Source organism: Oncorhynchus nerka, linkage group LG24 (genome assembly GCF_034236695.1).
Source record: "Oncorhynchus nerka isolate Pitt River linkage group LG24, Oner_Uvic_2.0, whole genome shotgun sequence".
In the NCBI taxonomy this organism is placed as follows: Eukaryota; Metazoa; Chordata; class Actinopteri; order Salmoniformes; family Salmonidae; genus Oncorhynchus; species Oncorhynchus nerka.
Window position 1 is genome coordinate 4405945 of NC_088419.1, and position 72089 is coordinate 4478033.

The 72089-nt window shown below is 43.5% G+C and overlaps 1 protein-coding gene across 1 annotated transcript; it reads left to right on the top strand.

Annotated features, from left to right (window-relative positions):
- Positions 1-937: 937 nt before the first annotated feature.
- On the top strand, positions 938-25189 carry tdh (L-threonine dehydrogenase). The gene is made up of 9 exons (XM_029688599.2): positions 938-1113; positions 7121-7316; positions 8025-8067; positions 8383-8453; positions 19200-19349; positions 19469-19641; positions 19850-19940; positions 22262-22531; positions 23523-25189. Exons 2-9 carry the CDS (start codon positions 7133-7135, stop codon positions 23660-23662), a joined length of 1122 nt encoding a protein of 373 aa, XP_029544459.1. The 5' UTR covers positions 938-1113; positions 7121-7132; the 3' UTR covers positions 23663-25189.
- Positions 25190-72089: the final 46900 nt, after the last annotated feature.

Here is a 72089-nt window from a genome sequence, read left to right on the forward strand (position 1 = left end):
TGTGGTGATTGTGAGGGCCTGCTGTGTTGTGTGGTGATTGTGAGGCTCTATACAAATTCAACAGTCACAAGATGGGATTTCAAAATAGGCCTTGTGGCGACGTCAAGGGAACTGTAGCCTGCTGTTTAGATGGGTTAAATGGAAACTGAAATCTGGATACTGACTGTAGGTCTATAACTTCTGCAGAATTAAGCGTTTCTTGCAGTAAAATGATACTCCAAATGTAGGCTAAATTTGGACCTGGGAACAGGAGCAGAGAAATATGCTGAATTTATTTCTGCATCGTGAGAGAACGCAGTCAGTTAGATACAATCTGTAGAGGTGCTGTCTTCATCATAAAAGCAGATAGTACTTAAAATATATATATATATATATAATCTTTCCCGTTAGTTTTTTTTCTCCCGTAATTGTATTTTCCTCCCCTCAACGTATTTGCACCGCGAAAGATGACCGAGAACTTTACCGGATGTCAACTATATTTAAGCATTTATTCTATCGATCTATTACATTATTCTGCTGAGCAAGGGTTGATTTAGTCTTCTAGGGCAAAAATATAATAACAAAAGATAAGCTGTATGTATCTAATTATAGACAAGTTTACTAACAAAAAGCCTTACAAAATGACGGAAATTATCAGCAGAAACTAAATCAGGCAACAACAAAAAAATCCTGCACCCCCTGTCAGAAAATCGTTCTGCCGTATTTGACTGTAGCCTATAGTGCATTTTCTATATTTACGGGTTAGGTTTGAGTGGGGCCTCAGATTTTCACATATAGTCGTTGAGTTGGTGTGTAGGCTCAGTCAATATCCTGACAGACACTCCACTCATTGACGTCATGTGGGTGTGGACTCGGCGCGGCAGTGGGACCGCACCTCCGAGGCTCCGCCAATCCGAGGGGAAACCGGCTTCTCTTGAACCCAGATGGCTTCTGCTGATATATAACGCCTGGTGCTGAGACATAATTTATGAAAACTTACGAGCGTCGTATAGCTTGTCTAGCTGACAGCGAATAGGACGGACCAGCCAAACTTGGGGAGAAGCATACCTAACCAAGGCGCAAAGAAACAAGGAACACTCTTCGAATTTCATAAAGATCCAGACTATTTATTTGGTGAGTAATTATTCATTTTAACGTATTAAGTTAAAGCAGATATGTTGTGTAAACTGAATTGGGGTTTTATTCAAATTTCTTGAAGCAAAATGGACAATTATATGGGACAACATTGAGTTTTTTTTATGCTGGCGCAAATTAGAACTTTTATTTTAATGACGTAATATAAATAACTATATTATAGAGACTGTCGCTTATCGTTAATATTTCTCGAAATCAGCACTCTAGTAGAATTAAAACAACTCGATCGATTCAACTGTTGGCACATCTAACCTTGGATAAAAAAAAAAAAGTATCCTAAGCAAAATAAGACGATCTAGAGAAGAAGATATAACACTAATGCTTGAAATTAAAACCTGCCAATGTGGTTTATAGCATTTCCGTTACGTGGCCGATACCCGGCCTTTGTTCGGTGTAGGCTTTTCCAATCAGTCCCAGGACACCGTTCATATAAACCAGTGTGAGGAGTTGGACCAAAGCCCGGTAGATGGCGATATTGAGCAGTTTCATCTTACCTTCCAAAGGGAATGTATGCAGCCTGCTATACATTTATTCCCCGTGGACCAATTCCTTACATAAAACATTATCCATTCAACTGCAAAGGCATCAATTTCCTCAACTCGATTTAATGGCGAGAAGGCGGGAAAAATAATTGATTGGCTGAAAGTGACATGCAACAACCGGGACTAGCATTACCTACTCTAGCATTACCTACTCTAGCATTACCTACTCTAGCATTACCTGCTCTAGCATTACCTAATCTAGCATTACCTACTCTAGCATTACCTAATCTAGCATTACCTGCTCTAGCATTACCTGCTCTAGCATTACCTACTACAGCATTACCTGCTCTCGCATTACCTGCTCTAGCATTACCTACTCTAGCATTACCTACTCTGGCATTACCTACTCTAGCATTACCTGCTCTAGCATTACCTGCTCTAGCATTACCTGCTCTAGCATTACCTACTCTAGCATTACCTATTCTGGCATTACCTACTCTAGCATGACATACTCTGGCATTACCTACTCTAGCATTGCCTACTCTGGCATTACCTACTCTAGCATTACCTACTCTAGCATTACCTACTCTAGCATTACCTACTCTGGCATTACCTACTCTGGCATTACCTACTCTAGCATTACCTACTCTAGCATTACCTACTCTGGCATTACCTACTCTAGCATTACCTACTCTAGCATTGCCTACTCTAGCATTGCCTACTCTGGCATTGCCTACTCTGGCATTACCTACTCTGGCATTACCTACTCTAGCATTACCTACTCTAGCATTACCTACTCTAATATTACCTACTCTAGCATTACCTACTCTAGCATTACCTACTCTAGCATTACCTGCTCTAGCATTACCTACTCTAGCATTACCTACTCTAACATTACCTACTCTAGCATTACCTACTCTAGCATTATCTACTCTAGCATGACCTGCTCTAGCATTACCTACTCTAGCATTACCTACTCTGGCATTACCTACTCTAGCATGGTGGTGGTAAATGGTGTTTCGTGAACAAAGTGCACATTTTCCCCTCAACGACCTCGTACATTTACATTACATTTAAGTCATTTAGCAGACGCTCTTATCCAGAGCGACTTACAAATTGGTGCTTTCACCTTATGACATCCAGTGGAACAGCCACTCGTACTCCTGCACATCGACTCAGTACTGGTACCCAGTGTCTATAGCCAAGTTATCGTTACTCATTGTGTATTTATTAATACTGGTACCCAGTGTCTATAGCCAAGTTATCGTTACTCATTGTGTATTTATTATTACTGGTACCCAGTGTCTATAGCCAAGTTATCGTTACTCATTGTGTATTTATTATTACGTGTTATTCCTTTTCTATTATTTCTCTATTTTCTTTCTCTCTGCGTTGTTGGGAAGGGCCCGTAAAATAAGCATTTCACTGTTAGTCTACACCTGTTGTTTACGAAGCATGTGACAAATAAACATTTATTTGAAACTCACGATCTATGGAAACGTAACGGCACTCAGGGCCGGGTGCAACCTTGGTTAAGTAAGAGACAGAAATTAAACACATCCTTCTGTGTTCTAGAAGCTATAGTCTACTTCATAGTGATTCTGAACAACAACAAAAACATTGGCTGAGCCTTAGCCTATAGGTATGCTGTGTTTAAATACAGTTGAAGTCGGAATTGTATATACACCTTAGCCAAATACATTGAAACTCAGTTTTTCACAATTCCTGACATTTAATCCTCGTACAAATTCCCTGTCTTAGATCAGTTAGAATCACCACTTTATTTTAAGAATGTGAAATGTCAGAATAATAGTAGAGAGAATGAATTATTTCAGCTTTTATTTCTTTCATCACCTTCCCAGTGGGTCAGAAGTTTACATACACTCAATGAGTATTTGGTAGCATTGCCTTTAAATTGTTTAACTTGGGTCAAATGTTTCGGGTAGCCTTTCACAAGATACCCACAATAAGTTGGATGAATTTTGGCCTATTCCCCCTGACAGAGCTGGTGTAGCTGAGTCAGGTTTGTAGGCCTCTCCCCTCTTTTTCAGTTCTGCCCACACATTTTCTATAGGATTGAGATCAGGGCTTTGTGATGGCCACTCCAATACCTTGACTTTATCATCCTTAAGCCAGTTTGCCACAACTTTGGAAGTATGCTTGGGGTCATTATCCATTTGGAAGACCCATTTGCGACCAAGCTTTTACTTACTGACTGATGTCTTGAGATGTTGCTTCAGTATATCCAAATAATTTTCCCCCCTCATGATGCCATCTATTTTGTGAAGTGCACCAGTCCCTCCTGCAGCAAAGCACCCCCACAACATGATGCTGCCACCCCCGTGCTTCACGCTTGGGATGGTGTTCTTTGGCTTGCAAGCCTCCCCCTTTTTCCTCCAAACATAACGATTGTCATTATGGCCAAACAGTTCTATTTTTGTTTCATCAGACCAGAGGACATTTCTCCAAAAGCTATGATCTTTGTCCCCATGTGCATTTTGCAAGCCATAGTCTGGCTTTTTTATGAGGGTTTTGGAGCAGTGGCTTCTTCCTTGCTGAGTGGCCTTTCAGGTTATGTAGGACTCGGTTTACTGTGGATATAGATACTTTTGTACCTGTTTCCTCCAGCATCTTCACAAGGTCCTTTGCTGTTGTTCTGGGATTGATTTGCACTTTTCGCACCAAAGTACCTTCATTTCTAGGAGACAGAACGGTGGTGTTTATACTTGCGTGCTAGTCTTTGTCCAGATGAATATGGTACCTTCAGGCGTTTGGAAATTGCTCCCAAGGATGAACCAGACTTGTGGAGGTCTACAATGTTTTCTGAGGTCTTGGCTGATTTCCTTTGATTTTCCCATGATGTCACGCAAAGAGGCACTGAGTTTGAAGGTAGGCCTTGAAATACATCCACAGGTACACCTCCAATTGACTCAAATTATGTCAATTAGCCTATAAGTAGCCATGACATCATTTTCTGGAATTTTCCAAGCTGTTTGAAGGCACAGTCAACTTAGTGTTTGTAAACTTCTGACCTACTGGAATTATGATACAGTGAATTTTAAGGGAAATAATCTGTTTGTAAACAATTGTTGGAAAAAGTACTTGTGTCAAGCACAAAGTAGATGTCCTAACCGACTTGCCAAAACTAGATTGTGGAGTGGTTGAAAAACAAGTTTTAATGACTCCAACCTAAGTGTATGTAAACTTTCGACTTTAACTAAAGCCTTAGGCTATAGGAATGCTGCATTTACATAGCCAGTTCTTGGCTCAACGTGTTCTCAGGGCATTTCGTATTATTCTGTACGTGTATGGTAGGCTTTGTATTAATTAGTGAATGTCTGTCATCCTTTCCGTATGATTTGTACAGTATGTTTACAAATTTTCTAAATGTCCAAATGGTACGAATTGCAAAACCTATAATATGTTATGAAATCCAATTTGTTCTGGCTACTGTTTGATGACTTAAGCTAACGTTAGCTAGCATTAGGGGTTAATGTTAGGGTTTAGGTTAGGGGAAGCCAACATGGTAAGTAGTTCTGGATAAGAGCGTCTGCTAAATGACTTAAATGTAAATGTAAATGTAGTTAAATATCTAAAATGCTGAAATTGTCCGTGATGAGATTTGAACACACAACCTTTTGGGTTGCTAGAGGTTCTCATTGTGTCAATGTGCTAGGCTTGGCTCAACAGATGGATATGCATGAGGGCGCTAATTTAACCTTGAAAGAGGAATTCATTCAGTGAGTAAAATGAGTATCAAGGACAATTTATTATGTTGCACTTGCAACTGTGGGGTCATAGCTGCACCATATTTGCACCTTGAGTGGTTTTGCACGCCTGCTACTATTATTTGCCCTTATGATTGTAGGCATGTGAAAACACTGAACCTGGAAAAAAGATATCGAATGGTCAGTGAACATCACCATTTGAGGCATGTAATTAACTAAATGTATTTAAATTCAGGCTGCAATATGTTATCGGTGTATCAATACACCCAGACACTACAAAGATACAGGCATCTTTCCTAACTCAGTAGCCGGAGATGAAGGACACCACTCAGGGATTTCCCCATGTTGCCAATGGTGACTAAAAAACAGTTAGAGTTTAATGATTCTATTTCTATTGTTTTATTACCATTTTCATTGTATTATTTCACTAATCCTGCATGTCACTGTACCCTGTAATCTCACCTGCAACCCTGTACATGTGACTATTAAACGATCTGACGCTGATAGGAGAAAACTGAGGACGGATCAACAATATTGTAGTTACAGTACTCTAATTGACAAAGTGAAAAGAATGAGGCCTGTACAGAAAATGCATCTCATTTGCAAAAAAATATGGCGAGGCAATTAACTTTTTGTCCTGAATACAAAGTGTTATGTTTGGGTCAAATCCAATAAAGCACATTACTGAGTAGCACTCTCCGTATATTCAAGCACAGTTGTGGCTGCATCATGTTATGGGTATGCTTGTAATTCTTAAGGACTGGGGAGTTTTTCAGGACAAAAAAAGAAACAGAAACATGCAAAATCCTAGAGGAAAACCTGGTTCAGTCTGCTTTCCACCAGACACTGAATGAATTCACCTTTCAGCAGGACAATAAGTTAACCCCCTAAGGTCGATGTCCGCACCCACGCGGAAATCTAAATTATTTATTTTTTTAAATCCTCAGCAAAATCCGTCAGTTTAATTAAAGATATCTGTTTTTTTTTGCATTGGATGCGTCTCAATCCACCGTATCCGCCTATGTTACACTTCTGCATCTGCTGTGACAGAGCTAGAGCAGTGTTGGTCAGACCTTGAGACATCTGGGGTGAAAGGTCACAGAGCTAGAGCAGTGTTGGTCAGACCATGAGACATCTGGGGTGAAAGGTCACAGAGCTAGAGCAGTGTTGGTCAGACCTTGAGACACTCCGAAAATTTGCCTTCTCACAAAATCGTCTGTAGCGTTCGAACGGTTTGGCCTACAGGGTCTCATCTGTGGAAAGATGAGACTCTCACAAACACGATTCCTTATTTTGCTCTAAGACCCCCCACAAGCATCTGAAGTCGGTACAGCCGATCTGACGACTTCTGTCTGTAGCGTCCCAACATCTTAATATGTGCAAAGGTGAGACTCTCAGGAACACATACATGTCAATTGTTTTGCTCTAGGATTTTATGACAGAGATTCCTCTAGTGTAAAATATTCAGATTTCTTGTGTACTTTCTGCCCCCCCCCCCCCCGCTTCTGTTTATATTTTTTAATTTAACTTTTATTTATTCAGCCCAATACCTATGCCCATCTAAGGTCTGATGCTGCAAATTAGCAAAAGATTGATGGTGGATCAATGCATCTGATTGATGATCCAATATGTTTTAATTGTAACTGTAGCTAGCAAATAAAAACATTTATTATAGGTAATGTATTCTGAACCATGAGTTTGAGTCCTACTTATTTGTAAAGTATTCAGATGAGTGGGGTCCTTACAATACCCCCCCCCCCCATCCTCCTCCTTTAGGTGACTGTCAAGATGCCTGTTATTAGAACTCTCAGCAAGGTGGCTAAGCAGGCCCTCCTGAACCCAGGATGTGGCTGTCAGCCAATCACAGTGGCCGTACGGACCATCAGCTTCTCACCTCGCCAGGTCACCTCAGACGCCAGCTTCCACTCCGTGTCCTTCTCCGAGACGGACCACCCCAAGGTTCTCATCACAGGTAAGACCAATCAATGAATCACTCAGTTAACACCCCCCCCCCTCCGAGACGGACCACCCCAAGGTGCTCATCACAGGTAAGACCAATCAATGAATCACTCAGTTAAGACCCCCCCCCCCCCCGAGAGATCACCTAAAGGAAGAAACATGACACAATAGAATCTCTTATTAATGATTTGAAGAAGCATCTTCCTCTAACCACTCTCAAGCTAGCTGTAGTCTGTGGGACGAACCTCAATAACACCATTTCTCTCTGAATAAGATGAGCTTTGTCTAACTGAACATTAACAAGGATTCTCAAGCAACAGACAGGCATAGCTCTATTTGTGGGAAGCGAACCTTAATTACACATCCTTACAACCTAACACAATAGGACCTCTCTCTATGGTTTATCTAAGTAACCTAAACGAGACTCCCAAGCAACAGATAGCTGTATTGATGAAGAGGTTGGTTTGTTGTGTGAACAGAACAGCTGTAGGTGTGAAGCTAGGGCCTCTCCTTCTCCGATGTAGCTGACGTATCCTGATCTCCACGGCAACCCTGTCGTCATGTTGCTGATCTGTAACGATAACGTCTCTAATGTCCTCTAATGTCCCTCCCCCCTCCCTCCCTCCCTCCCTCCCTCCCTCCCTCTCTCTCTCTCTCTCTCTCCCCCTCCCTCCCTCCCTCCCTCTCTCCCTCTCCCTCCCTCCCTCCCTCCCTCTCTCAGGTGGCCTTGGACAGTTGGGGGTAGGGCTGGCTAAAAGGTTGAGGTAAGACCATTACAGTGTTCTGTAATAGCGTATGCTTACCCTTCTACAAGTGTTGCTGTTTATTAACAGTATATACATATGGTATACATTAATTTAGGATCATATTTGGATGCTTTATTATTGGTACTTAATCTAGGTCCCACTTAAAACAAACTACAATTTATAAAGCCTTTGTATAGCATACATAAAGCCTTCAAAGCACTGTGGTAACCCAGTGATCAAGAACCAACCACTGAACGTAGTCTTTAGGAGGGAATGTTTTAGTCAAGCTTCTTCTTCTTCTTGCGTTTTTAAATGTAACTTCCTGTGTCACAGGAAGCGGTTTGGAAACAAGAATGTAATCCTGTCAGATATCAGGAAGCCTCCAAGCCACGTTTTCTACAGCGGTGAGTGATACACAATATAACCTCTCAGACGTTATACACAGTTTCAAGCATCTGCTGATCTAGGATCAGTTTTGCCCTTTAGATCACAGTGAACAACCAAGATTTCGCGGATCAGCACTCCTACTCTGAGACACTTAAGAGTATTATTCAATTGGTCTGTTGTGAATACGTCTGTGAGGTGAGACCACAGGCACACAATGGCATGTGTTGAAGTAGGATGGTGGTTTACTGTGCTACTGAAGTCGACCGGTCTGTCTATCTACCGATCTGGCTGTATTTGCATCACACTGGGTTGACGTCAGACTAGGTTGTTCTAGGTTGTTCATTCACCGGACTGTGTAAATATTTTGTTGGCGTCTGATCAGCTCACCAGCTAACGGGCTAAATTACGGCGTTACTAGGGCTGTTTCGGTGACCGTATTTCCACCACACACACCACACGAGTCATGAAGGCAGTCAAATTCCACGTGACCGTTTATTCAATAATTAGGCTTCTCCAAGCTCTGATGCTGCTGATGGTCATTAGTAGCCTACTAAACTTGCTAATTGCCTGGTACTCACCACTCTATTGTCCCTCTGACAACAATGGAAATGTATTTGAAAATCAAATTTAAACACTTCATGAGAGCCCATGGGCTCATGTTGCATAACATTTCAATAGGCTATGCAATTGCGTGATAAAATAGTGTGATGGCCTCTATTAAAAAGAGGAGGATCCCATCAGCGTTCTATAGGCTAGGCCTACTATTATGTATTTCTCAACTTTCCTGATGTTAAGCACATTGCTTATCTTTACAACAGGAGTATAGCCTTTACAACAGGAGTATAGCCTACCTGGCTGGCATGGAAAATAAACCACGGGGAAAATCACATTTTTTCCCACTGCCCCTGTTTCAGACAGGTGAATCATAATGGTCCATTCTTAATCAAACAAATGTCACAATTCATAAATATTATTTAGTACATGTAAAGACAAGATTAAATCAAGAATAGTCTGATGGGTGACAATATTAGCCTATCACGTGTGAATTATATATTATCACGTATGAATGATGCCCAGAATAAGAAATATAAGAAATAATGCCTTTTTTGCAACTTTTTTTAATCATCGTCGCACACCTCATGTAGCCTAGTCCATAGTCCTATATGTTTTAATAAGGTTAGTATCACACCTCATGTAGCCTAGCCCATAGTCCTATATGTTTTAATAAGGTTAGTATCACACCTCATGTAGCCTAGCCCATAGGCCTATAAGGTTAGTATCACACCTCATGTAGCCTAGCCCATAGTCCTATAAGGTTAGTATCACACCTCATGTAGCCTAGCCCATAGGCCTATATGTTTTAATAAGGTTAGTATCACACCTCATGTAGCCTAGCCCATAGTCCTATAAGGTTAGTATCACACCTCATGTAGCCTAGCCCATAGTCCTATAAGGTTAGTATCACACCTCATGTAGCCTAGCCCATAGGCCTATATGTTTTAATAAGGTTAGTATCACACCTCATGTAGCCTAGCCCATAGTCCTATAAGGTTAGTATCACACCTCATGTAGCCTAGCCCATAGTCCTATAAGGTTAGTATCACACCTCATGTAGCCTAGCCCATAGTCCTATAAGGTTAGTATCACACCTCATGTAGCCTAGCCCATAGGCCTATATGTTTTAATAAGGTTAGTATCACACCTCATGTAGCCTAGCCCATAGGCCTATAAGGTTAGTATCACACCTCATGTAGCCTAGCCCATAGTCCTATAAGGTTAGTATCACACCTCATGTAGCCTAGCCCATAGGCCTATATGTTTAGTATCACACCTCATGTAGCCTAGCCCATAGTCCTATAAGGTTAGTATCACACCTCATGTAGTCTAGCCCATAGGCCTATAAGGTTAGTATCACACCTCATGTAGTCTAGCCCATAGGCCTATAAGGTTAGTATCACACCTCATGTAGCCTAGCCCATAGTCCTATAAGGTTAGTATCACACCTCATGTAGCCTAGCCCATAGGCCTATAAGGTTAGTATCACACCTCATGTAGCCTAGCCCATAGGCCTATAAGGTTAGTATCACACCTCATGTAGCCTAGCCCATAGTCCTATAAGGTTAGTATCACACCTCATGTAGCCTAGCCCATAGGCCTATAAGGTTAGTATCACACCTCATGTAGCCTAGCCCATAGGCCTATAAGGTTAGTATCACACCTCATGTAGCCTAGCCCATAGGCCTATATGTTTACATAAGGTTAGTATCACACCTCATGTAGCCTAGCCCATAGGCCTATATGTTTACATAAGGTTAGTATCACACCTCATGTAGCCTAGCCCATAGGCCTATATGTTTAGTATCACACCTCATGTAGCCTAGCCCATAGGCCTATATGTTTACATAAGGTTTGTATCACACCTCATGTAGCCTAGCCCATAGGCCTATAAGGTTAGTATCACACCTCATGTAGCCTAGCCCATAGGCCTATAAGGTTAGTATCACACCTCATGTAGTCTAGTCCATAGTCCTATAAGGTTAGTATCACACCTCATGTAGTCTAGTCCATAGTCCTATAAGGTTAGTATCACACCTCATGTAGCCTAGCCCATAGGCCTATAAGGTTAGTATCACACCTCATGTAGTCTAGTCCATAGTCCTATAAGGTTAGTATCACACCTCATGTAGCCTAGCCCATAGGCCTATAAGGTTAGTATCACACCTCATGTAGTCTAGTCCATAGGCCTATAAGGTTAGTATCACACCTCATGTAGCCTAGCCCATAGGCCTATAAGGTTAGTATCACACCTCATGTAGCCTAGCCCATAGGCCTATAAGGTTAGTATCACACCTCATGTAGCCTAGCCCATAGGCCTATATGTTTACATAAGGTTAGTATCACACCTCATGTAGCCTAGCCCATAGGCCTATATGTTTACATAAGGTTAGTATCACACCTCATGTAGCCTAGCCCATAGGCCTATATGTTTAGTATCACACCTCATGTAGCCTAGCCCATAGGCCTATATGTTTACATAAGGTTTGTATTACACCTCATGTAGCCTAGCCCATAGGCCTATAAGGTTAGTATCACACCTCATGTAGCCTAGCCCATAGGCCTATAAGGTTAGTATCACACCTCATGTAGTCTAGTCCATAGTCCTATAAGGTTAGTATCACACCTCATGTAGTCTAGTCCATAGTCCTATAAGGTTAGTATCACACCTCATGTAGCCTAGCCCATAGGCCTATAAGGTTAGTATCACACCTCATGTAGTCTAGTCCATAGTCCTATAAGGTTAGTATCACACCTCATGTAGCCTAGCCCATAGGCCTATAAGGTTAGTATCACACCTCATGTAGCCTAGTCCATAGTCCTATAAGGTTAGTATCACACCTCATGTAGCCTAGTCCATAGTCCTATAAGGTTAGTATCACACCTCATGTAGCCTAGTCCATAGTCCTATAAGTTTAGTATCACACCTCATGTAGCCTAGCCCATAGGCCTATATGTTTAGTATCACACCTCATGTAGCCTAGCCCATAGGCCTATATGTTTAGTATCACACCTCATGTAGCCTAGCCCATAGTCCTATAAGGTTAGTATTACACCTCATGTAGCCTAGCCCATAGGCCTATAAGGTTAGTATCACACCTCATGTAGCCTAGTCCATAGGCCTATAAGGTTAGTATCACACCTCATGTAGCCTAGTCCATAGTCCTATAAGGTTAGTATCACACCTCATGTAGCCTAGTCCATAGGCCTATATGTTTTAATAAGGTTTGTATCACACCTCATGTAGCCTAGCCCATAGTCCTATAAGGTTAGTATCACACCTCATGTAGCCTAGTCCATAGTCCTATAAGGTTAGTATCACACCTCATGTAGCCTAGTCCATAGTCCTATAAGGTTAGTATCACACCTCATGTAGCCTAGCCCATAGTCCTATAAGGTTAGTATCACACCTCATGTAGTCTAGTCCATAGTCCTATAAGGTTAGTATCACACCTCATGTAGTCTAGTCCATAGTCCTATAAGGTTAGTATCACACCTCATGTAGCCTAGCCCATAGTCCTATAAGGTTAGTATCACACCTCATGTAGTCTAGTCCATAGTCCTATAAGGTTAGTATCACACCTCATGTAGTCTAGTCCATAGTCCTATAAGGTTAGTATCACACCTCATGTAGTCTAGTCCATAGTCCTATAAGGTTAGTATAACACCTCATGTAGTCTAGTCCATAGTCCTATAAGGTTAGTATCACACCTCATGTAGCCTAGCCCATAGGCCTATAAGGTTAGTATCACACCTCATGTAGCCTAGCCCATAGGCCTATAAGGTTAGTATCACACCTCATGTAGCCTAGCCCATAGTCCTATAAGGTTAGTATCACACCTCATGTAGTCTAGTCCATAGTCCTATAAGGTTAGTATCACACCTCATGTAGTCTAGTCCATAGTCCTATAAGGTTAGTATCACACCTCATGTAGTCTAGTCCATAGTCCTATAAGGTTAGTATAACACCTCATGTAGTCTAGTCCATAGTCCTATAAGGTTAGTATCACACCTCATGTAGCCTAGTCCATAGGCCTATAAGGTTAGTATCACACCTCATGTAGCCTAGTCCATAGTCCTATAAGGTTAGTATCACACCTCATGTAGCCTAGTCCATAGGCCTATATGTTTTAATAAGGTTTGTATCACACCTCATGTAGCCTAGCCCATAGTCCTATAAGGTTAGTATCACACCTCATGTAGCCTAGTCCATAGTCCTATAAGGTTAGTATCACACCTCATGTAGCCTAGTCCATAGTCCTATAAGGTTAGTATCACACCTCATGTAGCCTAGCCCATAGTCCTATAAGGTTAGTATCACACCTCATGTAGTCTAGTCCATAGTCCTATAAGGTTAGTATCACACCTCATGTAGTCTAGTCCATAGTCCTATAAGGTTAGTATCACACCTCATGTAGCCTAGCCCATAGTCCTATAAGGTTAGTATCACACCTCATGTAGTCTAGTCCATAGTCCTATAAGGTTAGTATCACACCTCATGTAGTCTAGTCCATAGTCCTATAAGGTTAGTATCACACCTCATGTAGTCTAGTCCATAGTCCTATAAGGTTAGTATAACACCTCATGTAGTCTAGTCCATAGTCCTATAAGGTTAGTATCACACCTCATGTAGCCTAGCCCATAGGCCTATAAGGTTAGTATCACACCTCATGTAGCCTAGCCCATAGGCCTATAAGGTTAGTATCACACCTCATGTAGCCTAGCCCATAGTCCTATAAGGTTAGTATCACACCTCATGTAGTCTAGTCCATAGTCCTATAAGGTTAGTATCACACCTCATGTAGTCTAGTCCATAGTCCTATAAGGTTAGTATCACACCTCATGTAGTCTAGTCCATAGTCCTATAAGGTTAGTATAACACCTCATGTAGTCTAGTCCATAGTCCTATAAGGTTAGTATCACACCTCATGTAGCCTAGCCCATAGGCCTATAAGGTTAGTATCACACCTCATGTAGCCTAGCCCATAGTCCTATAAGGTTAGTATCACACCTCATGTAGCCTAGCCCATAGTCCTATAAGGTTAGTATCACACCTCATGTAGCCTAGCCCATAGTCCTATAAGGTTAGTATCACACCTCATGTAGTCTAGTCCATAGTCCTATAAGGTTAGTATCACACCTCATGTAGCCTAGCCCATAGTCCTATAAGGTTAGTATCACACCTCATGTAGCCTAGCCCATAGTCCTATAAGGTTAGTATCACACCTCATGTAGCCTAGCCCATAAGCCTATATGTTTTAATAAGGTTAGTATCACACCTCATGTAGCCTAGCCCATAGGCCTATATGTTTTAATAAGGTTTGTATCACACCTCATGTAGCCTAGCCCATAGGCCTATATGTTTTAATAAGGTTTGTATCACACCTCATGTAGCCTAGCCCATAAGCCTATATGTTTTAATAAGGTTAGTATCACACCTCATGTAGCCTAGCCCATAGGCCTATATGTTTTAATAAGGTTTGTATCACACCTCATGTAGCCTAGCCCATAGGCCTATATGTTTTAATAAGGTTTGTATCACACCTCATGTAGCCTAGCCCATAGGCCTATATGTTTTAATAAGGTTTGTATCACACCTCATGTAGCCTAGCCCATAGGCCTATATGTTTTAATAAGGTTTGTATCACACCTCATGTAGCCTAGCCCATAGGCCTATATGTTTTAATAAGGTTTGTATCACACCTCATGTAGCCTAGCCCATAGGCCTATATGTTTTAATAAGGTTTGTATCACACCTCATGTAGCCTAGCCCATAGGCCTATATGTTTTAATAAGGTTTGTATTACACCTCATGTAGCCTAGTCCATAGTCCTATAAGGTTTGTATTACACCTCATGTAGCCTAGCCCATAGGCCTATATGTTTAGTATCACACCTCATGTAGCCTAGCCCATAGGCCTATATGTTTAGTATCACACCTCATGTAGCCTAGCCCATAGTCCTAACTACATACATAAACAGCACGTGAGTTTCAAGTTTGGGGAAGATCATTTTGACCATAAAAATTCACCTTTATAATAAAAGCATAACATGCATGATCACATTTGCGTTCGCTTTTGATAATGGTGATTTCCGCTAATGAAAGATTAGCGCTTGAAAGCTTGTACCATGTACCTACTTCTACCTACTGCCATGTACCTACTGCCATGTACCTACTGCCATGTACCTACTGCCATGTACCTACTGCCATGTACCTACTTCTACCTACTGCCATGTACCTACTTCTACCTACTGCCATGTACCTACTGCCATGTACCTACTTCTACCTACTTCCATGTACCTACTTCTACCTACTGCCATGTACCTACTTCTACCTACTGCCATGTACCTACTGCCATGTACCTACTGCCATGTACCTACTTCCATGTACCTACTTCTACCTACTGCCATGTACCTACTGCCATGTACCTACTGCCATGTACCTACTGCCATGTACCTACTTCTACCTTCTGCCATGTACCTACTTCTACCTACTGCCATGTACCTACTGCCATGTACCTACTTCTACCTACTGCCATGCACCTACTTCTACCTACTGCCATGTACCTAGTACCATGTACCTACTTCTACCTACTGCCATGCACCTACTTCTACCTACTGCCATGTACCTACTACCATGTACCTACTTCCATGTACCTACTTCTACCTACTGCCATGTACCTACTTCTACCTACTGCCATGTACCTACTTCTACCTACTTCCATGTACCTACTTCTACCTACTGCCATGTACCTACTTTACCTACTGCCATGTACCTACTTCTACCTACTGCCATGTACCTACTTCTACCTACTGCCATGTACCTACTTCTACCTACTGCCATGTACCTACTTCTACCTACTGCCATGTACCTACTTCTACCTACTACCATGTACCTACATCTACCTACTGCCATGTACCTACTTCTACCTACTGCCATGTACCTACTTCTACCTACTGCCATGCACCTACTTCTACCTACTACCATGTACCTACTTCTACCTACTGCCATGTACCTACTTCTACCTACTGCCATGCACCTACTTCTACCTACTACCATGTACCTACTTCTACCTACTGCCATGTACCTACTACCATGTACCTACTTCTACCTACTGCCATGTACCTACTTCTACCTACTGCCATGCACCTACTTCTACCTACTGCCATGTACCTACTTCTACCTACTGCCATGTACCTACTGCCATGTACCTACTTCTACCTACTGCTATGTACCTACTTCTACCTACTGCCATGTACCTACTACCATGTACCTACTTCTACCTAGTGCCATGTACCTACTTCTACCTACTGCCATGTACCTACTTCTACCTACTGCCATGTACCTACTTCTACCTACTGCCATGTACCTACTTCTACCTACTGCCATGTACCTACTTCTACCTACTGCCATGTACCTACTTCTACCTACTGCCATGTACCTACTTCTACCTACTGCCATGTACCTACTTCTACCTACTGCCATGTACCTACTTCTACCTACTGCCATGTGAGCATTGCATCACTTATAATATGGAGAAATAGACTAATAGTTGATCAATATTGAAAGCTAAGTGTTTTGATCTGTTGCGTCAGCCACATTGCTAGTGGTTGTATTAATTTGGGCTCTATCACATCCCACAACTGTCCCTGACTATGTTTGTAATATTTATTTCTCTCACAGAATAGAATAGGTCAACATTTGTACTATAGGGGATAGTAGATTGACAGAGGCTAGTGTTTTTGCTGTTCGTTAGGTCTACTCATCTTGTTGGCTGACGAAAAGTAAATGTGGACAGTTCTTCCAATATCTTCAATATGCGCCTCGGAATTTGATAAGGATGCGTCCCCGACGTGTCTGTCTTCACTTGTAGCCTGTGAGAAAGACCCGAGTCGCATCATGCAACCTTACAATGTGTAAGAATCAAAATACCTGTGTCTTTGTTAACCTCTCAACACAGAATAGCTGCATGTGCAACACTCCCTCAAATCTTTTGGAGAAAATATCTGTTCGATTTTATTCAGCTTTTTTTTCAATTGATCAGGACCTAACATAAGGACAACTCAGAATATGCTATTCTGTTCTTCTGAAATAACTACAATTTCTTCATATCATGTGTCATGTCTACTCCCTCTCCCCCTCTCTGGCGCTCGTTGTCGCCAGTTTTTCATTATTATGCACACCTATCACCATCGTTACGCTCACCTGCACCTCACGAGACTCACCTGGGCTCCATCACCTCCTTGATTACCTCCACTATATCTGTCACTCCCTTTGGTTCTTTCCTCAGGCGTTATTGTTTCTGGTTGTATGATTCATGTCTGTACTCATGTTTCTTGTTTTGTTCCATGTTCATTTATTTACTAAATAAATGAACAAGTTACAGAATAACGCCTCACCAAAGGGAAGAAACAGTTTGTTTTTTACTGGTGACATCGGGTCCATGGGCCGCTGCCAGAGTTACAAGGGATGCCTCAGCTGGCTCGTCAGGCTTTCAAAACTCAGCTGACTTGATAGGTTCACAAGCCTTGGTTGGCTCGTCAGGCTTCCATTACCGAAGTTACCGGGGATGCCTCAGCTAGCTCGTCAGGCTTTGAAAACTCAGCTGGCTTGATAGGTTCACAAGCCTTGGTTGGCTCGTCAGGCTTCCATTACCGAAGTTACCGGGGATGCCTCAGCTGGCTTGATAGGTTCACAAGCCTTGGTTGGCTCGTCAGGCTTCCATTACCGAAGTTACCGGGGATGCCCTAGCTGGCTTGACAGGTTCACAAGCCTTGGTTGGCTCGTCAGGCTTCCATTACCGAAGTTAACGGGGATGCCTCAGCTAGCTTGATAGGTTCACAAGCCTTGGTTGGCTCGTCAGGCTTCCATTACCGAAGTTACCGGGGATGCCTCAGCTGGCTTGATAGGTTCACAAGCCTTGGTTGGCTGGTCAGGCTTCCATTACCGAAGTTACCGGGGATGCCTCAGCTAGCTTGATAGGTTCACAAGCCTTGGTTGGCTCGTCAGGCTTCCATTACCGAAGTTACCGGGGATGCCTCAGCTAGCTTGTCAGGCTTTCAAAACTCAGCTGGCTTGACAGGTTCGTAAGCCTCAGCCGGCTCGTCGGGCTCCCGTGCCTCAGCCGGCTTGTCAGGCTCCCGTGCCTCAGCCGGCTCGTCAGGTTCCCGTGCCTCAGCAGAGACGACCGGCCTGCTCCTGGTCCCCGGGACCAACCCTCTGGTCGGCGTCCTGCGGCTGGAACCGCGCATCAGGGAGGGGGTGCTGTCAAGTCTACTTCTGGTCCTCGGGACCGTCCCTCTGGTTAGTGTCCTGAGGCAGGAGCCGCGTGTCAGGCAGGGGGTACTGTCACATCTACTCCCCCTCTCCCTCTCCGGCGCTACTTGTCACCAGTTTTTTATTAGCGTACACGTTACATCATGCTTAATTAGACCTGACTAAAATAAATAATGGATGTATTGTGTTGGTGTAGACTATATTACATGGATTTATTAGACTTTTTAAAATGTAGATGTTCCAAAGGTCTGCATCAGTGGCTTGTAGGCTGTGTTTGGAAGCCAGGAGATGCTAAGTGTGTTTATGTTAATTAACGGTCAATTACTGTGAGACCAACAGTTATATTTGCTTGACAATCACCGGCTGAATAAATTTCGTGACCGCCACAGCCCTAGTCGTTACAACCAGGAAGGAAGCATTAACCTGATTCCCGTTTGGCTAACGTTACATTTTTTAATTCAGGAGAATGTAAACTTGTCCGTAGTTTGCTTTAACATTTCTGAAATGTAAATTGAAAAGACATCTGGAGGGTTCCGTAGTTAAATTAGGGAATGATTTGGTTAGTTGTGATATTGATCCTTGTGAAAAGCTTCTTGTACAGAACGTCACCAGGAAGTGAATGTGTTTTGAACAGTTCATGAATGGTGATTGATTGGTCAAAACTGTCTACTACAATGCTTGATGAATGGTGATTGGTTAGTCAATAACCTGTAATGAACTGTCTGCTACATTGACTGATGCAGGGCCAGCTACTACTAAGTATGTCTATAGGAATTGTCCAGGGCACTGTTTAACCAACCGTTATCATGAGTACTATTAGTAATTCTAATCCAAAATCCAGAAGACATTACAATTATACTTGGGGCTTTAAGTGAGACCACTGTTTTATATTGATGCTTGTTGTTTCTATGGTGCTTCCTGTTTCTCCTCAGGCCCCTTCATCTACTCAGACATCCTGGACTATAAGAACCTGCGTGAGATTGTGGTGAACAACCGCATCACGTGGTTGGTCCATTACAGTGCCCTGCTCAGCGCCGTGGGAGAGGCCAACGTATCTCTGGCTCGCGACGTCAACATCACTGGTGAGCAATGGAGAAACCGTCATCTTGGCTCAGCCTAGATCCTTAACACACCAAAGCTTCCTTTTAACCTGGCCTGGGAGGTGCCCAAAGAGAGTAACTGTGAACTTCCTGTTCCTCAGGGCTCCACAACATCCTGGACATTGCAGCGGAGCACGGCCTGCGTCTGTTCGTCCCCAGCACCATCGGAGCCTTTGGGCCCACCTCACCCCGGAACCCGACCCCTGACCTCTGTGTCCAGAGACCCAGGACCATCTATGGAGTGTCCAAGGTTCACGCAGAGCTCATGGGAGAGGTGAGATAAAAACACATGAATACAGAAGAAATGACCAATCAGCATTCAGCCTCAAGCCATTCAACCTCATTCCAGAACCAGAATCACCTTAATTCCCCATTTACATGTACCAAGAATTTCACCCCTTCAAATCATCTGAAAACATTGGTCTGTAATGTCACTATAAGTGAAACATCCTAACTCTTATTGCCTGTCATCCCTCCAACAGTACTACCACCACCGCTACGGCCTTGACTTCCGCTGTCTGCGCTACCCAGGAATCATATCTGCTGACTCGCAGCCTGGAGGAGGAACGACAGGTGAGTTAGAGAGACACACACCCCCTCCCCACACACACACCCCCTCCCCACACACACACCAAAGCGGAACACCAGGCTCCTCACTGTCATAACTCTATTTGAGTCCACCCCTCCTGACTTCAGCTTGTCGTTGGGGGTTATCTAACAGGGTCGTTGGGGGTTATCTAACAGGGTCGTTGGGGGTTATCTAACAGGGACGTTGGGGGTTATCTAACAGGGACGTTGGGGGTTATCTAACAGGGTCGTTGGGGGTTATCTAACAGGGACGTTGGGGGTTATCTAACAGGGACATGTTGTAGAACGTCTGTCTCCTGACTTCAACGTGTCGTTGGGGGGTTATCTAACAGGGTCGTTGGGGGTTATCTAACAGGGTCGTTGGGGTTATCTAACAGGGTCGTTGGGGTTATCTAACAGGGTCGTTGGGGTTATCTAACAGGGACGTTGGGGGTTATCTAACAGGGTCGTTGGGGGTTATCTAACAGGGTCGTTGGGGGTTATCTAACAGGGTCGTTGGGGGTTATCTAACAGGGTCGTTGGGGGTTATCTAACAGGGTCGTTGGGGGTTATCTAACAGGGTCGTTGGGGGTTATCTAACAGGGACGTTGGGGGTTATCTAACAGGGACATGTTCTAGAACATTATGGTTATGGCCTTCAGCAATTTTAGCCAGGGTGATGATGTGAGAACGTGATACAGTATGTAACCCATGACTCAACCCCTGGCCTCCTCGACACACCCCTCCCACCATGCCTGGTAACCTCACTTTGGGACGGGGTTGTGGTTGTTGCTTTGGTAACTGTAAGGAAGTTAGTCTTGTCTATGCCAGGATTTTCCTGAATGTCCTGTTTCTGTAGCCAGTGTGAGGCAGCTTGATGTACAAGCTAGTAAACCCCCTGGACACAGCCTGGTCTCATACACTAGACGTAACACTGGACACTCAAATTAGTATAACATGTTACGTTTGGTATGGTTACATAAGACAGATGGTTACTTAAGGCAAAAACTTGGTTGGTATGGGTGGGCGTATAATGCGATCGTTTAGCAACCCAAAGGTTGCAAGTTCGAATCTCATCACAGACAAGTTTAGCTAATTAGCATTTTTTCACCTACTTTCTGCTTTGCAACTACTTAGCATGTTAGCTAACTCTTCCCCATATCCATAACCTTATCCCTTTAACGTAACTCCTAAACTTAACCCTTCTAGCTAACCCTAACCCTAACCCTTTAACCTAAACCTAACCTTAACACGAACCCCTAGCCTAGCTCACATTAGCCAGCTAGCTAACGTTAGCCACCTAGCTAGATTGCGTAACATATCATACGTTTCACAAATGTGTAACATATTGTAAGCTTTCTGTAAAGTAACAAGGTCAGATTGCAGCTCTAACATAGCCTGGTGAACAGTTGGGACAATGGGAATACATAACAGCATCTGCAAACAGATGACTGTTACAAGTTAACAGAAAGACCAATATTATTTATAGAAGTAGCCAAGATAACGTAGGATTATCTAGACCTGGTGGATTATCTAGACCTTTATGGTATGCTATTTGTAATATCCGGAAAACTAGACATAACAATAGAGCCCTGAGTACCACGCCATTGGTGACCTGATGGATGGACAATAGAGCCCTGAGTACTAGGCCATTAGGACCTGATGGAGGGACAATAGAGCCCTGAGTACCAGGCCATTGGTGACCTGATGGAGGGACAATAGAACCCTGAGTAACAGGCTATTAGGACCTGATGGAGGGACAATAGAGCCCTGAGTACCACGCCATTGGTGACCTGATGGATGGACAATAGAGCCCTGAGTACCACGCCATTGGTGACCTGATGGATGGACAATAGAGCCCTGAGTACTAGGCCATTAGGACCTGATGGAGGGACAATAGAGCCCTGAGTACCAGGCCATTAGGACCTGATGGAGGGACAATAGAGCCCTGAGTACCAGGCCATTAGGACCTGATGGAGGGACAATAGAGCCCTGAGTACCAGGCCATTATGACCTGATGGAGGGACAATAGGGCCCTGAGTACCAGACCATTAGGACCTGATGGAAGGACAATAGAGCCCTGAGTACCAGGCCATTAGTGACCTGATGGAAGGACAATAGAGCCCTGAGTACCAGACAGTACCTAGTTACCATGACTCAACAGTCACATGGAATTTGACTTGTGACTGTCGGTGTGGTTGTAATGTGGTCACTGCAACAGCCCTATCTTAGTCTGTATACTCTAAATAGATTGAAAGTCATCGATTACTATGATCAGACCAAACCTATATAAACCTCTCCTCCCCTCCCCTCCTCCCTTTCTCCAGACTACGCGGTAGCCATATTCCATGATGCCGTCAAAACGGGGAAGTTTGAGTGCAACCTGAAGCCAGACACGCGGCTGCCCATGATGTACATCGACGACTGTCTGCGTGCCACCGTGGAGATGATGGAAGCGCCCGCAGACACCCTCTCCATGAGGACCTATAACATCAACGCCATGAGCTTTACCCCTGAAGAGCTGGCTCAGGAGGTCCAGAAACAGCTGCCGGACCTGGAGGTCACCTACGACATCGATCAAGTCAGACAGGCCATCGGTAAGATCAATACATTTAATTGATCCTTTATTCAGACTGGTTGGTTGGGTGGGTTGCAAAATTCCGATTTCCTGAAAACCTAGTGGGAGGATTCCTTCCTGATTCTGGCAATCATCCAACTGGGGATTTCTGGGAATTTTGGGAAAAGTTATCCTGATACTGGTGGGTGATACCATTGAGATCAAAGATCGATGAACGAGGGAGCCTTGTCTAAATAAGCCACTGAAGGGTCTTTTCGAGATTCTCTTGAACTTCCAAGCGTTTATCTTTGAGTTGAATGTAGAAACTAACAACAAAAGTCTCATGTGACAATTTTACTAACTACTTTACAGCCTTTAAGAGTAAGAAGACATTATTTTAGCAGACGCTCTTACCCAGAGAGACTAGCAGACGCTCTTACCCAGAGAGACTTACAGTTAGTGAGTCATTTAACAGACACTGTTATCCAGAGAGACTTACAGTTAGTGAGTCATTTAACAGACACTGTTATCCAGAGAGACTTACAGTTAGTGAGTCATTTAACAGACACTGTTATCCAGAGAGACTTACAGTCAGTGAGTCATTTAACAGACACTGTTATCCAGAGAGACTTACAGTCAGTGAGTCATTTAACAGACACTGTTATCCAGAGAGACTTACAGTCAGTGAGTCATTTAGCAGAAGCTCTTACACAGAGAGACTTACAGTCAGTGCATTCTTAAGAAGCTAAGTGAGACGGACAACCACATATAGTAAGCAAATGTTTCCTCAATAACTAGCTGTCAGCGAAGTCAGTGCCAGTAATAAAAGACATTCACATGATGAACATGCTCCCAACATTATGAACACGCCCCCAACATTATGAACACGCCCCCAACATTATGAACACGCCCCCAACATTATGAACATGCCCCCAACAATATGACCACGCCCACAACATTATGGACACGCCCCCAACATTATGAACATGCCCCCAACAAAACGGATCCTCTTCTCTTCTCTCCCTTTTCAGCTGACAGCTGGCCAATGAACTTTGACGACTCTAACGCGCGGAACGACTGGGGCTGGAAACACGATTACGACCTCCCGGAGCTCGTCCAGACCATGCTCAACTACATCGGCTCAGACTCGCGCATCGCACAGACCAACTGAGGGGCCAGCGGTGACGTGCTTCTCGGTGTCGTGCTGGATTAGTGTTGTTTCTTTGTACATACTGTAAAAAAACATTGTTATAGAAGAGGGAGACACGTGGTCTATGAAGACCTGTTCGAGAGGAGGGAGACATGTGGTCTATGAAGTCTGTTGTTATAGAGGAGGGAGACACGTGGTCTATGAAGACTTGTTAGAGAGGAGGGAGACATGTGGTCTATGAAGTCTGTTGTTATAGAGGAGGGAGAAACGTGGTCTGGAAATAGTCACTGTTTTCTCTCTCTCCTCTCTTTGTCTTTCTTTCTCTGTCTTTCTCTGTCTGTTTCCGTCTGTCTCTGTCTTTCTCTGTCTGTTTCCGTCTGTCTCAGTCTGTGTGGCAGAACAAGCTACTACAATGTAAAGGTTGGTCGCTCGAGAAATAGACGTTTGACTCTCCCCTTCTGGGAAAAGAGGTTAGAACACAGGGTCTGTGAGAACATGTTTAGATGAAACATCTCAGAGAGGTTGACTTGCACGGCTATGAATGTTTCACTCTATTGTACCATTGTGACATTTTCAAGGCAAACAATCAAAGAATGTAGCATTGGTCAATCTTAAGTGCTTGAACCCTTCTCCTCTCTGTGGTGAGCTATGTAAGGCTATTGTAAAGGGGTTAACGATTGTATAAATGTTTTTGATAAGAGAATTCAGGTATCAGAGGGCCTAAATGTATGGCCATAATCACATTAAGTTGAAGTTTTACTAACATATAAGCATTGTAATTTGATGCAGTTTAGAGTAAAGAGAGAATGATTGAAACCCTTTAAAATCTTGTATTATTTTTTATCATTGAACAGTTATAATTGTGCGTGTGTGTTTTAATATCTATGTGTGGAAGCATCGAGTACCAGCTCACATTTTTCTATTATTTTATGTTACTTCAGCTGTTTTTTTTTTTCTCCCACTGATTTCATTCTTGTATGTATTCAGTCTGCTGGTGATAACTGACTGGGAATGATGTTGAATCAATGTGCTCCTTGCACTGCTTGTATGTAAAGTGTGAATGTTCCACAGTCGCTCTGGAACGTTTGCCTGCGTCCCAAATGACTCCCTAGATAGTGTCCACCATATTCCTTAAATATTCCCTATACACTATAAAAGGGATTTGCCATTTGGGATGCGTCCTATTTGACTGTTTCCGTTAGTTCGTAAGTGACCTGTCAGGGGTGTCCGTTTTCACTCCGTCTGTTCGTCCATGTGGATGTTATTAAAAAGGGAAATGGTTTTGTGGTGGTTGTATGTTTTTCTTTTCGGATGCTATCGTTGTAAATGAATTCAATGCTTTCTGTGTGTAAGTCTGGAAACAAACGTGTGTTCTTTCAATCACAAATCTGCTTTGTCATCAAAGTATCTCTTTTCTGTATCCTCTTAATATGACATGTATTTGTTCGTGTACAACATGCCGTTGCACCATCTTTATATAGATAGTTCATTTTCATCTGTAGTCCCTGGACAGAAAACAGTCAACATTAAAACATCAATACAATCCTACAGTATAACGCACTGTTTTCCTCCTCACTGTTACAATGTAAACAGGCTCTTCCTTTAATTTTCCTCCTCACTGTTACAATGTAAACAGACTCTTCCTTTTCACTGCATCACCAGGCATTTACAGGCATTTATTTGATTAACATTTGACTGACAATTTGGTTAAATAAAAAAATAAAGAACAAGACTGGGTAGCTACTGCGGTGAACCTGAAGCATAAGAAGGGGCTGCGATGAACCAGTGATACTTTGTGAGTTACGTTGAGCCATGTACTCTGGACAACAGTCATGACAGCTCCTGTATGAGCCAAGGAATGTTAAGCTGTTTCAAGGTGTTAATGGTGTCCTGTAAAATACGAGGAACATCCTGTAATCAAAACACGCAATGACACGTGACTTTTACTGCACTATATCACACTGAAAATACACTGCCTCCGATGGAATGGAATGCATTCTAGAACACCTTAACAGAACTTACACTGAACCAAAAAAGTTTTTACTGAGTTACAGTTCATATAAGGAAATCAGTCAATTGAAATACATTCATTAAGCCCTAGTCTATGGATTTCACACGACTGGGAATCAGAAAACCAGTCCGTATCTGGTGTGACCACCATCTGCAGCGCCACACATCTCCTTCACATAGAGTTGTGGCCTGTGGAATGTTGTCCGACTCCTCTTAAGTTGGGGGCGGCAGAGTAGCCTAGTGGTTAGAGTGTTGGACTGGTAACCAGCAGGTAGCCTAGTGGTTAGAGTGTTGGACTGGTAACCAGCAGGTAGCCTAGTGGTTAGAGTGTTGGACTGGTAACCGAAAGGTAGCCTAGTGGTTAGAGTGTTGGACTGGTAACCGAAAGGTAGCCTAGTGGTTAGAGTGTTGGACTGGTAACCGAAAGGTAGCCTAGTGGTTAGAGTGTTGGACTGGTAACCGAAAGGTAGCCTAGTGGTTAGAGTGTTGGACTGGTAACCGAAAGGTTGCAAGATCAAATCCACCAAGCTGAAAAGGTGAAAATCTGTCATTCTGCCCCTGCCCCTGTCATTGAATATAAGAATTTGTTCTTTAATAAAAGCTCAGTTGCTAGATATTGGCGGGAACTGGAACACACTTGTCAATCCAGAGGATTCCAAACGTGCTCAATGGGTGACATGTCTGGTTAGTATGCAGGCCATGGAAGAACTATGACATTTTCACCGTCTAGGAATTGTGTACAGATCTTTTTATTTAATTGTATTTCACCTTTATGTAACCAGAACAAGTTCTCATTTGCAACTGCGACCTGGCCAAGATGAAGTGAAGCAGTTTGACACATACATCCATGTGTAACTCTGACAAGTCGGTTAGGACATCTAACTTTGTTCATGACACAAGTCAATTTTCCAACAATTGTTAACAGACAGATTATTTCATTTATAATTCACTGTATCACAATTCCAGTGGGTCAGAAGTTTACATACACTAAGTTGAATGTGCCTTTAAAAAGCTTGGACAATTCCAGAAAATTATGTCATGGCTTTAGAAGCTTCTGATAGGCTAATTGACAACATTTGAGTCAATTGGAGGTGTACCTGTGGATGTATTTTAAAGCCTACCTTCAAACTCAGTGCCTCTTTGCTTAGGTTGAGACGTCGCCGGATGCCCATCTGTCAGCCCCGGCCCACTAGCTGTCTGAATCGGCGTGTCTCCAGCTCGCCTATCGTAGCAGCGAATTGGCTCCCAGACTCATCTAGTGCTACTAACTGGACCCTATGATCACTCGGCTACACATGCCTCTCCCTAATGTCAATATGCCTTGTCTATTGCTGTTTTTGGTTAGTGATTATTGTCTTATTTCAATGTAGATTCCCTAGTCCTGCCCAATATGCCTTAGATAGCCCTTTTGCTCCACCCCCAACACATGCAGTGACCTCGAGACTAAACCTCTCTCATCACCACTCAATGCCTCCTCCTCTGTTCCTCTGGGGATGTAGAGGTTAACCCAAGCCCTTCAGCCCCCAGCACCACTCCTATCCTCAGGCGCTCTCATTTGTTGACTTCTGTAACCGTAAAAGCCTTGGTTTTTACGAATCAATTACCGTTTCCTTGGTTTCATGCATTTTAACATTAGAAGCTTCCTCCATAAGTTTGTTTTATTCACTGCTTTAGCACACTCCACCAACCCGGATGTCCTAGCCGTGTCTGAATCATGGCTCAAGAAGACCACCAAAAACCCTGAAATCTCCATCCCTAACTGTAACATTTCCAGAAAAGATAGAACTGCCAAAGGGGGCGGAGTTACAATCTACTGCAGAGATAGGCTGCAGAGTTATGTCATACTATCCTGGTCTGTGCCCAAACAATTTGAGCTTCTACTTTTAAAAATCCACCTTTCCAGAAACAAGTCTCTCAATGTTTCCACTTGTTATAGACCCCCTTCAGCCCCCAGCTGTGCCCTGGACACCATATGTGAATTGATTGCCCCCCATCTATCTTCAGAGTTAGTACTGTTAGGTGACCTAAACTGGGATATGCTTACTGTCCTACAATCTAAGCTAGATGCCCTCAATCTCACACAAATTATAAAGGAACCTACCAGGTACAAACATAAATCCGTAACCATGGGCACCCTCTTAGATATCATCCTGACCAACTTGCCCTCTATATACACCTCTGCTGTCTTCAACCAGGATCTCAGCGATCACTGCCTCATTGCCTGCGTGCGTAATGGGTCCGCGGTCAAACGACCACCCCTCATCACTGTCAAACGCTCCCTAAAACACTTCAGCGAGCAGGCCTTTCTAATCGACCTGGCCAGGGTATCCTGGAAGGATATTGACCTCATCCTGTCAGTAGATGATGCCTGGTTGCTCTTTAAAAGTGCTTTCCTTGCCATCTTAAATAAGCATGCCCCATTCAAAAAATGTAGAACTAAGAACTAAGAACAGATATAGCCCTTGATTCACCCCAGACTTGACTCCCCTTGACCAGCACAAAAACATCATGTGGCATTCTGCATCAGCATCGAATAGCTCCCGCGATATGCAACTTTTCAGGGAAGTCATGAACCAATATACTCAGTCAGTTAGGAAAGCTAAGGCAAAAATTTTTCAAACAGAAATTTGCATCCTGTAGCACTAATTCCAAAAAGCTTTGGGACACTGTAAAGTCTATGGAGAATAAGAGCACCTCCTCCCAACTGCCCACTGCACTGAGGCTAGGAAATACTATTACCGCCGATAAATCTATGATAATCTATAATTTCAAGAAGCATTTTTCTACGGCTGGCCATGCTTTCCACCTGGCTACCCCTACCCCGGCCAACAGCTCAGCACCCCCTGCAGCAACTTGCCCAAGCCCCCCTGCTTATCCTTCACCCAAATCCAGACAGCTGATGTTCTGAAAGAGATGCAAAATCTGGATCCCTACAAATCAGCCGGGCTAAACAATCTGGATCTCTTTCTAAAATGATCTTGTTTTATCCCTATTACTAGCCTGTTCAACCTCTCTTTCGTATCGTCTGAGATCCCCAAAGATTGGAAAGCTGCCACAGTCATCCCCCTCTTCAAAGGTGGAGACACTCTAGACCCAAACTGCTATAGATATCTATATGCATCCTGCCCTGTCTTTCTAAAATCTTTGAAAGCCAAGTTAACAAACAGATCACCAACCATTTTGAAACACAATGTACCTTCTCCACTGTGCAATCTGGTTTCCGAGCTGGTCATGGGTGCACCTCTGCCAAGCTCAAGGTCCTAAATGATATCATAACCACCATCGATAGAAGATAGTACTGTGCAGCCGTCTACATCAACCTGGCCAAGGCTTTCGACTCTGTCAATCACTGCATTCTTATCGGCAGAATCAATAGCCTTGGTTTCAGAAATGACTGCCTCGCCTGGTTCACAAACATCTTCTCAGATAGAGTTCAGTGTGTCAAATCGGAGGGCATGTTGTCCAGACCTCTGGCAGTCTCTATGGGGATGCCACAGGGTTCAATTCCCGGGCCGACTCTCTTCTCTGTATACATCAATGATGTTGCTCTTGCAGCTAGTGAATCTCTGATCCACCTCTATGCAGACGACACCATTCTGTATACTTCTGGCCCTTCTTTGGACACTGTGTTAACAAACCTCCTAACGAGCTTCAATGCCTTACAACACTCCTTCCGTGGCCTCCAACTGCTTTTAAATGCTAGTAAAACTAAGTGCATGCTCTTCAACCGATTGTTGCCTGCACCCGACTGCACGACTAGCATCACTACTCTGGACGGTTCTGAATATGTGGACAACTACAAATACGTAGGTGTCTGGTTAGAATGTAAACTCTCCTTTCAGACTCACATCAATCATCTTCAATCCAAAATTAAACCTAGAATCGGCTTCCTATTTCACAACAAAGCCTCCTTCACTCATGCTGCCAACCAGACCCTCGTAAAACTGACCATCCTACCGTCCTCCATTCAGCAGCCTCCTGTGGTCTCTTGAGCGTTTGCCATAATATTTGATTTTCTGAGTGAGAATGAGCTTTTGCATAAATATTATTATGATTATCTTAAATAAAGGTAAAATAAAAAAATAAAAAAGCATGTGGGGACTGGGATTTGGAGAGATTGAATATATCTGTTAACACACCAGCCAGCTGGTCTACGCATGCTCTGAGGATGTGGCTAGGGATGCCGTCTGGGCCGACATCCTTGTGAGGGTTAACACGCTTAAATGTCACGTCAGCCATGGAGAAGGAGAGCCCACAGTCCTTGGGAGTGGGCCGCGTCGGTGGCACTGTGTTATCCTCAAAGTGGGAAAAGAAGGTGTTTAGCTTGTCCGGAAGCAAGACGCGATGTCCAAGACGTGGCTGGTTTTCCTTTTATAATCCGTGATTGTCTGTAGACCCTGCCACGTAGGTCTAATGTCTGAGCCGTTGACCTGGGACTCAACTTTGTCCCTATACTGACGTTTAGCTTGATTGCTTTGTGGAGGGAATAACTACACAGTTTGTATTTTTCCCTGTCTTCTTTCCCTGGTTAAATGCGGTGGTTCGCGCTTTCAGTTTTGTGCAAATTCTCTCATCTATCCACGCTTTCTGGTTGGGGTAGGTTTTAATAGTCACAGTGGGTACAACGTCTCCTATGCACTTCCTGATAAACTCATTCACCGTATCGCTCTATGTGTTGATATTATTTTCTGAACATATCCCAGTCCTCGTGATCAAAACAATCTTGAAGTGCGGATTCCGATTGGTCAGACCAGCGTTGAATAGTCCTCACCACTGTTGCTTCCTGTTTGAGTTTCAGCCTATAGGAAGGGAGGAGCAAGATGGAATCGTGGTCCGATTTGCCAAATGGAGAGCGGGGGAGGGCCTTATATGCATTCTGGAAGGTAGTATAGCAATGGTTGAGGTTTTTAGCAGTGCTAGTACAACAATCAATATGTTGATAGAATTTCGGGAGCCCTTTCCTCAAATTTGCCATGTTAAAATCTCCAGCTACAATAAATGCAGCCTCAGGATATCTGGTTTCCAGTTTGCATAAAGTCCAGGGAAGTTCTTTGAGGGCCATCCACTTGGAGGGTTGGGGCTCGGCGTTCCAAATTGGGAACACCCCCCCCCCCACGTTCAGCTGGAATGTGGCGCATGGAACGCAAAAAATATTCCTAAAAATATTTAACCTCCACACATTAACAAGTCCAATAGCTCAAATGAACCTCTTCAGTCGACCCTCTACTTTTTTGAACATTTTGTTAAAAATTGCGCAACATTTCAGCGCCCTGCTACTCATGCCAGGAATATAGTACGTTCATATGGTTAGAATGTGTGTATAGGAAACCCTCGGACGTTTTTAAAACTGGTTAAATCACGACTGTGGCTATTACATAACGTGCGTTACATCGGAAAGCGCAGGAAAACCTGATCACAGAAAATGGAAATAAATATCCTTGCGCCACTTCCAGCTATTGTTAACAGTGAGCCGAATTAGATAAGACCGAGCATTCAACTCCCACAGCATCCCCATGTTGTCGAGTATCTTGTGAATTTAATCATCTTTGATTCTTGGTTGAACCGAAAGAGGGGCACCGCTTACCTCCGGTCTCCGCCCAGATCATTCCGGAAGAGCTCTCTCCTGAAATTTTTTCCAAGACGACAGCTAATGATATTTACATCGCCTACGGATGATTTTTATCGCTTATTAACGTTTACTAATACCTAAAGTAGCATTACAAACGTATTTCGAAGTGTTTTGTGAAAGTTTATCGTCTACTTTTTGAATTTTAAAAATGACGTTACGTTGTGAAATCGCTGTTTTTTTCGTTTATCACACAGTCTACATATAACAATATCTTGGCTTTATATGGCCCGATTTAATCGAAATAAAGACCCAATAGTGTTTATGGGACATCTAGGAGTGCCAACAAAGAAGATGGTGAAAGGTAATGACTGTTTTCTATTTTATTGTGCGGTTTGTGTAACGCCGAAATGCTAATTATTTTGTTTACGTCCCCTGCTGTGCTTTTCTGTTGTAGTGTATTGGTGCATGCTATCAGATAATAGCTTCTCATGCTGTCGCCGAAAAGCATTTTAAAAAACGGACTTGTTGCCTGGATTCACAACGAGTGTAGCTTTAATTTGATACCCTGCATGTGTATTTTAATGAACTTTTGAGTTTTAACTAATACTATTAGCATTTAGCGTAGCGCATTTGCATTTCCAGAGCTCTAGTTGGGACGCAAGCGTCCCAAGTAGAGGCAACAGGTTAAAGATAAACAAGTTGTTTATCTTCCCAGCAAGTCAGATTTCTAAAATGTTTTACGGCGAAAACATAGCACATATTTATGTCAAACCACCACCACAGACATAGCTCATTTGCATAGCCAAGTTGGAAAAAATATGCAATCAACAAACGCAGGATTAAAAGAAAAATAATTTCACTAACCTTTTGAAATCTTCATCAGATGACCTCCGCTTGGAGGGATATAGACCGCTGTGGCTATTATTGATGAAAATTCTCTCTCTGCATCTTCTTGTGAGATATTCTAGGTCAGGTGAACAGAAGGACTTGAGTTCCTGTATGTTATCACAATTACACCATAAGTCCTTAATCATAAAACATAAAACAACCTCCACCCTTCTGCTTCCCAGAGAGATGTTTGTTCCTGTCGGCACGATGTACTGAGAACCCAACTGGCTTTACAGAGTCAGACAGTATATCTCAAGAGAGCCATGTTTCTGTGAAACATAGTATGTTACAAGCACAGAGGTGCCCATATTCAATGGCCTGTTCCTCAGTCATAGTTGCTAATATTTGCATATTATTACTAGTATTGGATTGAAAACACTCTGAAGTTTATAAAACTGTTTGAATTATGTCTGTGTGTATAAGAGAACTCATATAGCAGGAAAAACCCTGAGAAATTCCACTTCCTGTTTTTTTTTCTGGGGGTGGCAGATTTTCAACCAAGCTCTCATTGAAATTACAGAGAGATATGGATGAGTTTTCACTTCCTACGCCTTCCACTAGATGTCAACAGTCAATAGAACTTTGTCTGATGACTCTAATGTGAAGGGGGGTCGAATGACACAGGAAATAGTCACTACTGCCACGAGATGACCATGCTTTCACTATGCGCGTTTACAGGGGAAGGACCTGCGTTCCACCGGTCATCTGAGGTCATTCTAATTCTCGTTGGAACGTTATTCAAGATATATGCAAACAACATTCTAAAGAATGATTCAGTACATCGTTTGACATGTTTCTACTGACTGTTACGGAACCTTTGGACATTTCGACACGTTATAGTGGACGCGCTTTGTGACTTTGGAATTGTTTACCAAACGCGCTAACCAAAGTAGCTAATTGGACATAAATAACGGACATTTTCGATTAAATCAAGCATTTATTGTGGACCTGGGATTCCTAGGACTGCATTCTGATGAAGTCCATCAAAGGTAAGGAAACATTTATCATATATTTTCTGGTTTCTGTTGACTCCAACATGGCGGCCAATTTGTCTTCTGTTCTGAGCTCCGTCGCAGATTATTGCATGTGTTGCTTTTTCCGTAAACTTTTTTTGAAATCTGACACAGCGGTTTTATTAAGGAGAGGTATATCTATAATTCCATGTGTATAACTTGTATTATCATCTACATTTAGGATGAGTATTTCTGTTGAAACGATGTGGCTATGCAAAATCACTTGATGTTTTTGGAACTAGTGAATCTAATAAACCAATGTAAACTCAGATTTTTTTATATAAATATGAACTTTATCAAACAAAACATACATGTATTGTGTAACATGAAGTCCTATGAGTGTCATCTGATGAAGATATTTCAAGGTTAGTGATGAATTTTATCTTTATTTCTGCTTTTTGTGAATGCTATATTTCGCTGGAAAATGGCTGTGCTTATTGTGGTTTGGTGGAGACCTAACATAATCGTTTGTAGTGTTTTCGCTGAAAAGCCTATTTGAAATCGGACACTTTGGTGGGATTAACAACAAGATTACCTTTAAAATGATATAAGACACATGTATGTTTTAGGAATTGTAATTATGAGATTTCTGTGTTTTGAATTTGGCGCCCTCTATTTTCACTGGTAGTTGTCATATCGATCCCGGTAGTGGGATTGCAGCCATAACTATAACATAATTACTTAAAAATCATACAATGTGATTTTCTAGGTTTTGGTTTTAGATTCCGTCTCTCACAGTTGAAGTGTAACTATGATAAAAATTACAGACCTCTACATGCTTTGTAAGTAGGAAAACCTGCAAAATCGTCAGTGTATCAAATACTTGTTCTCCCCACTGTATATATATGCATGTCCCACATCGAAAAACAAAGATAGTGTTAAACAATGAATGTGAAGAGTTTATCTGCACTGCATATTTGTTAGCTGTGTAGTCAGTCAGCTTTAGGGGAATCCATTTTTCAAACGATCTGTCACACCCTGACCATAGTTTGCTTTGTATGTTTCTATGTTTTGTTTGGTCAGGGTGTGATCAAAGTGGGCATTCTATGTTGTGTGTCTAGTTTGTCTGTTTCTGTGTTTGGCCTGATATGGTTCTCAATCAGAGGCAGGTGTTAGTCATTGTCTCTGATTGGGAACCATATTTAGGTAGCCTGTTTGGTGTTGGGTTTTGTGGGTGATTGTCTCCTGTGTCAGTGTTTGTGCCACACGGGACTGTTTCCGGTTTACACGTTTGTTGTTTTTGTAGTTTATTCATGTATAGTTTTCTTATTAAAAACAAACATGAATTTCAACCACGCTGCATTTTGGTCCTCCTCTCCTTCGACGGAAGAATCCCGATCGATCAACATTCCATTCAAGCAATGCGGTCAATCCACAGCTATGTGGAAATCAGTGACGACTTAGACAAGTTGTAAAGTGTAACAAGCACTGATACTGTATCTTATAATAGGAATCACATCTTCCAAGATTACAAGATCTGAGACATTTATGGTCTGTATACATATATTTTAGAGGATATTTATAGAGAAAATGTGTATAAAACCCTTATCAACTGTAATTGAATGATTTGATAATATTTGAAGTTTACTATAATTCTATGATCATTGGCAGTATAGCATGAAAAGAGTGCATCCCAGATGTTTCAAACCACACCTCTACCGTAAATATTTGGTTGAATCCCAACTGCCAATGATCATAAAGGCCAAGCCCTATATAGTTTGTATAATGGCACAAGGTGAGACCCAGATGCAGACATGGGAGGCAGATGGTTTGAGTCTTTGATATTTATTTACAATCCAAAAGGAGGAGGAAAGATAATGGTCGTGGACAGGCAAAAGGTCAAAACCAGTTCAGAGTCCAGGAGGTACAGAGTGGCAGACAGGCTCGTGGTCAAGGCAGGCAGAATGGTCAGGCAGAATGATCAGGCAGGCAGAATGGTCAGGACAGGCAGAATGGTCAGGACAGGCAGGTACAGAGTCCAGAAACAGGCCAGGGTCAAAACCGTGAGAACTAGAAAAGAGAGAATAGAAAAGGCAGGAGTACGAGAAAAACACGCTGGTTGACTTGGAACATACAAGATGAACTGGCACAGAGAGACAGGAAACACAGGTTTAAATACCCAGGGGATAAGTGGGGAAGATGGGTGACATCTGGGGGGGGGTGGAGACAAGCACAAGGACCAGTGAAGCAGATCAGGGTGGGACAGTTTGTTTACTGGTCGTGTGCATTTCAAAGTACTATCACCGACTAATCTCGAAACCCAGAACCAAATCAGCCAGTCTTCAATTGGGTCCCCTGGCACCGTATTCCCTACATATTGAGCAGGTTGACATGTATTGCCATGGTTCTTGTCATTGAGACAGAACTGAGAGATTTCCCCTTAGATAGACCAGCTGCAAAGTCAAAATTGGCTATAGTGTAAAACAAATTGGTTACGGTTAACAGTGGGGTTAAGGTTTGGGTTTAGGTTTAAAATCTTTTTTTTGTTGTCTTTGTTGCTGTGCCAGCTAGTGACTACTCTGCAGAGCTGCCTCCAGGATATGATTCATGTCAAAAACACACTAACCGCCATACTTGGACCAGGGGCCTATGGGAATAAAGTGCTGTTTGGGACACAGTCTCTATCAGCCTATCAGTGAACCATAGCACAAACATCAGTCTCTATCAGCCTATCAGTGAACCATAGCACAAACATCAGTCTCTATCAGCCTATCAGTGAACCATAGCACAAACATCAGTCTCTATCAGCCTATCAGTGAACCATATCACAAACATCAGTCTCTATCAGCCTATCAGTGAACCATAGCACAAACATCAGTCTCTATCAGCCTATCAGTGAACCATATCACAAACATTAGTCTCTATCAGCCTATCAGTGAACCATATCACAAACATCAGCCTCTATCAGCCTATCAGTGAACCATATCACAAACATTAGCCTCTATCAGCCTATCAGTGAACTATATCACAAACATCAGTCTCTATCAGCCTATCAGTGAACCATATCACAAACATTAGCCTCTATCAGCCTATCAGTGAACCATAGTACAAACATCAGTCTCTATCAGCCTATCAGTGAACCATATCACAAACATCAGTCTCTATCAGCCTATCAGTGAACCATAGCACAAACATCAGTCTCTATCAGCCTATCAGTGAACCATATCACAAACATTAGTCTCTATCAGCCTATCAGTGAACCATATCACAAACATCAGCCTCTATCAGCCTATCAGTGAACCATATCACAAACATTAGCCTCTATCAGCCTATCAGTGAACTATATCACAAACATCAGTCTCTATCAGCCTATCAGTGAACCATATCACAAACATTAGCCTCTATCAGCCTATCAGTGAACCATAGTACAAACATCAGTCTCTATCAGCCTATCAGTGAACCATATCACAAACATCAGTCTCTATCAGCCTATCAGTGAACCATATCACAAACATCAGTCTCTATCAGCCTATCAGTGAACCATATCACACGTCACATGACATGTTGAGGCTGTCTGGATGTCTTGTGTGAACTAAAGCGAACAGTTACACGAACACACTGGTCAAGAAGTTAGATACCATTCATATATAATATATATTAATATATGTTATTCCAGTATGAAGGTCTCACTTCTCAGAGCCAGATTAATATCAGCCACCTCATATAACCTTCCTGAGGTATGTGGAGTTACATAAAACTATGGCTGATTGGGCCACTGTGACAAACGCAACCTGCCACAACCTTTTACACGGTAGACCCAGACAGCTGCTCAGCGGCATCCCAAATGGAAACCTATTCCCTATATAGTGCACTTATTTTGACCAAGGTCCAACAGGGAATAGGGTGCCATTTCAGTGTGACATGCATGTCTTGGCCAATAGCATTCTACTGTTAGCTCAGGGGATGAATATTAAACCAATAGCATTCTACTGTTAGCTCAGGGGATGAATATTAAACCAATAGCATTCTACTGTTAGCTCAGGGATGAATATTAAACCAATAGCATTCTACTGTTAGCTCAGGGGATGAATATTAAACCAATAGCATTCTACTGTTAGCTCAGGGGATGAATATTAAACCAATAGCATTCTACTGTTAGCTCAGGGGATGAATATTAAACCAATAGCATTCTACTGTTAGCTCAGGGATGAATATTAAACCAATAGCATTCTACTGTTAGCTCAGGGATGAATATTAAACCAATAGCATTCTACTGTTAGCTCAGGGGATGAATATTAAACCAATAGCATTCTACTGTTAGCTCAGGGATGAATATTAAACCAATAGCATTCTACTGTTAGCTCAGGGATGAATATTAAACCAATAGCATTCTACTGTTAGCTCAGGGATGAATATTAAACCAATAGCATTCTACTGTTAGCTCAGGGATGAATATTAAACCAATAGCATTCTACTGTTAGCTCAGGGATGAATATTAAACCAATAGCATTCTACTGTTAGCTCAGGGATGAATATTAAACCAATAGCATTCTACTGTTAGCTCAGGGGATGAATATTAAACCAATAGCATTCTACTGTTAGCTCAGGGATGAATATTAAACCAATAGCATTCTACTGTTAGCTCAGGGATGAATATTAAACCAATAGCATTCTACTGTTAGCTCAGGGGATGAAAATTAAACCAATAGCATTCTACTGTTAGCTCAGGGGATGAATATTAAACCAATAGCAATCTACTGTTAGCTCAGGGGATGAATAGGAAACAAATAGCATTCTACTGTTAGCTCAGGGGATGAATAGGAAACCAATAGCATTCTACTGTTAGCTCAGGGGATGAATAGGAAACCAATAGCATTCTACTGTTAGCTCAGGGGATGAATAGGAAACCAATAGCATTCTACTGTTAGCTCAGGGGATGAATAGGAAACCAATAGCATTCTACTGTTAGCTCAGGGGATGAATAGGAAACCAATAGCATTCTACTGTTAGCTCAGGGGATGAAAATTAAACCAATAGCATTCTACTGTTAGCTCAGGGGATGAAAATTAAACCAATAGCATTCTACTGTTAGCTCAGGGGATGAATATTAAACCAATAGCATTCTACTGTTAGCTCAGGGGATGAATATTAAACCAATAGCATTCTACTGTTAGCTCAGGGGATGAATATTAAACCAATAGCATTCTACTGTTAGCTCAGGGATGAATAGGAAACCAATAGCATTCTACTGTTAGCTCAGGGGATGAATATTAAACCAATAGCATTCTACTGTTAGCTCAGGGGATGAATATTAAACCAATAGCATTCTACTGTTAGCTCAGGGGATGAATATTAAACCAATAGCATTCTACTGTTAGCTCAGGGGATGAATAGGACGCAACAACAATATTGAGCAAATAATGGGACGAGCATGTGTGTGTGTGTGTGTGTGTGTGTGTGTGGTTGTGTATGTGGTTGCGTGTGTGTGTGTGTGTGTGTGTGTCTCTTTCTCTCTCTCTCTCTGAGTGATTGACTGACACTGTACAACAAACCGGAGAGTAGCAGTTCTGTCACCACATGCTGGCACCTTTCTTCAATTTCAGCATGTCAGTAATAATGGTCCCACTGGCCTGAGTGACCTTGGAGGGTTTTGTTCTGCTGCAAAGGAGGAAGAGGAGCAGGACAGAGTAGGGGAGAGGGGGAGGGGAGGGGAGGAGGAGGACCGGGAGGGAGGGAGGGAGGGAGAGGGGAGGGGAGGACCAGGAGGGAGGGGTGGGAGAGAAGAGGGAGACAGAGGGGGAGACAGAGGTCAAGGATAGAGAGGGGGAGGACCGGGAGGGAGGGAGTGGATGAGATGAGGGAGACCGAGGGGAGGGAGGGACGGAGGAAGAGGACGGGGAGGACAGGGGAGAGAGGGAGGGAGAGGGGGGAGTGATGTTTTGGTGATAGCAGTGAAACCTGCTCTGCTCTCCCTCTCTCCTCTCTTTCTACTCTCTCTCTCTCTCTTTCTACTCTCTCTCTCTCTCCTCTCTTTCTACTCTCTCTCTCCTCTCTCTCTCCTCTCTCCTCTCTCTCTCCTCTCTCCTCTCTCTCTCTCTCTCTCTTCTCTCTCTCTCCTGTCTCTCCTCTCTCCTCTCCCTCTCCTGTCTCTCCTCTCTTTCTACTCTCTCTCATACCTCTCTCTCTCCTCTCTTTCTCCTCTCTCTCTCTCTCTCTCTCTCTACTCTCTCTCTCCTCTCTCTCATACCTCTCTCTCTCCTCTCGTTCTACTCTCTCTCTTTCTACTCTCTCTCTCTCTCTCTCGCTCTCTCTCTCTCTCTCTCTCTTGTCTCTCTCTCTCTCGCTCTCTCTCTTGTCTCTCTCTCTCTCTCTCTCTCTCTCGTCTCTCTCTCTCTTTCTACTCTCTCGCTCTCTACTCTCTCTCTTTCTACTCTCTCTTCTCTCTCTCTTTCTACTCTCTCTCTTCTCTCTCTCTCTTCTCTCTCTCTCTCCTGTCTCTCTCTCCTGTCTCTCCTCTCTTTCTACTCTCTCTTGTCTCTCTTGTCTCTCTCTGCAGCGGTTTCAGTTCCCACAGATATTCTCTCCCTTGTCCTTCCTTTCTAAAACGTTAAGATTGCATCTTGTTGAAATGTTTGACACCTGGAATGAGGATTTTTTTTTTAACGATACATGGGTTTGAAGAAGCTCCTCTGCATTCCTTGCAGTCTCTAACTCTAGTGAGGTTCCCAGCTTTAAGTCATAAAGGTGCGATGTACTCCTTTTCAGGTAACTGGTTTAAATGAATGTTTTATATTTGTTTTCCCAACCAACAACGTATAACTGTTGTCGAACACTGTTCTGTACATCTGAGGAATAGTCAACAGCACTCACACGTCACATAAAGATTCAACACATGCATCCTATTTTTAACATCTCCATAACAAATGACAACCTTAATAACAACGTATTCCAAATGCCTCCACACAACTCCTAATCGAGGGATCTTCATGTCTTGTGATGTTAGACCAACACATTGTGGTTGTCAGCTAAATGTGTACTGATTACATCTAGAGGGAGATAGAAGCAGGTTCCAACCACATTCATAGAACACCTCTACTGGTTCTAAGAATCCTGGGGGGGGGTCAAATTACTGTCACGTCTGTATGTGGCTGGTGTGTTACTGTGGCGTAGAAATTAGACCCGGTTGGTTGAAAGAGGGGGGGTGGGGGTAGAGGAGGATTTGATGTTTTGGTTTTGTAATGTCTCTCACTGTTTGTCTTCCTGGATAGCAGAACTTGGTTTTGTAATGTCTCTCAGTGTGCACGTTCACATGCACATGCACATGCACACTGGGCTGAACCAATGGGAGGGCCTGTGCCAATGGGAGGGCCTGAGCCAATGGGAGGGCCTGATCCATTGGGAGGGCCTGAGCCAATGGGAGGGCCTGAGAGCCCTGGAACTTGTTTTTGTTCCTTCTTCTCTTCCGGTAACAAGATGGATGTCAAGGAGGGGGTACGAGGGCGTTGCCTGACGACTCAAACTGAATTCTTCCACTGATCCACAAAACTATATTTAATTTCAGAATAGATTAAAAAATAATGTAACCTTTCCGTTCTGTTTGATTCAGCTGTTTAAATATAGGGTTACCTCCCCAATTTCTTTTTTCTCCAGTATCTGACAATGTCCTCTTTCAAATGTTTTCCTGTAAATACACTGTAAAGACCATAAATACACTGTAAAGACTGTAAATACACTGTAAAGACCATAAATACACTGTAAAGACTGTAAATACACAACTTGAAGCAACCACATATTTACTCATGGAGCACGTTCTGATTGGCCAGTGAGGGGCCAAGCCTTCGACACGCCCACAACTAATTTCTTTTCATAGAAACCATCCCTTTCGCGCTAACGACAGCAAGTGCGCCAATAATTGTGACAGTGAAAACAGCAAAAATATTTCTGACACACCCCTGAACCCTGAACGCTACCGCCTGCACTTACATCTACCAATGAGTTCAAATAGAGCCCTCCATCATAACTCCTCCTCCACATTGACTGGACTGCTTCAACAGCGCAGAAGAGAACCCCCTTTTTTTCTCCTCATCAGGACCGGAAAGCACTCAGGCATTTCTTTTATGCCTGCTACGTTAGGGTTAGCGTAGTTTTACACGTTAGGAGTGTCCTTACAGGCCTTTGCTATAATGCTACAGTGATTCTCTCTCTCTCTCTCTCTCGGAAAGGCTGGCAGTCAATCAAAAATCATTCATCTGAACGGCTGTGTTCATTGCTATTTTTAAAAAGAATTTAGGCAGCTCATTGCCTCGTGACTGTCCCGTTTTCCTCTGGCCCAGTTCTCCAGCTCATTGCCTCGTGACTGTCCTGTTTTCCTCTGGCCCAGTTCTCCAGCTCATTGCCTCGTCACCGTCCTGTTTTCCTCTGGCCCAGTTCTCCAGCTCATTGCCTCGTGACTGTCCTGTTTTCCTCTGGCCCAGTTCTCCAGCTCATTGCCTCGTGACTGTCCCGTTTTCCTCTGGCCCAGTTCTCCAGCTCATTGCCTCGTGACTGTCCCGTTTTCCTCTGGCCCAGTTCTCCAGCTCATTGCCTCGTGACTGTCCTGTTTTCCTCTGGCCCAGTTCTCCAGCTCATTGCCTCGTGACTGTCCCGTTTTCCTCTGGCCCAGTTCTCCAGCTCATTGCCTCGTGACTGTCCCGTTTTCCTCTGGCCCAGTTCTCCAGCTCATTGCCTCGTGACTGTCCCGTTTTCCTCTGGCCCAGTTCTCCAGCTCATTGCCTCGTGACTGTCCCGTTTTCCTCTGGCCCAGTTCTCCAGCTCATTGCCTCGTGACTGTCCCGTTTTCCTCTGGCCCAGTTCTCCAGCTCATTGCCTCGTGACTGTCCCGTTTTCCTCTGGCCCAGTTCTCCAGCTCATTGCCTCGTGACCGTCCCGTTTTCCTCTGGCCCAGTTCTCCAGCTCATTGCCTCGTGACCGTCCCGTTTTCCTCTGGCCCAGTTCTCCAGCTCATTGCCTTGTCACCGTCACGTTTTCCTCTGGCCCAGTTCTCCAGCTCATTGCCTCGTGACCGTCCCGTTTTCCTCTGGCCCAGTTCTCCAGCTCATTGCCTCGTCACCGTCCTGTTTTCCTCTGGCCCAGTTCTCCAGCTCATTGCCTCGTGACTGTCCCGTTTTCCTCTGGCCCAGTTCTCCAGCTCATTGCCTCGTGACTGTCCCGTTTTCCTCTGGCCCAGTTCTCCAGCTCATTGCCTCGTGACTGTTCCGTTTTCCTCTGGCCCAGTTCTCCAGCTCATTGCCTCGTGACCGTCCTGTTTTCCTCTGGCCCAGTTCTCCAGCTCATTGCCTCGTGACCGTCCTGTTTTCCTCTGGCCCAGTTCTCCAGCTCATTGCCTCGTCACCGTCCCGTTCTCCTCTGGCCCAGTTCTCCAGCTCATTGCCTCGTGACTGTCCCGTTTTCCTCTGGCCCAGTTCTCCAGCTCATTGCCTCGTCACCGTCCCGTTTTCCTCTGACCCAGTTCTCCAGCTCATTGCCTCGTCACCGTCCCGTTTTCCTCTGGCCCAGTTCTCCAGCTCATTGCCTCGTGACCGTCCTGTTTTCCTCTGGCCCAGTTCTCCAGCTCATTGCCTCGTGACCGTCCCGTTCTCCAGTTCAGACTTATACAGACTTACTTGAGGGTCATTCCATTAGATTTTTTGATCACTTTTTGACCTCACTCCTTTTGATTTGAACAAACTTTTCCAGACATGTTTTCCCATGGATGAAGTGGTCAGAACGTGACTTCTTTTTGGATCTAAATGTCAAAACATTTCAGGAGATAAAGGTGCTCAGAGTTGACCCATATTGCACACCCCCCACCCTACCATGAGACATCCATGTCTTCATCACTGGGAAATAGAAACGCGTGAGCTTGATATCATTTAAAAGCTTACAAACAATTTAATATACTATATGTATTGTTTTGGTTGTCAATTATCTAAAAATCCATAAACTCTTTAATACAAGGTGTCTTGTTTTGGCTGATAAATGTAGTAAAATTGGAATAAAATAGACATTTATACTTTCAGATGGTTGGAGGTCCTTATATCTGAGAATGTTGACTTGAATGGGAAAATCTGTTGTTTTAAATTATCCTCCAATAGGAAACCTATTGAAATCCTCTAAATATACACTGAACAAAAAATATAAACGCAACATGCAACAATATCTAAGATTTTACTGAGTTATAGTTCATATATGGAAATCAGTCCATAGAAATACATTAATTAGGATTTCACTATGGACTGGGCAGGGGCGCAGCCATGGGTGGGCCTGGGATGGCATAGGCCCACCCGATTGGGAGCCAGGTCCACACATTGGGGAGCCAGGCCCAGCCAATCAGAAATATTGTTTTCCCACAAAAGAGCCCCCCCCCCCCCCCCCCTCAGACGATCCCGCAGGTGAAGAAGCTGGATGTGGAGGTCCTGGACCGGTATGGTTAGACTTGGTCTACAGTTGTGAGGCCGGTTGGACGTACTGCCAACTTCTCTAAAACTACGTTAAGGGTCGACTTATGGTACAGAAATTAACATTCAATTCTCTGAGAACATGCGACATCCGTGGCATTGTGTTGTGTGACAAAACTGCATATTTTAGGGTAGCCTTTTATTGTCCCCAGCACAAGGTGCACCTGTGTAATGATCATGCTGTTTAATCAGCTTCTTGATATGCCACACCTGTCAGGTGGATGGATTATTTTGGCAAAAGAGAAACGCACACTAACAGGGATGTAAACACATGTGTGCACAAAATTTGAGAGAAATAAGCTTTTTGTGCAAATGGAACATTTCTGGGATATTTTATTTCAGCTCATGAAACATGCGACTAAAACTTTACATGTTGTGTTTATATTTAATAAAATATTTTTAGGAAAGAAATTCCACAAATGAACTTTTAACAAGGCCAATTGAAATGCATTCTCATGAAGCTGGTTGAGAGAATGCCGAGAGTGTTCAAAGCTGTCGTTAAGGCTTTGTACTGACTCAGAGATGGCTTTGTACTGACTCAGAGATGGCTTTGTACTGACTCAGAGATGGGTGAAGGACCACAGGGATGTCTGGCAAGAACAAAGCCAAAAGATAACAGGGCAAAGAGGTTCTCGTCTCTTGTCACAGCAACGCACTCCGGATCACCGTGGGTACCGAGAAAACAGGATGTGTGTTTTCTCGGAGGAAAGAGATATATGGAAATAGAACCATGAAACATTACAAACTCTAAACAAGGCAATTAGACCTATACATCCTTACACACTACTGCCAGTGAGCTCACGGAAATTCTAAATAGCGAGTTCCAATCAGTACCTGAATAGGTGATTCATAAACGGGTCCTAAATACATCTAAAACTAAAAACATTATATTTTCGTTCAAAACGTTCTCTAAGACCTAAACCTCAACCGGAGTTGTGTGTAAAGTGTGTGACCAATGAGAATGTTGATGAAGCTCCTAGGTATAACATTGGGTGGTCAGTAAAATCACATTGACAAAGTTATTATGAACATGGGTATACGGTGCATTCGGAAAGTTTTCAGACCCCTTGACTTTTTCCACATTTTGTTACGTTTTACAGCATTTTTCTAAAATGTTTTAAATAGATTATGATTATGATACTATTGTCACGATCGTTTGTAGAATTAATAAGGTGCAGTGTACGTAGAGTTTATTAAAACAAAAACACTAAAGAGTAGCAAAATGAACGTGAAGCTATGCAGTGCTCAAGGCAACTATACACAAACAAGATCCCACAAAAACCCAGTGGGATAAAAGGCTGCCTAAATATGATCCCCAATTAGAGACAACGATAAACAGCTGCCTCTGATTGGGAACCATACCAGGCCAACATAGAAATACAAAAACTAGAGTACCCACCCTAGTCACACCCCGACCTAACCAAATTTGCACTGAAGCAGGTATTCATCAAGGATCTCTCTTCACTTTGCTTCGTTCATCTTTTCCTCAATCTAGTCTCCCAGTCCCTGCTGCTGAAAATAATCCCCACAGAATGATGCTGTCACCCCCATACTTCATTTTACGGATGGTGCCAGGTTTCCTCCAGACATGACGCTTGGCATTCAGGCCAAAGAGTTCAATCTTGGTTTCATCAGACCAGAGAATCTTGTTTCTCATGGTCTGAGAGTCCTTTAGGTGCCTTTTGTCAAACTCCAAGCGGCCCATCATGTGCCTTTTACTGAAGAGGCTTCGGTCTGGCCACTCTACCATAAAGGCCTGATTGGTGGAGTGCTGCAGAGATGCTTGTCCTTCTGGAAAGTTCTCCCATCTCCACAGAGGAACTCTGGAACTCTGTCAGAGTGACCATTGAGTTCTTGGTCACCTCTCTGACCAAGGCCCTTCTCCCCAGATTGCTCAGTTTCGCCGGGCGGCCAGCTCTAGGAAGAGTTTTTGTGGTTCCAAACTTCTTCCATTTTAGAATGATGGAGGCCACTGTGTTCTTGGGGACCTTCAATGCTGGAGAAATGTTTTGGTACCTTTCCCTAGATCTGTTCCTTGACACAATCCTGTCTCGGAGTTCTACGGACAATTCCTTCCACCTCATGGCTTGGTTTTTGCTCTGACATGCACTGTCAACTGTGGGACCTTATATAGACAGGTATGTCCAATCAAAATAATTTACCACAGGTGGACTCAAATCAAGTTTTGGAAACATCTCAAGGATTATTAATGGAAACAGGATGCACCTGAGCTCAATTTCGAGTCTCATAACAAATGATTTGAATACTTATGTAAATAAGGTATTTCTGTTTTACATTTTAAAACATTTAATACATTTGTAAAAAATAATTAAAATCTGTTTTTGCTTTGTCATTATGGGGTATTGTGATGTCATTATGGGGTATTGTGATGTCATTATGGGGTATTGTGATGTCATTATGGGGTATTGTGATGTCATTATGGGGTATTGTGATGTCATTATGGGGTATTGTGATGTCATTATGGGGTATTGTGATGTCATTACGGGGTATTGTGATGTCATTATGGGGTATTGTGATGTCATTATGGGGTATTGTGATGTCATTATGGGGTATTGTGATGTCATTACGGGGTATTGTGATGTCATTATGGGGTATTGTGATGTCATTATGGGGTATTGTGATGTCATTATGGGGTATTGTGTCATTATGATGTCATTATGGGGTATTGTGATGTCATTATGGGGTATTGTGATGTCATTATGGGGTGTTGTGATGTCATTATGGGGTATTGTGATGTCATTATGGGGTATTGTGATGTCATTATGGGGTATTGTGATGTCATTATGGGGTATTGTGATGTCATTATGGGGTATTGTGATGTCATTATGGGGTATTGTGATGTCATTATGGGGTATTGTGATGTCATTATAGGGTATTGTGTGTAGATTGCTGAGGACAAACACGTATTTTAATCCATTTTAGAATAAGGCTGTAAAGTAACAAAATGTGGTAAAAGTCAAGGGGCCTGAAAACCTTCCAACGGCGCTCTGTGTCTGTTTTAAAAATGTTTTCTGTGTTTTAGGCACACAGATCCACTGTACTAGTTGTTCAGGCTCTGATCTTGTCACATCCTGATTACTGTCCAGTGACCACTGTGCAAGTGCAGCAAACAAAGACCTGGCAATTCTGCAGCTGGCCCAAACACAGAGCAGCATGCTTTGCCCTTCACTGCACATACAGATCTAAACATGTATGACGGTGTTTCCTAGTTGAGGGTTGACGACAGATTAACTGCTCGCCTTTTAGTTTTTATGAGAAATGTTACCGTGACAAAAATTCCAGATTGTCTGCACAATCAAATAATATACAGCTCAGACACCCATACATACCCCACAAGACATGTCACCAGGGGTCTCTTCAGACACCCACACATGTGTGAATTTTGTCTTGCTGCTTTTTGTTCTATGTTGATATGTCTGTATGCTATGTCTTGCTTGTCCTATGTTGCTATTGTCTATATTGTAATGGTTTTTAATAACCTGCCCAGGGACTGCGGTTGAAAATTAGCCGGCTGGCTAAAACCGGCACTTTTACAGAAACTTTGATTAATGTGCACTGTCCCTGTAAAAATAAAATTTACTCAAACTCAAACGTACCCCACAAGACATGCCATCGGGGTTCTCTTCAGACACCCACACAAACCCCACAAGACATGTAACCAAGGGTCTCTTCAGACACCCATACATACCCCACAAGACATGTCAGCAGGGGTCTCTTCAGACACCCACACATACCCCACATGACATGTCACCAGGGGTCTCTTCAGACACCCACACATACCCCACAAGACATGTCACCAGGGGTCTCTTCAGACACCCACAAGACATGTCACCAGGGGACTCTTCAGACACCCACACATACCCCACAAGACATAGCACCAGGGATCTCTTCAGACATCAAGACATACCCCACAAGACATGTCACCAGGGGTCTCTTCAGACACCCACACATACCCCACAAGACATGTCACCAGGGGTCTCTTTAGACACCCACACATACCCCACAAGACATAGCACCAGGGATCTCTTCAGACACCCACACATACCCCACAAGACATGTCACCAGGGATCTCTTCAGACACCCACACATACCCCACAAGACATGTCACCAGGGGTCTACCTAACTACCTTCACAGTGTTATACAGAGCCATGATCACATGGAACTACCTTCACAGTGTTGTACAGAGCCATGATCACATGGAACTACCTTCACAGTGTTATACAGAGCCATGATCACATGGAACTACCTTCACAGTGTTATACAGAGCCATGATCACATGGAACTACCTTCACAGTGTTATACAGAGCCATGATCACATGGAACTACCTTCACAGTGTTGTACAGAGCCATGATCACATGGAACTACCTTCACAGTGTTATACAGAGCCATGATCACATGGAACTACCTTCACAGTGTTATACAGAGCCATGATCACATGGAACTACCTTCACAGTGTTATACAGAGCCATGATCACACTCCCTTCCATCTCCAATTACTCGGCAAACAGCAAAATGACTTTAAAAAAAATGATAAAACAACATCTCATGGCACAATATGGACTGTAAAATGACGCACACAATCTACAAACACATTATTCTTTAGTTGCACTGTTTGTAGATCATTGTAGTTTGTATATTTGTGTGACTGTTCTTGTGTCTCAGTGTTTGGTTAATTGTCGTGTTTTTGCGTGGATCCCAGGAAGAATAGATGCTGCTTCGGCAAGAGCTAACATGAATAAAACCAGTAATGTACTGCAGCAGTAGGCCTGACAGAAACGTCACTAGACTGATTTACATTCCTCTCTTTATAAATAGGGAATTCAACTGGAATTAACATGGTCTTCTGATGTGATTTAAGCATTGACATGGAATAATGGCTATGGAATCATTTTATAAATGAGAGTAAATCATTTAAGAAGTATATAAAATAAACTGTGGAGGAAAAAAACAGAGAGAAAAAGAATTCCAGGAAAATAAAATAAAATATTCTAAGAGTTGTTTATTAACCATTATTTGACCATTAACAGAAAACACAACTCTTGCACAACTAAGGACCTGGGAAAGAGTTGAAAGGTGGAGGAGAAGAGAAGAATGTTCCCGTTTAAAATCAGTAGCCCCTAATCGAGGCCACCCGTTCCCCACAATAACAATTGTTTCCGGGTCCTTGTGTCACTTCGTTTTCTCAGAACAACGTTTGTGTTACTACAGAACACAGGAATTGACATGGTACTCAATCTCCTCTCTCACTGGAATCTGGAAACAGAAACATGTCCAACCTATTACCCATAGTGCACTACCAGAGCCCTGATCCAAAGTATTGTACTCTATAGAGAATTAGGATGCTTTGGGAAACACTCCAAACATTTCCCATCCCTCTAACACAGAACCCCTGGCAGGCAAGAGGCAGCTTGTTAGAAGGTGAACCACAGTGTGTACATTACGTAGCACTCTTCAAGGTTACACCGAGTCAGGCTGTATTTCCCTAAGAAGATTACTCTCTCTGAGATTAAAACACAATACACTTGGGAGACTGAGGCACATGTTTTCTTACCCAACCAACCAACCATGCCAGACCAGGGGACAGATTTGTTTAATAAAGACCCAAACCTTTCAAGAGCTCCAGCCTCTAGATAACTAGTAATCAGACAGGCCGGGCAAGCAAACACCTGCTCCTTTAACACACATTACGGAACGAGAAGTGTAAACAGTGAGTGTGAGATGGATAAGGTCCGTACTGTATCAAAAACAATTTGCCCTGTGATAGAGATGGTAAGGTCCGTACTGTATCAAAAACAATGTGCCCTGTGATAGAGATGGTAAGGTCCGTACTGTATCAAAAACAATTTGCCCTGTGATAGAGATGGTAAGGTCCGTACTGTATCAAAAACAATGTGCCCTGTGATAGAGATGGTAAGGTCCGTACTGTATCAAAAACAATGTGCCCTGTGATAGAGATGGTAAGGTCCGTACTGTATCAAAAACAATGTGCCCTGTGATAGAGATGGTAAGGTCCGTACTGTATCAAAAACAATGTGCCCTGTGATAGAGATGGTAAGGTCCTTTAAACCCGGCCCTCTGGGCACACACTGGTTGAATCAATGTTGTTTCCATATCATTTCAAGGAAATTACGTCGAACCAACGTGGAATAGACGTTGAAATGACGTCTGTACCCAGTGGGTATCCTCTCTATAGTGCACTCATTTGGACCAGAGCCAATAGGGTGCCATTCCGGAAGCATCCAGTGTAACTGAAAGCTAGGTATGATCCGCGTCCCGCTTAGTGAGCTGATAGAGACGTTTAGTCCCTTCTCTACACAGAGGGCACCTTGTTTTAAAACGGTAGAGATCATATCTGTTTACAGGCACATTTTGTCTTGATACAGATATCTAATTGACAGGCACATTTTGTCTTGATACAGATATCTAGTTGACAGGAACATTTTCCTTTTCCTAAAGCTTGCATAAGACCCTAGCTGGCCCAGGGTCAACTGTTCATTGTTCAGCGTTCTGAGCATCAACCAGCTCATAGGCTGCCTGACAGCTTTTCTCCACACTACTGCCTGACAGCTTTTCTCCACACTACTGCCTGACAGCTTTTCTCCACACTACTGCCTGACAGCTTTTCTCCACACTACTGCCTGACAGCTTTTCTCCACACTACTGCCTGACAGCTTTTCTCCACACTACTGCCTGACAGCTTTTCTCCACACTACTGCCTGACAGCTTTTCTCCACACTACTGCCTGACAGCTTTTCTCCACACTACTGCCTGACAGCTTTTCTCCACACTACCTTTTCCCATCACTCACCACTGGACTCACCACTGGATTAGGCTAATTCATTGTAAAATAGGTTTATGGGAAACATCAATAAACTCTTTCCTGCTGGACCACAGACAGAGAGGAGCTGCACACTACAGACTAGGGCTGTACACTACAGACTAGGGCTGTACACTATAGACTAGGGCTGTACACTACAGACTAGGGCTGTACACTACAGACTAGGGCTGTACACTATAGACTAGGGCTGTACACTACACACTAGGGCTGTACACTACAGACTAGGGCTGCACACTACAAAACTAGGGCTGCACACTACAAAACTAGAGCTACACACTACAAAACTAGAGCTACACACTACAGACTACAAACGAGGGCTGTACACTACAGACTAGGGCTGCACACTACAAAACTAGGGCTACACACTACAAAACTAGGGCTACACACTACAAAACTAGGGCTGCACACTACAAAACTAGGGCTGCACACTACAAAACTAGAGCTACACACTACAAAACTAGAGCTACACACTACAGACTACAAACGAGGGCTGTACACTACAGACTAGGGCTGTACACTACAGACTAGGGCTGTACACTACACACTAGGGCTGCACACTACAGACTAGGGCTTACAGACTAGGGCTGTACACTACAGACTAGTGCTGTACACTACAGACTAGGGCTGTACACTACACACTAGGGCTGTACAATACACACTAGGGCTGCACACTACACACTAGGGCTGCACACTACAGACTAGGGCTGCACACTACAGACTAGTGCTGTACACTACAGACTAGGGCTGCACACTACAGACTAGGGCTGTACACTACACACTAGGGCTGTACACTACAGACTAGTGCTGTACACTACAGACTAGGGCTGCACACTACAGACTAGGGCTCTACACTACACACTAGGGCTGCACACTACAGACTAGGGCTGTACACTACACACTAGGGCTGTACACTACAGACTAGGGCTGCACACTACAGACTAGGGCTGCACACTACAAGCTAGGGCTGTACACTACAAAACTAGGGCTGCACACTACAAAACTAGAGCTACACACTACAAAACTAGAGCTACACACTACAGACTACAAACGAGGGCTGTACACTACAGACTAGGGCTGTACACTACAGACTAGGGCTGTACACTACACACTAGGGCTGCACACTACAGACTAGGGCTTACAGACTAGGGCTGTACACTACAGACTAGTGCTGTACACTACAGACTAGGGCTGTACACTACAGACTAGGGCTGTACAATACACACTAGGGCTGCACACTACACACTAGGGCTGCACACTACAGACTAGGGCTGCACACTACAGACTAGTGCTGTACACTACAGACTAGGGCTGCACACTACAGACTAGGGCTGTACACTACACACTAGGGCTGTACACTACAGACTAGTGCTGTACACTACAGACTAGGGCTGCACACTACAGACTAGGGCTCTACACTACACACTAGGGCTCCACACTACAGACTAGGGCTGTACACTACACACTAGGGCTGTACACTACAGACTAGGGCTGCACACTACAGACTAGGGCTGCACACTACAAGCTAGGGCTGTACACTACACACTAGGGCTGTACACTACAGACTAGGGCTGCACACTACAGACTAGGGCTGTACACTACAGACTAGGGCTGTACACTACACACTAGGGCTGTACACTACAGACTAGGGCTGTACACTACACACTAGGGCTGTACACTATAGACTAGGGCTGCACAGGGACTGAGGTGTGTCCTTTATACAGTATGCTCCCTATATAGTGCACATTTTTTGACTAGGGCCCAAACTATGCAAATATAACTCTCTATCACTAAAAACATTGATGTGCCAGTTTGTTGTTTATGACTTATTGCTGATGTACTGTGCATATAGTTAGAATTATCCTTTATTTTAATTAGGTTTTACATTGTTTAATATCTAATGTTATGTATGTTTCTGCATATGTCCTAAGACATTCAAATAAACCTTGAAGAGGTGCACTATACAGTATAGGATATATGGTGCTATTTGGGACTTACCCAATAGACTAGGGTTGTACACTAGTCAATAGACTGAATAGAGATCACGATTGGCTGGTACATTATACAGTATAGGATATGTGGTGCTATTTGGGACTTACCCAATAGACTGAATAGAGCTCACGATTGGCTAGGTCCATTTCTAAATATGTTCCTTTAGTTACTAGTTACCGGTCCAAAATTGTAATCGGGAAACGTTTCTTTTGGATTACTCAAAATCAGTAACGTTATCTGATTACAGATTTTTTTTGTTTGATAAACTAGACGACAATGTATTGGGTTACTATAAAATTCAGAAAGATTTTTGCAAAATAAAATATATTATGACACCTTTCTGTTTTCTCAATGACATTCAATACAGCATTGAAAAAATGCACAAGTTTAAGTTTGTTCCAGCTGAGCGAGTCTGACCACCATGTCAGACACCACTATGATGTCAGACACCACTATGATGTCAGACACCACTATGATGTCAGACACCACTATGATGTCAGACACCACTATGATGTCAGACACCACTATGATGTCAGACACCACTATGATGTCAGACACCACTATGATGTCAGACACCACTATGATGTCAGACACCACTATGATGTCAGACACCACTATGATGTCAGAGACCACTATGATGTCAGACACCACTATGATGTCAGACACCACTATGATGTCAGACACCACTATGATGTCAGACACCACTATGATGTCAGACACCACTATGATGTCAGAGACCACCATGTCAGAGACCACTATGATGTCAGACACCACTATGATGTCAGACACCACTATGATGTCAGACACCACTATGATGTCAGACACCACTATGATGTCAGACACCACTATGATGTCAGACACCACTATGATGTCAGACACCACTATGATGTCAGAGACCACTATGATGTCAGACACCACTATGATGTCAGACACCACTATGATGTCAGACACCACTATGATGTCAGACACCACTATGATGTCAGAGACCACCATGTCAGAGACCACTATGATGTCAGACACCACTATGATGTTAGCGACCACCATGTCAGAGACCACTATGATGTCAGACACCACTATGATGTTAGCGACCACCATGTCAGAGACCACTATGATGTCAGACACCACTATGATGTTAGCGACCACCATGTCAGAGACCACTATGATGTCAGACACCACTATGATGTTAGCGACCACCATGTCAGAGACCACTATGATGTCAGACACCACTATGATGTCAGACACCACTATGATGTCAGACACCACTATGATGTCAGACACCACTATGATGTTAGCGACCACCATGTCAGAGACCACTATGATGTCAGACACCACTATGATGTCAGACACCACTATGATGTTAGCGACCACCATGTCAGACACCACTATGATGTCAGACACCACTATGATGTCAGACACCACTATGATGTTAGCGACCACCATGTCAGACACCACTATGATGTCAGACACCACTATGATGTTAGAGACCACCATGTCAGACACCACTATGATGTCAGACACCACTATGATGTCAGACACCACTATGATGTTAGCGACCACCATGTCAGACACCACTATGATGTCAGACACCACTATGATGTCAGACACCACTATGATGTTAGCGACCACCATGTCAGACACCACTATGATGTCAGAGACCGCTATGATGTCAGACACCACAATGATGTCAGAGACCGCTGTGATGTTAAAGACCGCTATGATGTCAGACACCACGATGATGTCAGACACCACTATGTCAGAGACCACTATGATGTCAGAGACCACTATGATGTCAGACACCACCATGATGTCAGAGGCCACTATGATGTCAGAGACCACTATGATGTCAGAGACCACGATGATGTCAGACACCACTATGATGTCAGACACCACGATGATGTCAGACACCACTATGATGTCAGAGACCGCTATGATGTCAGAGACCGCTATGATGTTAGCGACCACTATGACATCAGACACCACTATGATATCAGAGACCACTATGATGTCAGAGAACACTATGATGTCAGATACCACTATGATGTCAGAGACCACTATGATGTCAGAGACCACTATGATATCAGAGACCACTAAATCACCAAATGCCTTTGACCGTTCCATGTTGTCTTCTTAGATAGGGATAGTAATCCAAAAGTAACTGAAATTCATCTGATTACAATATATATATATATTTTTTGCTGGTAATGTAAGTGATTACAGTTATTTTGTAATGAGATTACAATGTATTCTATTACTCCCCGCCCCTGGCTGAGCTGCCTTCAAGGGCACTGGTGGTAAATGTGATAGTAGTTTGATGACATCTGCTGGCACACTTAACATAACGGAACATTCATATTCATTCACATGGTAGCCAATAGTCACTTCCTTCCCATAAGGCACACTGAGCTAAACGCTCCATCCTGCAACACATATATTACAGTAGTCTACAACCAGTCACTGTAAACTAATTGTTGTGGGTTGAATCAACCCATTGAACTCATGTTGAATGTGGCCTCCTAGCCTACAACGTTTGCAGCAGTTTTAAACTTCAGAGACTTGAATGATTCACGGTACATGTGGCAGTTGTTCAATGCTGTTACTGAACATTTTGTATAATTTGATGTATGTATTGGTGCGCTTGTTCGTAGCTTTCGCTGCCGTTGTCTATGTTACATTTTAGACAGAAAATGATGCCAGTCTCAAGCACCTTATGACACAGTCTTGATAAACTTGACTTCTATTTGTATGACGGTGTATTGGCACCCCCCCGTGTTGAAAAACATAACCTACACTTCACTCGATAATTTGATGTATGTATTGGTGCGCTTGTTCGTAGCTTTCGCTGCCGTTGTCTATGTTACATTTTAGACAGAAAATGATGCCAGTCTCAAGCACCTTATGACACAGTCTTGATAAACTTGACTTCTATTTGTATGACGGTGTATTGGCACCCCCCCGTGTTGAAAAACATAACCTACACTTCACTCGGGTAGGAAACATAGAAATATGTCAGTAGAAGAGAAAATAACAATCGATTTTTAGCTATATAGATAACTAAATTACATTAAAATGAAAGGAATCAAGGGGTTTGTGCATCTAGTTATCGAAATTGACAAAACGTAAGTCACATTTTATACAGGCACTTTTTAGGGCACACACACGGGCTTCCGTCAACGTATTTAAAGCCCGGATGTCCGTTCGTGCAGAAAGGGCTTCTTCTAATGTTTTTAGTAATATTTTGTGGTTCGTACATTACATAAATAATGGTGCTTGTTATGCCGTGCTGTCTGAACAAGTCAACATCGATTTAGTTTAACTCGTGTCTTTAAAAAAATGGCTCGAGTGCAGGCTTCGACGTTTTCACCAAATTGTACCGGAAAAAATTGGCGCTTCATTTCCCGTTCACAGCGCACATGAATCATATCTGAACTAGAGAAGAAGAAACAGCAGCGTGTCATTATCACGTAGAGATTTTTTTCTCCACTGTTTTCGTCAAAATGTCGTGCGCAGCGGTACATTTTGTTGTTAACAAATCAAGTACATGGGGGAACACAAGTATATATGGATAATATACAAAGGCCAATTGGGCTAGGGGGATAGGGGCAATATCACATTACACAAGGACCTTAAAGGACATACATACACTTAATAATTGTAACAGATTTGTTTTTGTTAGTGGAGGATTTACTATTTATATATTTAATTATATTTTAAATATAGTTCAATCTCTTTTTGTAATGTAAGGAAATGTGGTGTTTTGTTTGTAAATTTACATTTGTGAATATGAAATTTGGCCAAAAGAATAACGAAATGAATTACATAAAATTGTTTCAACTTATTTCTTTCATAGGTAAAGAACATTACAGCAGTACATTTCTCCACACTCGTGTAAGATCTTCATAAATGCGTTCAATTATAAATCTACTGATGTATTGTAACCGTTTCCTTACATGAATACAATGCCAAAAATAGATGCAACACTGTTTCTGGGTGGTCATTACAAAAGGTATCATTTGAGCCATTAATCAGTTGTAATTACCAACCATGTTCGCATCTTGCATCATGCCTCACTTATGCCTTCTAGTTTACCATAAAAAAAAAAAAGTTGAACTATTTTAAAAAAAACGGAATCTATGGTATTATTTAGGATACTAGACAGAAGCTGATACTACACTAAATTAGTTGAATTAGTTGATTTAGTTGAACAACAGTGCAGAAAGTTTGGTTTCACAAAACAATGTTCAAAGTAGTTTTACTTTGAACTTCACACCCTCACGTCTCTGAATGTTATATAGGTCCGTCCCTAAACTACCTGCTAAGCTACCGGTCAGGTAAACTTTTACGTTCTAACTATATAAATACAGTGGCCAGTAGATGGCAGTGTTGTGAAAGTAGCTTGGAATAGAAGAAAACTCCCGGAACCACGTCGAAATCATTGATGACGTAGGGCTACTTCTGATAAAGTTGCTTCGTTCAAAAACAACTGGAAACTCGGAAATGTCAGAGGTGATAACATCAGTGAATTTTCAGGTCAGGGAGTCAGAGCTCTAGAAAGAGCCTCGAGTTCCCAAATTGGATGACAGTTCAAAACGTTATTCCCAGTTGGAGAATAGACTGAAGTTGGAGGTCGGAGTTTTCCCAGTTCCAAGTTGTTATGACCACGGCAAGTGATATGCTACATGGCTAAAAGGACACCTCTTCAAATCAGTGGCTGACAGGTGCATAACATCGAGCACACAGTCTCTTGTGGCTGAATGGAAGCAAGTCCCCGCAGCAATGTTCCAACATCTAGTAGAAAGCCTTGCCAGAAGAGTGGAGGCTGTTATAGCAGCAATGTTCCAACATCTAGTAGAAAGCCTTGCCAGAAGAGTGGAGGCTGTTATAGCAGCAAAGTTCCAACATCCAGTGGAAAGCCTTCCCAGAAGAGTGGAGGCTGTTATAGCATCAATGTTCCAACATCTAGTATTGTTCCAATGTTCATCTAGTAGAAAGCCTTCCCAGAAGAGTGGAGGCTGTTATAGCAGCAATGTTCCAACATCTAGTGGAAAGCCTTCCCAGAAGAGTGGAGGCTGTTATAGCAGCAATGTTCCAACATCTAGTAGAAAGCCTTCCCAGAAGAGTGGAGGCTGTTATAGCAGCAATGTTCCAACATCTAGTGAAAGCCTTCCCAGAAGAGTGGAGGCTATTATAGCATCAATGTTCCAACATCTAGTGGAAAGCCTTGCCAGAAGAGTGGAGGCTGTTATAGCAGCAAAGGGGGGACCAACTCCATAGTAAAGCCTTGCCAGAAGAGTGGAGGCTGTTATAGCAGCAAAGGGGGGACCAATTCCATATTAATGTCCATGATTTTCGAATGAGATGTTCGACAAGCAGGTCTCCACATCAGTGGCGACCCGTCAATCAGGGCAGAGACCCACCTGTTTTGAGACCCACATTTTTTGCAAAAAATAAAATATATATATAAAACAAACTTAGGAGGGCTTGCATGTAATTTTGGCATTAATACGTGTCAGATATCAGTTTGCAAACAATGTAAAAAAAATATATATACATCATTGAGTTAATAAAGCCGCATACAAACATGGTCTCTTTTTATTTTCTTGAGTTAAGCAGCTCCAAAATGCAGGTGCTCAGTGCTTTCTGTGGTGGTGGGGAGGGCCAGAAAAATGATAGGAGCATTGCGCCGTGATTGGCTCAGTATTCTGTCACTCATGGGGACCTTCAGCTTCAGTCCTGAGTAAGGGTAGACGCCCAAAATGTCAGCCCTTTGGGGCCTTCCATAGAGTTATGTTACAAGTGCCCTTCCAAGAAGGCCACAGATGACTGCAACATTTAACAAAGAGCTGCAGTTAGTTTCAGAACGGGTGGCAAGGAATAAGTTAGTCCTAAATATTTCTAAAACTAAAAGCATTGTATTTGGAACAAAACATTCACTAAACCTCAACTAAATCTTGTAATGAATAATGTGGAAATTGAGCCAGTTGAGGTGACTAAACTGCTTGGTGTAACCCTGGATTGTAAACTGTCATGGTCAAAACATATTGATATAACAGTAGCTAAGATGGGGAGAAGTCTGTCCATAATAAAGAGCTGCTCTACCTTCTTAACAACACGATCAACAAGGCAGGTCCCACAGGCTCTAGTTTCTACCTTCTAGACAGCACTATCAACAAGGCAGGTCCTACAGGCCCTAGTTTCTACCTTCTAGACAGCACTGTCAACAAGGCAGGTCCTACAGGCCCTAGTTTCTACCATCTTAACAGCACTGTCAACAAGGCAGGTCCTACAGGCCCTAGTTTCTACCTTCTAGACAGCACTGTCAACAAGGCAGGTCCTACAGGCCCTAGTTTCTACCTTCTAGACAGCACTGTCAACAAGGCAGGTCCTACAGGCCCTCACCTTCTAGACAGCACTGTCAACAAGGCAGGTCCTACAGGCCCTAGTTTCTACCTTCTAGACAGCACTGTCAACAAGGCAGGTCCTGGACCTCAAACAACACTATCAACAAGGCAGGTCCTACAGGACCTAGTTTCTACCTTCTAGACAGCACTGTCAACAAGGCAGGTCCTACAGGCCCTAGTTTCTACCTTCTAGACAGCACTGTCAACAAGGCAGGTCCTACAGGCCCTAGTTTCTACCTTCTAGACAGCACTGTCAACAAGGCAGGTCCTATAGGACCTAGTTTCTACCTTCTTAACAACACTATCAACAAGGCAGGTCCTACAGGCCCTAGTTTCTACCTTCTAGACAGCACTGTCAACAAGGCAGGTCCTATAGGCCCTAGTTTCTACCTTCTAGACAGCACTGTCAACAAGGCAGGTCCTACAGGCCCTAGTTTCTACCTTCTAGACAGCACTGTCAACAAGGCAGGTCCTACAGGCCCTAGTTTCTACCTTCTAGACAGCACTGTCAACAAGGCAGGTCCTACAGGCCCTAGTTTCTACCTTCTAGACAGCACTGTCAACAAGGCAGGTCCTACAGGCCCTAGTTTCTACCTTCTAGACAGCACTGTCAACAAGGCAGGTCCTACAGGCTTTTCTACCTTCTAGACAGCACTGTCAACAAGGCAGGTCCTACAGGCCCTAGTTTCTACCTTCTAGACAGCACTGTCAACAAGGCAGGTCCTATAGGCCCTAGTTTCTACCTTCTAGACAGCACTGTTCCTACAGGCTTTTCTACCTTCTAGACAGCACTGTCAACAAGGCAGGTCCTACAGGCCCTAGTTTCTACCTTCTTAACAGCACTGTCAACAAGGCAGGTCCTACAGGCCCTAGTTTCTACCTTCTAGACAGCACTGTCAACAAGGCAGGTCCTACAGGCCCTAGTTTCTACCTTCTTAACAGCACTGTCAACAAGGCAGGTCCTACAGGCCCTAGTTTCTACCTTCTTAACAGCACTGTCAACAAGGCAGGTCCTACAGGCCCTAGTTTCTACCTTCTAGACAGCACTGTCAACAAGGCAGGTCCTACAGGCCCTAGTTTCTACCTTCTAGACAGCACTGTCAACAAGGCAGGTCCTATAGGACCTAGTTTCTACCTTCTTAACAACACTAACACAACAACTGGAAACTCTGGGGAAAAAAACGAGCTACGACTGGGAAATGATATTTTGAATAAGAGTACTATTTTAATAGTAATGTTAAATTATACACCATTTAAAGTTTATTGTGATGGTAATGGAGGCGGGGAGGTAATGGAGTTTATTGTGATGGTAATGGAGGCGGGGAGGTAATGGAGTTTATTGTGATGGTAATGGAGGCGGGGAGGTAATGGAGTTTATTGTGATGGTAATGGAGGCGGGGAGGTAATGGAGTTTATTGTGATGGTAATGGAGGCGGGGGTAGGTAATGGAGTTTATTGTGATGGTAATGGAGGCGGGGAGGTAATGGAGTTTATTGTGATGGTAATGGAGGTAATGGGTTTATTGTGAGGTAATGGAGTTAATGGAGTTTATGATGGTAATGGAGGCGGGGAGGTAATGGAGTTTATTGTGATGGTAATGGAGGCGGGGGAGGTAATGGAGTTTATTGTGATGGTAATGGAGGCGGGGAGGTAATGGAGTTTATTGTGATGGTAATGGAGTTTTTATTGTGATGGTAATGGAGGCGGGGAGGTAATGGAGTTTATTGTGATGGTAATGGAGGCGGGAGGTAATGGAGTTTATTGTGATGGTAATGGAGGCGGGGAGGTAATGGAGTTTATTGTGTGATGGTAATGGAGTGATGGTAATGGAGGCGGGAGGTAATGGAGTTTATTGTGATGGTAATGGAGGGGGGAGGTAATGGAGTTTATTGTGATGGTAATGGAGGCGGGGAGGTAATGGAGTTTATTGTGATGGTGATGGAGGCGGGGAGGTAATGGAGTTTATTGTGATGGTAATGGAGGCGGGGAGGTAATGGAGTTTATTGTGATGGTAATGGAGTTTATTGCGGGGAGGTAATGGAGTTTATTGTGATGGTAATGGAGGCGGGGAGGTAATGGAGTTTATTGTGATGGTAATGGAGGCGGGGAGGTAATGGAGTTTATTGTGATGGTAATGGAGGCGGGGAGGTAATGGAGTTTATTGTGATGGTAATGGAGGCGGGGAGCAAAATGATAACGGCTATTGTGTTAGAGACCAGAAGATACCAGCTGAATGACTGGACATTTATCTAAATTTATTATATATTATATTATTATATACATTTTTTAATTTATCTAAATCAAAATGTATACACATAACTGTTCAGTGTGTAATTTAGCATGCCGTCATGCAGGTCAAGATAGTGATTTGAAATCAGCACTCTATATGGGTAACAACCAGTTAAATGTATTGATGTTGATAGAGATGAATGTGACAGAAGAATAGAAACTAACTCGATTCTTTGTTGTAATGTGCCCTGGCACACACCAGTCTGTGGGTAGCTCTGCCAGCCTATTGAACCAGGAGGTAGATAGGAGAATCCCGTTCATGTGTTATAATTATGAGCTTTGGCCGAACAGGGTCAAAACGATCTTCTCCATGCTTCCAAAACGCACGTGCATCAAGTAGAGAAAAAGCAGGCTAGACATTAGGCAAAAACAACTTACACCAAAGCAAAGCTGTTCGACACACATACAACAACACCGTGTTACACAGAAGGAATGTAGCCAGCTATATGTCCTAATGTTTTTACTTGAAGTTAATCTTTTATTGTCCTGGAGAATAATACGCAGCGGAAACTACCGGAAAAAGGAGCTACACGTAAGTCAGAACGCCGTCTACTGATAGAATGCCCGTTAGTAAATGCAGGAATTTGATTGGTCTGATGAGAGCAAAGATTTATCATCCGAGCGGAGGAGGGCAACTGAAGCACAAAATTAGTACAGAAATGACAATTAGAAACAGCTCAGATCTGCATTTTCAAAATGCAGGAAGATATTTATTATGCATTTGATATTTTTTTGTCTGCGTTAACATGACACCTGGTTATACAGTAATTGTGCCCAAACCACTGATAAACTAACAGTCTAGCTCTACGTCAACTAGTCTTTCTGTGATTCCTCAGAGAAGAAGGTATGAGAGAAGAATCAGGAAAGAGCCTGTTTCTTACCTTATCCTAGTCTGTTCTGGAGACAGCAGGAATGACATGTTCATCTGTCTCGATCAGGGAGAACAGAACACATCAAAGTCAAGTGAAGAACAACCAACTGGGGCTGGTAACCACTGTCAGCCACCAGCTGAGTTAGTTACTGATGGTCAATCAGTTAAGGTCTATTGAATTAATTATGCAGTTATCTGATCACCTAACATCTGCAGCCTGTCTCTTCCCAAGAGTAGAGTATACAGGGGAAGAGGTAGGTGTTCAGGGAACTAGAGGAAGTGTGACAGTGTTTCGCCAAGTAGTGTCTCCTCTAGTAGGGATGGAATCACTACGGTGACTATCACAATATTATGTTGATTCTACAGTATGAGTACTAGTTAACGTTAGCTAGCGCTAGTCGGCTGTACCTGCGCCAAAACTCTGGCATTTCTTCATTCTCTGGCCTCCAAATCATCTTTTGAAATGGTGAGCCAATATGTTTTCAGCACTTTTATTTCCATGACTGATCAAAACCAATGTTCTCATGCTCCCTCTTGGCTCTCTGAAGCAGAAACATTACAGGGCTTTCGGAAAGTTTTCAGACCCCTTCACATTTTCCACATTTGGTTACGTTACAGCCAAATCATTTGTATTTGCTCATCAATAGCCCATAATGACAAAACAATTTATTTATTTTTTTGCTTATTTTTGAAATGAAAAAATGAATATTACATTTATGTAAGTGTTCAGACCCTTTACTCAGTACTTTTCTGAAGCACCTTTGGCAGCGATTACAACCTAGATTCTTCTTGGGTATGACGCTACCAGCTTGGCACATCTGTATTTGGAGAGTTTCTCCCTTTCTTCTCTGCAGATCCTCAAAAGCTCTATCAGGTTGGATGGGGAGTGTTGCTGCAGAGCTATTTTCAGGTCTCTCCAGAGATGATCAATCAGGTTCAAGTCCGGGCTCTGGCTGGGCCACTCAAGGACATCCAGAGACTTGTCCAGAAGCCAATCCTGCATTGTCTTGGCTGTGTGCTTAGAGTCATTGTCCTGTTGGAAGGTGAACCTTCGCCCCAGACTGAGGTCCTGAGCGCACTGGAGCAAGTTTTCATCAGGATCTCTCTGTACTTTGCTCTGTTAATCTTTCCTTAATCCTGACTAGTCTCTCAGTCCCTGCCACTGAAAAACATCCCCACAGCATGATACTAACACCATCATGCTTCACCGTAGGGATGGTGCCAGGTTTCCTACAGACGTGTCGCTTGGCATCCAGGTCAAATAGTTCAATCTTGGTTTCATCAGACCACAGATATTTTGTTTCTCCTGATCTGAGAGTCTTTGGGGGCCTTTTGGCAAACTCCAATCGGGCTGTCATGTGCCTTTTACTGAGGAGGGATTTCCGTCTGGCCACTCTATCATAAAGGCCTGATTGGTGCAGTTCTGCAGAGATAGTTGTCCTTCTGGCCACTCTATCATAAAGGCCTGATTGGTGCAGTTCTGCAGAGATGGTTGTCCTTCTGGCCACTCTATCATAAAGGCCTGATTGGTGCAGTTCTGCAGAGATGGTTGTCATTCTGGCCACTCTATCATAAAGGCCTGATCGGTGCAGTTCTGCAGAGATAGTTGTCCTTCTGGCCAATCTATCATAAAGGCCTGATTGGTGCAGTTCTGCAGAGAGAGTTGTCATTCTGGCCAGTCTACTGGTTCTGCAGAGATAGTTGTCCTTCTGGCCACTCTACCATAAAGGCCTGATTGGTGCAGTTCTGCAGAGATGGTTGTCATTCTGGCCACTCTATCATAAAGGCCTGATCGGTGCAGTTCTGCAGAGATAGTTGTCCTTCTGGCCAATCTATCATAAAGGCCTGATTGGTGCAGTTCTGCAGAGAGAGTTGTCATTCTGGCCAGTCTACCATAAATGCCTGACTGGTTCTGCATAGATGGTTGTCCTTCTGGCCACTCTATCATAAAGGCCTGATTGGTGCAGTTCTGCAGAGATGGTTGTCCTTCTGGCCACTCTATCATAAAGGCCTGATTGGTGCAGTTCTGCAAAGATGGTTGTCCTTCTGGAAGTTTCTTCCATCTCTACAGAGGAGCTCTAGAGCTCTGTCAGAGTGACCATCAGCTTCTTGGTCACTTCCTCCCCCGATTGGTCAGTTTGGATGGGGCGCCAGCTCTAGGAATGGTCTTGGTGGTTCCAAACATCTTCCATTTAAGAATGATGGAGGCCACTGTGTTCTTGGGGACATTCAATGCTGCAGAATTGTTTTGGTACCCTTCCCCAGATCTGTGCCTCGACACAATCCTGTCTCTGAGCTCTACAGACAATCCCTTCGACCTCATGGCTTGGTTTTTGCTCTGACATGCTCTGTCAACTGTGGGACCTTATATAGACATGTGTTCCTTTCCAAAGCATGTCCAATCAATTGAATTTACCACAGGTGGACTCCAATCAAATCGTAGAAACTTCTGATGGATGATCAATGGAAACAGGATGCATGTGAGCTCAATTTGGAGTCTCATAGCAAAGGGTCTGAATACTAATGTAAATAAGTTATTTCTGTTATTTTAGTTTGAATACATTTGCAAAAATCTCTAAAAAAAAACATTTTTTTTTTGCTTTGCCTTTATGAGGTATTGTGAGTAGATTGCTAGGGATTTTTGAAATCGCAGTAAGAATCCTGATGAATCGTGATACATACAGTATAGAATCACAGTACAAATTGTTTCAACTACCTCAGTATCATGATAAGATCACTGGTAATTCATCCTTCTTTACAAGCTATTTCCTAGTTTTGATGTTCAAGTGTTCTGTTTCCAGGGCAGCTAGATTGCCAAACAAGATAACCTCAATAACTGCCATGGTCAAAACACTTCCGTCAGGAAACACACACACACACACACACACACACACACACACACACACACACACACACACACACACACACACACACACACACACACACACACACACACACACACACACACACACACACACACACCACTTGGGGGTGCTATTGTAACATTCAGGGGAAGGTAGTAGACCCCTAGGGGGTGCTATTGTAACATTCAGGGGAAGGTAGTAGACCACTAGGGGGTGCTATTGTAACATTCAGGGGAAGGTAGTAGACCCCTAGGGGGTGCTATTGTAACATTCAGGGGAAGGTAGTAGACCACTAGGGGTTGCTATTGTAACATTCAGGGTAAGGTAGTAGACCACTAGGGGGTGCTATTGTAACATTCAGGGGAAGGTAGTAGACCACTAGGGGGTGCTATTGTAACATTCAGGGGAAGGTAGTAGACCACTAGGGGGTGCTATTGTAACATTCAGGGGAAGGTAGTAGACCACTAGGGGGTGCTATTGTAACATTCAGGGGAAGGTAGTAGACCACTAGGGGGTTCTAATTGTGCCATTCAGGGGAAGGTAGTAGACTCCTAGGGGGTGCTATTGTAACATTCAGGGGAAGGTAGTAGACCACTAGGGGGTGCTATTGTAAACTTCAGGGGAAGGTAGTAGACCACTAGGGGGTGCTATTGTAACATTCAGGGGAAGGTAGTAGACCACTAGGGGGTGCTATTGTAACATTCAGGGGAAGGTCCACTTGGGTGTGCAAAGGGAAGTCAAAGATGTCCAAGAAGAGGTTCATGAAGTTCTAAGTTTTCAGAAAAGCATGCATCACAACTTACTTCATTTGCACAATTTTCTCTCATTCACTTTCGCTTCTAAATGTCCACACTCATTGAAAATGAGCTATGCTGGTATAATTGTATGAGCTGGAATTTCCTGGCTTTGCAATTCGTTTATGTTCGTTTTCGCTCGTTAGCATTTAGCTAACAACGTCTATGATATTTCGCTCTTCGTTTGTGCTACTTTTGTTAGCATTCTGGTAATAGAGGCCAAATTGGCTTTAATACTAGAAGCGCCCCGTTGTGTGTTATGCCAGAAATACCGTAAATCCCTGGATGAGATGGAAATGTGGATACCGCCCAAGCCTGCAGTGAACTAATAGGGTGCCATTTCGGACAACATTGTTTTCCTGCCGGATGGACCCTATGGCCCTACGGTCGACTGTCCTGTGGCTCAGGAGACCTGAGCCCTACGGTCGACTGTCCTGTGGCTCAGGAGACCTGAGCCCTACCTTGGTTGTGTTTAGACTGCAGACACGTGACTGTGGTCAGAGCAGCACTCCATCAGCTAGTGCTGGGTTGGTTGGATCGGGCCGGTCAACTTAACCAGAGCAGCTGGTCATCGAGCGAGGGAAAGGGAGGTGAAGGGGAGGGGAAAGAGAGCGAGAGAGAGAGGTAGGGAGAGAGACGGAGTGACAAGGTAAAGGATAGAGATGGTGCAATTGAGGAGAGAGAGGAGGTGAGGGATGGAGAGAGGGGAGAGAGAGGAGGTGAGGGATGGAGAGGGAGTGAGAGAGGGGAGGGATGGAGAGGGAGTGAGAGAGGGGAGGGATGGAGAGGGAGTGAGAGAGGTGAGGGATGGAGAGGGAGTGAGAGAGAGAGGTGATGGATGGAGAGGGAGTGAGAGAGGGGAGGGAGGGAGGTGGTCGTTATTAAACCAGCCATCCACTTCCATTACTCCTCAGTCACCCAGCCAACCAGCCAATCAGTCAGTCAGTCAGTCAGAGAGCACCAGGTCAACCATCAGTTCAAAGTCAGGTGTGCCTCCCCAATCGCACCCTATTCCCTTGATAGGGCCCGCGTTAAGTGTACGATATAGGGAACAGGGTGCTTTATGGGACACTGGCAGTAGGAGGGAAAGGAGGACTGGTACTGCCCACCGTACCGTTCAGGATCAGTAGACATGCATCGCAAATAACACTCAATGTGTTCCCTACATGGTGCCGTATTGGCCCTGGTCAACAGGGAACAAGGTACCGTAAGGGATCAGTGGAGATGAGATATGAAGAACCTGGCAGTAGCCAGCATATGGTTGACTGGCCTCTCTAGACCAGTGGCTCCTTTTGATATGAAGAACCAGCAGTAGCCAGCATATGGTTGACTGGCCTCTCTAGACCAGTGGCTCCTTTTGATATGAAGAACCAGCAGTAGCCAGCATATGGTTGACTGGCCTCTCTAGACCAGTGGCTCGTTTTGATATGAAGAACCAGCAGTAGCCAGCATATGGTTGACTGGCCTCTCTAGACCAGTGGCTCCTTTTGATATGAAGAACCAGCAGTAGCCAGCATATGGTTGACTGGCCTCTCTAGACCAGTGGCTCCTGTTGTACCACCAAGAGAATTTTGCTCTGCCTGGATTACCCCTGAAGTACCCCCACTTGTGCATTTTGTCGGTAGGCCTATGGTCTCCTGAGTCTTCTCAAGTACCCCCTGTGGTTAGATCCTAGTCACCCTGTGGTTAGATCTCGCCCTGGTTGGGAATCACCACGCAGAGCAGTCACTCTGAGTGATGGGAGTTCCTTCCTTTTCAGATATTTGGACTCCAGGCCTGGAGATATCCTTAAAATCAGTCTTCTCACGAAAACTGTGGGATCTTATATAGACAGGTGTGTGCCTTTCCAAATCATGTCCAATCAATTGAATTTAACACAGGTGGACACCAATCAAGTTGTAGAAACATCTCAAAGATGATCAATGGAAACAGGATGCACCTGAGCTACATTTTGAGTCTCATAGCAAAGGGTCTGAATAATTATGTAAATAAGGTATTCATTTTAGAATAAGTCTGTAACTTAACAAAATGTTAAGGGGTCTGAATGCTTTCCGAAGTAACTATAAAATGTTTGCCTGCATTTGAACAATCTACAAAAATATAAACACAATAGGTAAAGTGTTGTCCCAATATTTCATGAGCTGAAATAAAAGAACTCATAAATTTTACATACGCATAAAAAGCTTATTTCTCTCAATTTTTGTGGGCAAATTTGTTAACATCCCTGTTCGTGAGCATTTCTCCATTGCCAAGACCTGAAAGGTGTGGCAAATCAAGAAACTGATTAAACAGCATGATCATTACGCAGGTGCACCTTGTACTGGGGACAACAAAAGGCCACTCTAAAATGTGCTGTTTTGTGTCACAACACAATTACCACTGATGTCTTAAGTTTTGAGGGAGCGTGCAATTGGCATGCTGACTGCAGCAATGTCCACCAGAGCTGTTGCCAGATAATTAAATGTTCATTTTTTAGAGAATTTGTCAGTCTGTCCAACCGGCTTCACATCCTCAGACCAGGTGTAACCACGCCAGCCCAGGACCTCCACAACCAGCTTCTTCACCTGCGGGATCGTCTGAGACCAGCCATCGGACGGACAGCTGATGAAAATTGTGGGTTTGTAAAACTGAAGAATTTCTGCACAAACTGTCAGAAACCATCTCAGGGAAGCGAATCTGCTTGCTTGTCATCCTTGATATGACTGCATTTCAGCTTCGTAACCTACTTCAGTGAGCAAATGCTCACCTTCAATGGCCAGTGTCAGAAACCATCTCAGGTCAGTGACCTACCTCATATCATTTTTGGTGGCTACAGCTAGAGATGCAGGCGTCAGTTGGTTAGCTAGCAAGAAATGTAATCACTTTGCTAGCTAGGTAGCAAGAAATGTAATCACTTTGCTAGCTAACTAGCAGGAAATGTAATCACTTTGCTAGCTAGCTAGCAAGAAATGTAATCACTTTGCTAGCTAGCTAGCAAGAAATGTAATCACTTTGCTAGCTAGCTAGCAAGAAATGTAATCACTTTGCTAGCTAGCTAGCAGGAAATGTAATCACTTTGCTAGCTAGCTAGCAGGAAATGTAATCACTTTGCTAGCTAGCTGGCAGAAATGTAATCACTTTGCTAGCTAGCTGGCAGGAAATGTAATCACTTTGCTAGCTAGCTGGCAGGAAATGTAATCACTTTGCTAGCTAGCTGGCAGGAAATGTAATCACTTTGCTAGCTAGCTAGCAGGAAATGTAATCACTTTGCTAGCTAGCTAGCAGGAAATGTAATCACTTTGCTAGCTAGCTAGCAGGAAATGTAATCACTTTGCTAGCTAGCTAGCAGGAAATGTAATCACTTTGCTAGCTAGCTAGCAAGAAATGTAATCACTTTGCTAGCTAGCTAGCAGGAAATGTAATCACTTTGCTAGCTAGCTAGCTAACTTGAACGACTGTTATCCAGTTAACATAAACTCAGCAAAAAAAAGAAAACATCCTCTCACTGTCAACTGCATTTTATTTTCAGAAAATTTAACATATGTAAATATTTGTATGAGCATAACAAGATTCAACAACTGAGACATAAATTGAACATGCCCATAGGCGATGTTGTTGCTGGTGATGTCTGGTGAGAACATGCCTTACAACAGGCCTATAAGCCCTCAGTCCAGCCTCTCTCAGCCTATTGCGGACAGTCTGAGCACTGATGGAGGGATTGTGCGTTCCTGGTGTAACTCGGGCAGTTGTTGTTGCCATCCTGTACCTGTCCCGCAGGTGTGATGCCCGGATGTACTGATCCTGTGCAGGTGTTGTTACACGTGGTCTGTCACTGCGAGGACGATCAGCTGTCCGTCCTGTCTCCCTGTTGCGCTGTCTTAGGTGTCTCACAGTACGGACATTGCAATTTATTGCCCTGGCCACATCTGTAGTCCTCATGCCTCCTTGCAGCATGTCTAAGGCACGTTCATGCAGATGAGCAGGGACCCAGGGCATCTTTCTTTTGGTGTTTTTCAGAGTCAGTAGAAAGGCCTCTTTAGTGTCCTAAGTTTTCATAACTGTGACCTTAATTGCCTACCGTCGTAAGCTGTTAGTGTCTTAACAACCATTCCACAGGTGCATGTTCATTAATTGTGTATGATTCATTGAACAAGCAGGGAAAACAGTGTTTAAACCCTTTACAATGAAGATCTGTGAAGTTATCTGGATTTTTTGTAATTCTCTTTGAAAGACAGGGTCCTGAATAAGGGACGTTTCTTTTTTCCCTGAGTTTATCTCTTGTGTTTGTAAATTAACTTTGGCTATCTACACCGATTCATGCTGGATGACTGACAGAGGAAACTGTATTAAAGCCACTAGGCAGACATCTTGGCTCTCCTCCAGGATGTATATAAACCCTGGATAACTGACAGAGGAAACTGTATTAAAGCCACTAGGCAGACATCTTGGCTCTCCTCCATGATGTACATTAACCCTGGGTAACTGACAGGGGGCACTGTATTAAAGCCACTGGGCAGACATCTTGGCTCTCCTCCAGGATGTATATAAACCCTGGATGACTGACAGGGGGCACTGCATTAAAGCCACTAGGCAGACATCTTGGCTCTCCTCCAGGATGTGTATAAACCCTGGGTAACTGACAGGGGGCACTGTATAGAAGCAACCACATAGCCATCATGGCACTACTCCTAAATTGTAAATAAAAACATTTTGGAAGCTATAACATATATTTACATGCGTATTCCATTGCATACACCATGCATACCTTTAAATTCAATTATGTGAGCTTAACAAATATATTTTCCTTAGTATTTACTGTTACAGGGTACTAATGTTACTGTCCAGACTCCAAAGCCTTTCAATGGCCAACACATAGTCCCAGCCATCCATGGTTATATACGTGTCACGCCCTGACCTTAGAGATCCGTTTTATGTCTCTGTTTTGGTTCGGTCAGGGCGTGAGTTGGGGTGGGAATTCTATGTTTTGTGTTCTATGTTTTGGTTCGGTCAGGGCGTGAGTTGGGGTGGGAATTCTATGTTTTGTGTTCTATGTTTTTCTATTTCTTTGTGTTTGGCCGGGTATGGTTCTCAATCAGGGACAGCTGTTTATCGTTGTCTCTGATTGGGAACCATACTTAGGTACCCTTTTCCTACCTGTGTGTGTGGGAGGTTGTCTATGTTTAGAGCACTGCTTGTGAGCGTCACGGTTTGTTTTTGTAGTCTTTATTGTTTTGTTTGGTGTCATTTTGCTTAAAAAAACGAAAATATACGCTCATCACGCTGCACCTTGGTCCTCAATCCTTCAACAGCCTTGACAATACGTCTTTGGTTGGGACAAGCATACATTGGCAGGCAAGCTGCAGAAGGACCAGGCGAATATTCCCCATCGTTTATCGGTGCAAATTTGACATCCAAATAGCCAACTAATGTTCCCTCATTAGAGTTTAGCTCATCTTGCTCTAAAATTAGTCCCAGGCCCCCAGACTGTTAGTTTATTAACAACCCAGTCCCAGGCCCTCAGACTGTTAGTTTAGTAACAACCCAGTCCCAGGCCCCCAGACTGTTAGTTTAGTAACAACCCAGTCCCAGGCCCTCAGACTGTTAGTTTATTAACAACCCATTCCCAGGCCCTCAGACTGTCCCAGGCCCTCAGACTGTTAGTTTAGTAACAACCCAGTCCCAGGCCCCCAGACTGTTAGTTTAGTAACAACCCAGTCCCAGGCCCTCAGACTGTCCCAGGCCCTCAGACTGTTAGTTTAGTAACAACCCAGTCCCAGTCCCTCAGACTGTTAGTTTAGTAACAACCCAGTCCCAGGACCTCAGACTGTCCCAGGCCCTCAGACTGTCCCAGGCCCTCAGACTGTTAGTTTAGTAACAACCCAGTCCCAGGCCCTCAGACTGTTAGTTTAGTAACAACCCAGTCCCAGGCCCTCAGACTATTAGTTTAGTAACAACCCAGTCCCAGGCCCTCAGACTGTCCCAGGCCCTCAGACTGTTAGTTTAGTAACAACCCAGTCCCAGGCCCTCAGACTGTTAGTTTAGTAACAACCCAGTCCCAGGCCCTCAGACTGTTAGTTTAGTAACAACCCAGTCCCAGGCCCTCAGACTGTTAGTTTAGTAACAACCCAGTCCCAGGCCCTCAGACTGTCCCAGGCCCTCAGACTGTTAGTTTAGTAACAACCCAGTCCCAGTCCCTCAGACTGTTAGTTTAGTAACAACCCAGTCCCAGGACCTCAGACTTTCCCAGGCCCTCAGACTGTTAGTTTAGTAACAACCCAGTCCCAGGCCCTCAGACTGTCCCAGGCCCTCAGACTGTTAGTTTAGTGACAACCCTGTCCCAGGCCCTCAGACTGTTAGTTTAGTAACAACCCAGTCCCAGGCCCTCAGACTGTCCCAGGCCCTCAGACTGTTAGTTTAGTAACAACCCAGTCCCAGGCCCTCAGACTGTTAGTTTAGTAACAACCCAGTCCCAGGCCCTCAGACTGTT

What these genes read in the sequence shown, in the direction of transcription:
- tdh (XM_029688599.2), top strand. Translation starts at nt 7,133, where the DNA reads ATGCCTGTTATTAGAACTCTCAGCAAGGTGGCTAAGCAGGCCCTCCTG. An exon ending in ACGCAGAGCTCATGGGAGAG is followed by an intron (nt 19,642 to 19,849) that starts GTGAGATAAAAA and finishes TCCCTCCAACAG; the next exon opens with TACTACCACCACCGCTACGG. An exon ending in GCCTGGAGGAGGAACGACAG is followed by an intron (nt 19,941 to 22,261) that starts GTGAGTTAGAGA and finishes CCCTTTCTCCAG; the next exon opens with ACTACGCGGTAGCCATATTC.